General features: G+C 38.7%; 2 protein-coding genes across 2 annotated transcripts; both read right to left on the bottom strand.

Moving 5' to 3' along the window:
- Positions 1-285: 285 nt before the first annotated feature.
- On the bottom strand, positions 286-11226 carry LOC133999938 (nuclear GTPase SLIP-GC-like). The gene is made up of 18 exons (XM_062439287.1): positions 11160-11226; positions 10700-10812; positions 9816-9849; positions 9008-9101; positions 7780-7996; positions 7449-7673; positions 7111-7296; positions 6217-6392; positions 4672-4729; positions 4464-4560; positions 4165-4286; positions 3040-3210; positions 2784-2944; positions 2566-2683; positions 1058-1166; positions 813-946; positions 522-603; positions 286-368 (listed from the first exon to the last, which is right to left on the bottom strand). Exons 1-18 carry the CDS (start codon positions 11224-11226, stop codon positions 286-288), a joined length of 2247 nt encoding a protein of 748 aa, XP_062295271.1.
- A 1422-nt stretch (positions 11227-12648) lies between these two features.
- LOC133999937 (nuclear GTPase SLIP-GC-like) lies at positions 12649-27488 on the bottom strand. Its single transcript, XM_062439286.1, has 22 exons — positions 27422-27488; positions 26941-27053; positions 26031-26064; positions 25761-25850; positions 24925-25018; positions 23711-23927; positions 23365-23595; positions 22101-22307; positions 21833-22008; positions 21158-21251; positions 20982-21069; positions 20712-20833; positions 20152-20328; positions 19898-20052; positions 19613-19730; positions 19268-19376; positions 19048-19181; positions 18793-18874; positions 18539-18620; positions 13649-13714; positions 12984-13012; positions 12649-12683 (listed from the first exon to the last, which is right to left on the bottom strand). The coding sequence occupies exons 1-22, from the start codon at positions 27486-27488 to the stop codon at positions 12649-12651; spliced, it is 2520 nt and encodes an 839-aa protein (XP_062295270.1).
- Positions 27489-60948: the final 33460 nt, after the last annotated feature.

The raw sequence follows: 60948 nt of genomic DNA, 5'->3' as shown, positions 1-60948 counted from the left end.
AGGACACACAGTTTGAGATAAAATATAAAACAAAACAGGATTTAGACCAGACCCAAGTAAATTGTGAATTGTGAATGTTATGCATTGTGAATCGTTTTGAATTTTTTGGGCATTTCAACTCCAAAGTAAAAGCATGAAGCACAAACATGTAACCCCCAGAAGTTACAGTTTTTGAGATCTAAACCGTAATTGAAAAGGAGATCACATTTAAGCTCTCACTGACTGCAATACAATCTGCAGGCTTGTTTACAGATTTTCTTTGAGAACATTATTTTAGCTAAGATTTTACCTCATCAGCGATGTCTCTACAATTGAGGCCATCAAGTAAGTGTTGTATTTATTCACCATCTTTAGCTCCTCTGTAACATCTAAAACAAAACGAAAAAAACAAATCAAACAAAACACATTATATAAAGCATTATTAATCCCATTATTGGAAATGTATTGACTTAATTTCAATAAATTATTTAGACAACTTCTAGTCATTTACATAACTTTTCATTTTAATATGTTCCCTTTACCTGGCAGTGTGCCATCAACGCTACTGAGGGACAGTTTAATTGATTTCTGCATAGTTTCCTCCAGTTTCTTGAGGATGGTGTCCTAATTCAGCAACAAAATCAGACAGACAAATATTTCTTCTGTAAAATGTATTGAATCATGTGAGAATTAACTGTTTAAATATGTGTTTAGAGGGCATCTTGGATAAAATACCTAAATGTTCATCTATATGTTTGTGACTTAGACTAATAACAATAACTTTTTTTTTCACTATATCATCACTTTATTTTGTATTATAAAGTATGACAAACCTTCAACTCATTCAGCTGGGTCAACATAACAGCTTTAGCTGTCTCAAACATGGTGTTCTTTGAATCACGCACATGATTCTCAATTGTCTGCTTCATCTTGTTCAGCGAGCCCTCTCCTTTAAACTGAGCTGCCGCTACAATAAAACAGAAAATTGTTATCCAAATACATTTTTCTGCACAATCACAATAAATGTAAACATTAGTATAGTGTCAGGCTGGAAATGTCATGTTTTTTTTTAACTTACTATCATAGCACTGTTGCATGCTGTTCTTGATTGACTCCGTCAGACTGCTGTAGATGGTTTTCTTTTTGTCCCGGATAATGTTGTGGAGTTCTGTCTTAATTTTGTTTTCCTTATAGAGAGAACACAGAGAATCAACATGTGTATAAAGATAGCAATAATAGAAATGAGATTCATGAGATTTTCTCTTTTCTTTTTAGAAATTTTTCCTGAACCTATTAGGGGTATAAATATCTTTGTCCACTTAGGTCTTAGGCCCAAAATTTGGGTATGTTATCAAATGGAGCAGGTGCTGTTTGCAGCGGCCAGAAATGTAGCATTTAACTCCAGTTTTTAATGTTTTCAATTTTGTAAGCATTTATAACATTGATAACATTTTCCATATAAAGGCCTACAATGAATATTTAACGTGTCACAGTTTCTGTGTTTAATTATTCTTTAATGTTGAGTCTTATTCCAATTGTCATATCAGGGAAAGATTATGTTTTGGGTAAAAAAAAAATTGGTTAGGGTTAGAAAGCTTAGAAAAATATTGTGGTTTCCTTTTAGTTAAGGTTAAGGGACCACTATCATCATGGTTACACTAACAACTACCTCTATATCAAACTATAAGATTTTGCTGACCCTTCAAACCAACCCTATTTCACCAATTTGTAGACTTTGTGGCTATAGAACAGCGTCACATTATATCACCTGTTACACTTGATAAGAGTTCAAATGTATATGGGCATCACAGGATATATAGAAAGTAAACATCATGTTGTTATAGGGTATTTGCTGACGAGACCTGTCGTTATTGTTTTCATTGGGAGAACAACTTTTCATTGCCTCTTAAATTAGACTCTTGGCTTAATAATGGACAAGGGTAAGCCATTAGCTTCAACCATTGGCCATTTTACCATTAGGGAGAAGTTAATTGGTGCAGAGGAAATGCAGAGCTATCTGTCTTTATTTCTTTTAAATCCTTTAAAAATAACTGATTTAAAACACTGTTAAAGATTTCTTTGAAGGCCGACTTTTCACTTTTTAGGTGAGGAGTTACAACTTTTTTCAAATACTCATTTGGCAAAAATTATGCAAATATGTATTGTCTGTCTCATGTATGGAAGAGGGTTAAAATTCAGAATGCTGATTCAGAAATCTTCCATAGTCTTGCACACACTAAGCTTCGACATGTGGACAGGAGGAGTTGGGGATCGAACCATCAACATCCTGATTGGTGGATGACCCTCTTTACCTATGGAACCACAGCCGTCCCTGAGACATAGGTAATTGGTTATTTACACATGGTAAATGGTTGGCAGGAAAAATGGCATCAATGCACCATTTTTATTAAAATACCACCTATCTGTGTAGAATTAAAACAGTGTGTTAAATCAGACATTGAATTTCAACTTTTGGTATTAGACTTGCATAATGCAATGCTCAAGTAGCACAACCATCATTTTAATCCATCTTTTCCCTTTTAAATAAAGGATAAGGATAGGATAAAATGATCCTCATGTTTTTACCTCTGTTTTGAGGAATGTCAGTTGCAGTTTAAGATCTTCATACTTTTTAATCAGCTTCTCTGTGTGAAGTGAAAACTCGCTGATGACCCCGTTGAATGGGTCACATCTTTTGCCATTTCTGAAAATTAGTTATAACAATGTTATTATACTTAAATATGATATTATAGCCAAAATGCTCAAATAATAGGTCTATATGTCTGTATCAACACATTTCTTACGGGAAGGTCTTCTTGAATTCCTCATCAATGCAGTCCGTCAGACTTGAAGCTAACATTGCATTGAGATTGATTTGTTTCTTTTTTACTGTCTTGTGGACACCATTGTTCACTACTACACACTTCAGTGTCTTGTGAAAAGCACTACCAGCTTTTTTACCTCTCTGAAACAAAAACAGAATCATTTTTCAGAACAGTTAACATATTCATAAGAAGTTCAAAATTAGTTGTAAAACTACTTCTCATAAGCAGTACTTACTGGATATAAGGTATGCAGGGTATTTTTACATGAATCTTCAGATTTTTTAACCCCTTCACTAAGGCATTTTTCAAAAGCCTCATAAGCATCTTCAATGGGTTTTCTGATTTGATCAAATTGATGCTTCATGCTTTCTTCAAGGTCTGTGCACACTTCTCCATTTCTGCCAGTCTGCAATCCAGCAGGACACATTCAAAGTAAATAACAGTATATGAAGCTATAAGTTCCACATTATTGGGATCTATTTCAAACAGTATTCACTTTTTTAAATTACATTAACTTCAGGAATATGTTGACCAAAAACACTACATTATATGTAATAAATATTTTACTAAAATCATAGGGTAATGTTTGGCTTGATAGCTTATGGGGGGTTGCTTCAAAAGAGTACAACTGGAGATAAACATTATGAAGAGGTTACATGTACACATTCTCTGCAAATCCAGGAAGCATCTTGTAAATGTCTTATATTATGTTGATTTTAAACAAGTGTAGTATTTCATCTTCTTCTTAAATTCATTTTTAACTATCTCAATCTTTTATGATTTTGTATTGTTTACATTTGCAAATGTGAAACAGATAACCCTTTTTGCAAACTTGTCATTGAAATCTTTTGTAACCAATCCAAGCTGACAGTCGCACTTGTCATTGCCACAAAATGCCATTCAGACACTTTTCAAGCCTTGTTTTCATTCTAGATACTTTGGTCATGCAACCTCTCTGAAACAACCAAACTTTAGGAAATCATCCTGTCATTAACAAATTACATGCACTTTTACCATTTGATTTTACATTGCTTTGCCTAATTTTTAGGTGTACTTTACTTGAACTTTTATTATTTTTTATATTATATAATATACTACTTTACTGTAAATATTTAAGACACATTGGGCCCTATTTTAACCTCACAAGCTCTTGTGTAATATGTGTTTTTCTTCCGACAAAAAGTAAGGGCAGAATAAACTCATCTTGTACTCAGGCATATGCATACATATGCTTGCTGGAATCTACTAAGAGACTCGAATTTATTTCTCCCATCTCCTCCTTGGCCTAATCCAATAACACAGGTGTAGAATAAACATTTTATTTTACTGATGCTCTTACTACCAATTAACTGCATCTTACCACTTGTCCAGATCTGGCCCCTTCGATCAGAGAAAGAATCCCATAAGCTCCAGAGACATAGGCTAAGTTTTCTGAGTGACAGACATTGAGCTCTCGCAGAAATTCCTGAAGTTTGGGTATTTCTTTAAAAGAAAAAAGGGCAGAGTTTATACATTAAATATTTATATTGAGATACTCGATTTGATTGTCTACATTTTTTAGATGACAAATGCACTTTCATCTTAAAGTACAACAGTAAATGTAATAGTTTGATACAAAAATATATACTTAAGCCATTCAGCGCATGTATAAAAACTTACCATTGTCATCATCTTGTTGTTCTTCTTGCTGTGTTCTTAGTAGAAACTGTTTGGAGCTCACTATGAACACTGTTAAACGGTCCTGTTCAAAATGTTTCTGAAAAAAAGAAAGGTTTTGATTATAAGGGAGTCTTATACAGTGTTAAATGTTGTGTCATTCTGTAAAACTCACCTGAATAGCTCTTTTTTTGTTGAAATTGCGTTGTACTCTTTTCTTGGCTTTCTCATTTTTGTTTTTTCTGATAACACGGATCTCATCTGTTGAACTGTAAGAAAGGATTCACATTACTTAATCTTAATTCAATTGTCATACAATCAAATAGCGCATCATACAGTATTTTTGGCAACCTAACCTACATTATCATAATTATTGTTTTGTGGCTTTTGCTGTAGATAAAGTTGCCGGTTTTTTCCATCAAACCTGTAAGCAATTAGTCTGTCATTCAAATATTGAAATTAATTAATTAGTGTCATGTATGAAAGTTAAAATAACCCAACATAGGACAGCTGAAGAGCTTTTCGTGAAAACATGAAATACAAAAAATATAAATACAGAAAACACAAGCAAATTGAAAACACATTCACTCATTTGAAAACAGTAATATTCATGTAATGCAAAAGTAGAAAGCACAGTTGTTGTGGAAATTTAAAGATGAATTCGTAGAGAGCAAGATGTTTTTCCAAGTTTTCCTGTGATAACCAGTTCAAATTTGCAAATGTGGATACCCCAGTTTGCTAGACTGAAGCCATCCCACAATCATCCCATATTCACCAATTTAAAAGTTGTCTTTTAATTAACACACAGTTTCCCTTGGTCCATTCATAAGTCTATCTGCACCAGTGTCTTTATCTGCTGACTTTTAAGGTTTAAGGCCAAATCACAACTTTGCCTTTGTTAGCATTACTGGGAGCAAACAGTTGTTCATGCTCACACGAGAGAAAGAAGACAAGTCTCACATTCTGCACTCAGGCATAAGACAGAATAGGTCTAATAGTGGACAATAAACATTATCTTGAGACAATAAAACACAAGAGAAAACGTTTCCATAACACCCCAACCAGCACTCTATGCCATCGTTAAAACTTCAATGATCTACCCTGTGTCCTCTGGGCTCCATTCAACCTACAATCAGTCAGATTCAACAAGACTCAACAATGAAATACAAAACACTGCAGACAGAATTGAAAATAAACAAATCTGGAAGTAATTTCTGCTGAGTATCTCCATAGACTTCTAGCCTACCATCACCTGACTAACTGCACATTGCTCACCCTAATTGCTAATGCTAACCCTAACTCATCTACCAGAGCAAATAAAACATGAATTTGGCAAATTCATCAGGTTCCCAGGCTGACAGACCTTCACTGTACTACTTTAATAGTTTTAACAAAACAACACCTGTATACACACCTAAAAAAAAAAGCTAAAATTCTGTGTTGTGATATTTTAAAGATTACAATTAATTCAAAGAAGAACCTTAATTTGAGATTTTCAGTATGTCATGAAAACTCGAATTGAAAAAAAGTATTGCATATCTGATAAAAGATCCTGTGGCTGTAACACTTTTTGAGTACTTATGTGAATGTGTGTCTCCATGTGCTTTATGTTTCTATATTTGCCAATTTTGCCAAATTTGTTTTTGCCTTTTTGCCTTTTTCTTTTGGTCTGTTTTTTTGTGTGTACCAAAGTTTTGCAGTTGGACATATATTTGGATATCATATGTATGTTTTGGTATCTTAAATTGCAGGTTACCATGGTTTCAAAACTCCTATTTCATCAGACTTGGTGCAGATAAAGTGAATCTGCTGACACTGTCCACCATTTCCCATGAGGCCACAGACACTTTCTAGGATCTCCCAGGCTTCTATCTCTGATGCTGCTCGATTCATTTCAGTTACAATCCACACTGTTGAACACCTTGCAATAAGCTGAAGGCATATAATGGCACGTTAATTATGAATATGTTTTATAAATGTTTTGTAATGACATGATGTTCTATCTCACACAGGCTCTTCCCTCTACTGAACTGTATGGATAATAATGTCCTCCAATCACACCAACGCAATCACCCACTGAAATGTGTATATATCTGGCCAATCAGGACATGCCTACTAAGTAAACGCACTGTGATTTACCAAACTCAAAGGTAATTTTTCTGACACTAACTGGGTCTATAAATAATACCTTGAAGGGCACTGCACTGTTACTGTGGAGAGGAGGAGATGGAGGCTCAATAACAGAATACGCACAGGACGGATTTTCTTTCACCCGTGTTAAATGTTTTACTGTCAGCATTGACTTTGTCACAAATATTCTCCCATATAGAGTTTTTTAATTTTGCGCTTGCAGGCTTTCCACTTGTCCAAACGCTCCATTTAAATACTGCTGTCTCCATCTGTTGTTATTTATGCAGTTATTCTTAGTAGATCACCCGCAAAACGCACACTAACCAAATGTGTAATCTGTTGCACTGCAACACGCAATTTAGTACCCTTTATTTGGGAACTTAGTAATTCAGGCCCATAGAGTCCAGTAGAGAGTTCTGCCTGTGCTTATAGACATAGGGTTACAATATCATAACCTTTATTACAGTTTCCAGGTAGCACAGTAATAAACTTCAAAACAGCAATTTAAATAAATAATTACTTCTTTCCACATTCCATCTCTGGCCTTGTTACAGTCTCCGTTTCCAGGAAGATCAATCAGTGTGACATGCTGAAGAAGTTTTTTATTTGGCACCTTAACAGTCACACACTTCACTAGTGGCCAATAGCACCTCTCATCTTCCTCTATTCTTGTGTATTTGATTAAAATTTCAGATAGCTCTGCAGCCTGCAATAAACAGAAACATATGTACTGCTTTTAATTTTTAGGTTGTTTAACAAATTTAACAAAACCAAACATAATTAGATTGTATATATTGTGCTTTGAAGTATAGATACAATGTAAGGTATAACTTTTTTAATTTCTTTTTTTGTACTTACTGATTTGCATGTCAACATCTTCTTCTCGGATCTCAGAAATTCTGGAATTTCTTTGAAATATTTTTTGTCCATGAGCTCGTCAGGAGATTTATCTTTCCATCCTTCTCCATATAGCGCTGACAGCTTTTCACGATATACATCATCATCATCACCATCATCTCTATTTTTCAGATCTGATATATCCTTAAAGAACTTGTCAAATGTCCACAACTCTTCTCTCCAGTCCTAGAAGGTTAAGTGAGACCACACAATATCCACATAATATTTATATAAGTCACAGCCCAGTTTGTGCAGTAACCGGCTTATTGTGAACATATGCAGCTTGTTTTACCTCTTTTGTAATGAAGTCAATTTCTGCTTCATACTTTTGGTTCTTCATGTCTGCCTCCACTTTAATCATGGCTGAGGTACATGCACTGCCACTAGCAGAGGGCAAAAGATTCTCCTCTCCAATGATGGCATTTATCAAGGTACTCTTTCCAGCCCCAGTTTTACCAAAGACACCAATCAGCTCCCTCTTGTCTTTTTCTAAAACCTCGATTTTATCCCTGTTGGGTTTAAATATGAGATAATTGAATAAAAAAACAAACACAGAATACAGTTCTTAACTTCAGCAAGACAACCATTGATGAAGAGCCCGCATAAAATGTATTAAAGTGTAAGTCCAAAGCAAATGCAGGCAAATGTCAATCATTATATATAGTATCAACATTTATAATAATAATCAATAAATATGTATGTCCAAAATCATAAACACATTTTGGGATTAGGTTGCATGACATCCCCTACATACATGTAACAGTAAGGGCCTGATCAGAGCAGCATTGTTGACAGCAGCGTTTCACACCAAATATAATCTATTAGAATTAAATGGTTGCATTTATTGGATTTGCTTGCAAAGGCAATGTAAATCTGCACAGTGTTTTCACATTCAGTAAATCTTACACATTGATTTGCATTACAACAGTGTTGATCTCTAAAGCTACTGTCCTGTCAAGTGCAAAATAGGGTCACAGTCATCACTGTGTCTACATGTAAGGGGGATACCAACGTCCAATATTTCCCATAAATATACTTTTATCTCTTTCAAACTGAATACTGTGCTGTCTCTCAATCCAGTAATCCCTCTACCTAAATAGAACAAAAAGTCTCAATCTGATTGTTTTTAGTGAAATGTGTTAAGTATTTGGACAAGCTGCATTGCCATTCTGTACATCAGTAAATGTGTCTCTCAAGTCACCATTATCAATGTCTGGGATTGTCAATGATGAGCAATAATGCACAACACACTGTGTTAGACTTGACTTGTAAAACCTGAGTAAAGAGCAGCTAGATAAGAAAAAGCATAGTTGACCATACATACAATGAACAAAAGTGACAGTTACATTTAAAGTGTAAATGGCAGCATGAAAACCATACATTTTGTCTTATGTGCATTTAAAATGAGTCTGTAATTGACAAAGGAAGTAAAAAGTTTCCACCAAAGCTAAATTAGACCTGGCCAGCGATGGAACCAGGTCCATACAACATAGAATATGGAAAACTTATTAAATACTTACCTCAGGAAAGCATTGAGCCTTGTGTTGTCTTTTTGACATATTCCGTTGTGAACATCTGTCATGATCTTTCTCACATCAGACAATATTTTGTGTTCTTTTCATAGAAAATAAAGTGAGCAGGAATCAGCACCAGTATATCCATTGAGTGGTAATGAACAATTAATTTTTTTTATATACAAAAATGAAGGAAAGAAACATCTAGTAGAAGTTAGGGGGCTTCAGAGTGTTTCATCAGGTTTATACCATGGCAACGTACCAAAAACAATAAAAAGGTAGCAGGATTAAAAGGCCACTGTTAAGATATTTGCTTTGTACCAGTAGCTAGCTAAGTATTGTTGCTATGTACACTTGCAGTTTAACATTTACAAAATATATAACATATATATACAGGAGTTATAGGTATATGTGTAACATATATATTTATAACATAGGTAAGATAAAGTATAGCAAATAAGCTTCCATGGAAATTTCAATATGAAAAGGTTTTTAACCAAGTAAATTTCCATTGATGAACAGTATGAACAGTACTATAAATACCTGAGTATGATCCCAGACCAGCGTCACGCCGTCGTTTAGCTGGTGATTCTGATTTGCTTGACTCACACTGAGCGGCCATCTTTCTCTTTCCTGATAGATTTTCTTTTTACATTGAAACATAAGCCAGAAAGAGTTAAAGCATGCTCCTCTCACATTATTAAAATTAGTTTTCAGTATAGTTGTTTGGTAAAGAAAAACATCACTGCCTTATGGTATCCATTGAAAACATCAATGAACACAACAGATATTTAATTAGATACTGTGTTCTCACCGTTATCAGTTGTGTCACTGGTAGAGGGCAAAACCTGCAGATGGACATAAGCAGATCTTTACAATTTACACACTGAGATTTGCAGTTTTGATTGCATCTAAACTGTCATGACCACCCTACAGTCTACGTTTCTTCAGTCAACAACATTGTACGGAAGCCCTGAAAGGCAAGTGAGATCCAATTAATAGAAGACATGGAGATATTAAAACTCACCAGGAAGGAAACATGAATACTTTCAGTCCTATTTAGAGCATGAGATAGTGTTACCCTTGTGTCCTTCTGTGATCAAAGTTAGTATAACACCAACAAACACTAACACAAAAAAGTGAAGCTGCCTTTTAGAGCTACCGTAACATTGTGATCAACTGAGACAATTCTTCCAAGATCCAATAAATTTGCCTGACACAAATTAAATGCAAATGCAAGAAGAAGAGAGACACAATCCCTGATTAGAAGCTTGTGAATCTTTACCTCATCATGATCAGCTTCTTCTTCATTCTTTTTATTTAAATTATATGTGTATGATTATAATACAATAAACGGCATATGATAATTCAATGAAACTAGAAAACTGAACAGTGAAATAAAAATCATAAAACAAAACTGTCTTGAACTTACTTCGGTAGAATCACTGACTGTTTCCTCATTCATTGTGCTTTTCTCTCCCTAATGACACAGCAAACTGGTTTTAAACCCATAATGGTAAAGAAAATGTCTAGTGCATTCATAAGATTCTCATTAATGCTATGATTATCAGGGAGATATTTTAATTCTGTACACATCATTAAATGCTCCTGTAAATTGTAATACCATGTATCTTCACTGGTGAAACTTGTGAGACCAAATACATTTGTGTGAAGTATGTACACAGTGCAGAACTTTACCCTTAATGATTTGAGTTTGTCCTTGAATTTTGACCTTGGTCCCGTTTTTGGAATCAGTTTGGCGATTTCTTGATCATCGAGACACAGAAGACTTTCTAGGTCAATTTCTTCATCTGTGATTAAAAAATATTCAGTTGAATCTCAGTCATCCAGAGATGCAGATATCTGTTTCATTAGGAGTGAAATATGTGTGGCCAGAGATATTCATTTTACATTTTTGATTGTAGAGGAGCTTATCAGAGCTACTAGTATGGTTGTATTTCTTTTTTCATATATTTTAACTATTATTCAGTCACATCTAAATCTTGATTTCATAGCTGCTTGCACTGAGACCCTCTTTTTTACTAACTCAATATGTCAGTGATGTACAGAAGAATAATTGTGTAGTCTTTTCTGTCTGTAAGTATTTAGATTGTTCAGTATTGGTAGCTCATGCCAAAGAAGCAAGGTTATACTTTACCTTTAAATTTCTCTATCAACTCGCTGAGACCCCATTCAGTCAGTGTGGTACAAACAAAGTCATCCATGTCTGAGAACAGCAACTGAAAGAAAAACAAATAATTATAATGCTTTAGTCAGTCATTACTGTTTGACATTATTTGAGACATTTATGATCAATAACATATAACTGTTGGGAAATAATGAATCATAAAATTGATAAAGGCAGACTCAAATCAGAAACTTATGATGGCATTGTGTAGTTTCGATACCTCTGAAATCATAATCACTAGTACTCCTCTGCCATAAATGTTGGGCATAGGCTCAGGAATTTGTAGCCAACAGGTAGGTGGAAATCTACAAACAACAAACTTAAACTAAAGACTAGCTAATCAGTCTCTGTTCTGTAGCTGCTCTCTTTTCTCACTTGTGTGTCTTACTGTAAGCCTAACCTTTGTAAAAGTTGGCCACAATTGCAGTGTTGGACTTTGGTGCCTCCAGAAAAAGCTACACTTTAATGCATGCTGGCGGTAAAGTGAACCTTACAAACCCAGCTTATTTGGGAGCAGCACCTACTCTCTCTCCATTCATATCACAACAAGCCTGTTCCTGTCATTGGCCTCTGAACTTGTTTTACTGTTATGAAATCAAATTTCCACTCCACAAGATTGTAGTTTCGCATATTTATAAGTACTTGTTTTGTTAGAAAATGTCAAAAAGGTTGGTATTTTCATAATATGTGGTTTGTAGGTAAGTAGGTCAAATTCAAAAGATATTTCATTAAAGTTATATTTCATACTAACAGAACATTTCATGAGTTCAAGTTTAATGTCATATTGCCAAAGCAAAAACATATTAAATGGTACCTTCCCTCCATTAAAAAAAACCATTCAGTATTGTAATATAAGACAGAAAACATTTGTAGACATTGGGGGTTTAAAACTTAAAATTAAATAATGTGTAAAATAATTTGTAGTAATAAGTAGTAAAATTACACTCAGCATGTAGGAATACTGTTTTGAGTTGAGGGGTTAGGGGCACTCACAATTTATACTATTATTATGTATGCATAGCTTTCAGTTTTATGTTGGTTACACAACAGTTTAATCAGTGTTTGACTTAATAAATCAAAACCATGTTATGGATTAGGTTATTAATACGAAATAATGACAAAGTAGTAGTTTACTTACATTTTGTCTGTTCCTCTTTAAAGCACTAACATGACTCTAGTGTTTGATCTTCCTGGAGCTCTTTCTTTTATATTGTCTCCACCTCTCTCCAGCATACTCTCCTCCCTACCCACAGAGCAAGTTTAGCAAGATAAGTATAATATAAAGACAGAGACCAAAGACAGGTCCCACATGATTCATATAGGCCTCTCTCTCATGTGCCTTATGTTAAAACACATATCAGAAACTTCTCATGAATGAATATCACAAATGAATTAATAAGATAACAACAAATGTTCCAACAAACATGACAATAATGGAAAGACAGATGGGTTTGTTTCATTACTGCTGTGACTCCATCTGGTTGGGTGGGTAGCCTGCACAGGGATGTTGGAAATGGGGACTACCACTGAAAATTTAGACTTTTTAGGAGTGCTGAAGAACACCTAAATTTCATCACAGCACCCGTAATATAACAATAATTATTGTAATTAGTATTTTTTTCAATCATTTTTAGCTTGCTGAAGTTAGATTTTGCAAGCTTGTCTGAGGACTTCAATGATTGTAAACTGAAAATCAGCACTGTTGGGTCAGATTTGTTGTTATTACCAGTGTTGGGCAGTAGTGCATTGCTTTTAATATTACTGTAATGCATTACTTGGTCCATGCCCCCTTACCCTCTGTCTGCCCATCCTTTGTGCAGGTACTGCACACGGAAACATGTTTTTTGAGCTGTAAACTGAATTATATTATTATAGTGATTACTCTTAAATGCTGGTGTTCTTATTGACATTGACACCAAATTTATAAAAATCTGCATTTTAAATTGTTGAAAATGGTTCAGCCTGTCATCCACTGTTCCAAATCAGCCCTGAAAAGGTGGGGCCAATCCTGATGTAAATAAGATAAGATAAGATAAGATAAGATAAGATAAGATAAGATAAGATAAGATAAGATAAGATAAGATAAGATAAGATAAGATAAGATAAGATAAGATAAGATAAGATAAGATAAGATAAGATAAGACAAGATGTATCTTTATTGATCCCCCTTAGGAGAAATTCATTGACACAAGCAGTATTGTGGGGAAAAAAGTAGCAGCGTAAGGATGATAGTGATAAAATAAATCATACAAATCAAATTAATTAAAAAATAAAAATAAAATACTATATGCAATAAACAATGTCTGTGTAAATCTGCAATATATAATAGCGCAATGCAGAAGTACCTGATACATAAGGCCTGCCTCCCCCAGTCCCAAGCTCATATTCAAATATGTGCTCATTGAGAGAGACAGTTTTGGCTTCAGGTGCTAACAGCAGTTACAGCAGTGCTGACCTACCTCAGGGGGTCTCTCAGACTGTGACTGTCTACAGGAGGAAGAGCTGCTGGCAGCCACAATGCTTTGCTGAAACATGGTTCAAAACACAATGTTAGAGATCTTTTATATTATTATGAAAAGTGTAAGCAAAGAAAAAGACATAACCTTCTACAATAGTCTCGTTCAACAGCCACCAGTGTCACTAATGAAAAGGAATTTCTGATTTGAATAAATAATGTTAGAACCTTGAATAGTTTTCTTTATAATTTAGTTCATCCTTTTCATGGTTTCCTACTTCCTACTTTAGAAATGTATTTCCTTACCACTTACAAATTGTATGGGTGACCTCATGTCACATGGTGTGATTAATTGCTGGGAATGTGTTTTCAGTGTTTGTTTATTCAGGTTTTTTTTCGTTGGTTTGTTTTTTACAACACAACCTCTAAAGAATAACTAAGTTTTTTCATAAATATGCTGCAGTTTGAGGAGATATCCAGACAGTGTGCTGACTCATGCTTTCACTTCACTGTTTCTAACTGAAATTCTGGTTGTCAGATAAGACCTCCCTGGGGGGCTCCAAACAGTTTCAGGGGAGACTTAGTGAATGGAAGTGAAAAAATATTATATTAGTTATCAAAAGGAGATCACATAAAACAGCCTAAATGTGTGTGATATGCTTAAAGAAATAGTTCAGAGATACAGTAATTTTGTGGAATTTTACAGTTTTTCTAATTTTTCCAAATTCAGATATTTGGTGTAGTCTGAAGTTAAACAAGAAGTCAAACAGGAATATTAGGTGTGTCTCTGGAGTCAAATAACATATTCATGATCCCATAGGCATGGAGAAATGATGTGAAACTAAGCAAGTAAATGAAAGGGTTGAGGGGGACACCTTTTTTCTAAGGCTTTGTCTCAGGGGAGTTCCTCAATCTCAGACTTTGAAAACCCCTTGCATGACAGACACAACTATTTGCCATAATTAACAACTTTTTGGCATCATTAAGAGAAAAAAAAAAAGATTATAAATAAACTTGTTATCAAGCAGCTGAAACTTGTCAAAGGGCTTGATAACGAGTTAATTATTAAAATCAGGTGTGTTAGAGTGGTGCAATACCCAAGACATGCAGGACAGTAGCTCCCCAGGAGCAGGGTTGGAGACCAATAGTCTAGAACAGTGGTCTCCAACCCTGCTCCTGGAGAGCTACTGCCCTGCATGTTTTAGGTATCTCCTCACTCTAACTCGTTATCAAGCAGCTGAGGCTCGTCAAAGGGCTTGATAACGAGTTGATTATTAGAATCAGGTGTGTTAGAGTGAGGAGATACCTAAAACATGCAGGGCAGTAGCTCTCCAGGAGCAGGGTTGGAGACCACTGGTCTAGAACATCTTGAGACCAATACAAAGACTTTGAGTGTTGCCTGAGGAGACAAATTAATTGCACTACCACACCATTATGTATCTGCAAATAAGCTTATTGAGGATTCATTTCTTTGATCTTTGCTCTTAACAGTGATTCTGTTTCAGAAATTAGCACTGATTACAAACATTTACAAGTATTTCGAGAATCTGGCCAATATTTGTATATTTTGTAGAAATACTGCATGTATGTGTTGCAGATACAAGATCCCAAATTCATTCTGTGCTAATCTTAAATGTTGTTGTTTGTTCTTATTGCGTGCAAACATCATTTATTTTTTTCCTGGTGTACAGTGTCAGCAGTCAACAACAGATGTGTCATCATTGCACACATCCAAAACAGAAAATAAATCATGCAAACTGAAAGCAGAGCAGTTTGCCCTGAAGTGAACTGCCCTTAAAGCACCTGTTGAACATGTTTTACTGCAACATAATCTGTGTGTGGTTTTCTGGTATCATACCACTGATATTAATGTTGTCAATCCTACTGAATGCTCATTAAACACTGAGGAGCAGCAGCAGTAATTTTGAGTGAAGATGTCATGTTTCATATTCATATGAATATCTCCCTGACAAACATTTATCAGTGGTTAAATGGAACTCTTAGTGTTTCGCTTATTCATAACATTTCAATCAACCCTCATCATACACTGTGCAATGGTTTTACTCCATCGTAGTGTCTTGATAATTCATAACATTTCAGTCACAAGCCTCGTGCTGTGAAAAGGTTTTAGTCACTATAGATGTTTAGATTCTTATCCATTACTCAATACCATCAGAGAGGTATCTGATCAGTCCTCAATATGTTTTGCAGCATGACAGTGACCCCAAACATAAAGCCAGAATCATGAATAACTATTTTGATTGAGAGGAGCAATGAGTCCTTCAACAGGTGGTATGGCCCTCATAAAGCACTGATCTCAACATCATCAAGGCAGTCTGGGATTACATGAAGACACAGAAGGAACTGAGACGCTTAAATCCACAGAGGAACTGTGGCGACTTCCCCACAATGCAAGACCACCTACCTGCCAATAAACTTGAAAAGCTGTTTGCAGGTGTACCGAGCAGACCTGCTGCTGTTTGAAGGGCAAACAACAGGGGAACCAGGGGAGATAAGCTCCCCTTAATAAGGCCTGAGCTCCCCTGAAAACATGGTTTGTGAAATTTGGGGGGAGGGGGGGGGGGTCTCTAAAATACTGACAATATGCTATTTTTCCCAATATTTCTATTTTTTCGGCATTCTTATCATGAATCATACATAAAATTAGTCCATCATGGAAGTATGATTCACGGAAGAGGCTATTCATCACTAATTCACTTTAACACAGATACTAGCATGCATGCTATTCTTGCTATCACCATTGAAGTGTGGTGGTGCTGTATTATACATTTCACCCAGTGTAACTAAAGATCAGAACAAACAAAACTTTCTTGGTGAGTCTGAACAAAGAATCAATCAATGTTATTAATTTATCTGTTATGTTCTAGTCAGCATTCAGTGATGCAAACAAAAAACAAAACAAAACAAAAAGAACACCTCAATTGACTCTGAAGACCAGAGGCAGTGGCGTCTTCTACCGCAAATGTTAGTGACAACTGACAAAGAGCGTAAACCTGCTGCTGTGTCTGCTGTCAGCACAAACCCACACCAACACCCAGACAGCCAAGCCGACAGAAGAAGCTGGAGATGGGGGTAACGGCTCAACAGCTCCACCTATCTGTGTCTTATTTGTGCTGATTTTTGATTTCATATGTTCATTAATTGATTATCATATATGATGTCAGTACTCTCTCAGCCCCAGAACGATCTCCAGAATTAGGCATTTCCTCTCACCTTATGATCTAAAAAGAGTTGTTCATGTACTAGTATCATCCAGGCAGGACTACTTTACTGTACCTAGACATATCTCAGGTGCTGCCTGGTTATTAACAAGGTCCAAGAAACAAGAACACATTACCCCTATCCTTACATCCTTACACTGACCCCTGTTCATTAGGGTTAGGGTTAACTTTCAAAATTATTCTAATTGTCTATAAATCTCTTCCTGTTTTCACCTCTACATATATCTCAGAACTTCTCACCTGGTACAACACCGGTAGACCATTCAGACACTCCCAACTTGGCATGTTGGCTGTGCCCCATTGGAAATAAAAGTGTGGGGACATGCTTCTTTAGTGACCCCTCAGCTCTGGGATAGCCTGCCAAAGCCCTAGAGTCTGTTAATGCTTTCAAGATGCACCTTAATACTCACTTTTATTCACATATATATATATATATATATATATATATATATATATATATATATATATATACCTGTTGTGAAACATAAAGATAAAAAAAGAAACATGTTTAAATACAATTAAAAGCCAGTGAATGTGTATATATATTCAAATTCTGCTTTTTAAATTGCTATATAAATAAAAACTTGAAAAATATGTCATCGAGATAAGAACATTTAGTTGGTTTTACAGAAGAATTAGACAATCTTACAATCACAGCTGATAATGACAATGACAATGAGTAAGGAAACTACATCATGAACTGCATCACTCAAAAGTTGACTATTAAGTTTATTGGACAGTACACCATGTCAAATATTTGATACATTTAGAATCAGTGCAGTCAGACTTTATAATAAATAATGAAAACATATATTGTAAATAACTGAATGAGTGAGAGGCCACTCAATTATTACTCTAATTTTCACTATTTCTCAAATATGATGACAAAAAGGAAATTATTTTTTATTCTTTTATATGAAGAATATTCTTTAGGAAGTCTAAAGTCTATGTCAAATCCAACCTAAAGTATTTACTGTATTCAAGTTTCAATTTTAACATCCATGAATAATTAAAATGTTAGTATTAAACATATGAAATAAAACAATTAATAAAAACATGAATATATTCAACAAAGGCAAATCTTATAAATGAGTTCTCTGGAGACTCATAGTGACCTTACTGCTCACCACCAAGGGGCCTTTGTGACATGTCATCTCTCTCTACCCACATTTCCCACATCAAGAAAAACAAGAAAACACTGCTTGCTATTCAAACTGTTCATTTAAACTCAAAGTACACATCAAAACAACACTCAAGAAAAAAGGTATAATAATAATAATAATAATAATTCATGTCATTTATCATTGTGTACACAGGAACCGTCAGTGTGTGATCAGGTCTGTGCTGTTTTTTCACCAAAGAAACCTAAAACAAGATACACAGCACCACATAGCTGTCACATCATCCATTGGTCAACATTAGGTTTACATACAATTTATACGTATAGAAAGGAGTAATGAGGAGCATTGGAAATTGGATCATTGGTTTCACAATAACATACCTGTGCACAATTATCTCAGCTTTGGCTGTTGCAGTGCAGCTGTCGGGCCTTTTGGATCAGTGCTAATTAATTAAAAACATTGTTAACATTCAGAACAAGACAAGCTCATAATCCAGGTCCTTTGAAAACATTATTCTAATGAAAGTTTTACCTTATTAGTGATGTTTCTTCATTTGGACTGCCCATCAATTCAATGTGGTATAGCTTCAACATCTCAAGCTCTGTTGCAAAATCTAAAAAAAACAAAACACACAAACAACAAAACAAAAGAAAAAACAAAATACATTGTATAAAACAAATGCATTATTCATCCCATTATTGTAAATTTGTTGACCTTATTAAAGAAAAATATATATACATACATTTTAATCAGATTAGTTTTCTTATTTTGATATGTCACTTTACCTGGGATTGAGAAGTCATCAGTCTTGAGTGACAGGTCGACTGATTTCTGCATAGTTTCCTCCAGAGTCTTCAAGATGTGCTCCTAATTCAGCATTAAAATCTTTGTTAGACAGCCAAATATTGTTTTTTCCATGCAAAAACTACTGAATCAAACAAAATATCTACATGTATTTGTATTTGTTTCTGTCTTAAAGTAAAAACAAATAATATTGTTAACTATTATCACCATATTTTGTATTATAAAATGTGACACACCTTCAATTTCGTCATCTGGGCCAACATGTCATCTTTAGTCTGTGCAAACATGGTGTTCTTCAAATCATAGACATGTCTCTCAATAATGTCCCTCGTGTTTTTCAGCGTGTCCTTTCCACTAAATGTTGCTGCTTCTATAATAAAACAGAAAATTGTTGTCAGACTTATTTTATATGCATTATTATGGTGTCAGGTTATATGTCGATTCCTTTTTTCTTACTTTGATAGCATTCTATCATGATTGCCTCGATGGTCTCTGTCAGACTGCTGTAGATTTTTTTCTTACGCTCCCGGATGATTTTGTGGAGTCTGGTCTTAATTTTTTCCTCCTAATGCAGAGAAAATAACCAGATTTTAGATTTAAAAAAAGGTAATAAAAACAAAACTATTTGTTTAACTAGACATGCTAAGTCAAAAGTCAAATGGACATGCAGGGTCAGCTTTGGAGCAGCAGTTAATTTTCCAGAGGAAATCTCCAGTTAAATACCTGAAATAGTGTTCATTTTCATCTTAATTGTACTGTATTTAACAGCTCAGATAAGATGCTTCTCTTCTCGTGTGTTACCTCTGTCTTGAGAAATATCAGCTGCAGTTCCACATCTTTGTACTTGTGAATCAGCATCTCTGTGTCAAGTGAAAATGTATTGATGACTCCGTTGAATGGTCCACAATTTCCTTCATTTCTGAAACATGTTGAGTTGAACAGTTATACACAGTTAACTTTTACTTAATAATGCACTTTGTATATAGTTATAATGTTACATAAAATAGTATTTTCAAAATGTAAAACATCCTCCACAGTTTGTAAAATCAGCCGCAAATGGTTTCATGTCATTATATGATTTCTTACGGGAAAGTCTTCCTGAATTCCTCATCAATGCTGTCAGTCAGGCATGATGCTAACTTCACATTGAGGTTTATTTCTTTCCCTTTTTTGGTTTTGAAGATGCCATTGTTCTCAACAACACGCTTCAGTGTTTTGTGAAAACCACGACCTGATACCCTCTGAAACAAAATAGAAACAGAAACATTTTAGATAGTAAACATATTTAAATTAGGTGCAAAATGTGTTTAATTTCATGTAATTATATCTCAGATACGTACAGACGGATATAAGACGGTCTTCAAGTGTTTTCCACATGAACTTTTTGAATTTTCAACCCCCTCACAAAGGCATCTTTCAAAGACCTTACAGGCCTCTTCCATGGGTTTTCTGACTTTATCAAGTTCCTGCCTCAACTTTTCTTCAATGTCTTTGCACACCACCACTTTTTGGCAAGCCTGAAATCAAGCACAAATTTTTCAGCATTTAAAGGAATGAAACTATAATTACTGTATAAAACAGTACGTGTCATTTCTTTTTTTATATATGAAATCATGTTTCAGGGGATGACCACCCTTCATGTGGTTGTATAAACTTGCAGCAAGCAAAATTCAGGCAATCGAATATCTTGATGGCTAAAATCTCTGCAGGGGTGACATTACATGTAGACCCTTTTGGTGTTACTGGGCATCAAAACGTAGTGACACTACATATATTTAAGTCTTTCAAATTACCTCGCCATGTTTTCACTCAATCTGAGCTCATTTTACTCAAGCCTTCTTATTTGCTATAGATATAATTATTTTCTGTAATAATGACAATTTGTATTGCTTGATCTTACCACTTCTCTACATCTGGCCCCTTGAATCAGAGAGAGAATCCCATAAGCTCCAGACACATAGTTTAATGTCTCTGAGTGACAGTCATTGAGATCTTGTAGAAATTTCTGAAGTTTGGGAATTTCTGAAACAAATTGGAAAGTCATTATTTTTTAAAAAGAAATTAAAATGGTTAAAGTGAACCAAAGCAAACATGTATTTGAGCTACACGTTTTCTATTATGCACAGAAAAGTGAATAAGAAAAGTGTTCATGTTTGGAGACTTCACCTACCAGTGTCATCTGGACGTAGACGTTTTTGTTTTAGAAACTCTTTGGAGCTCACTGTGAACACTGTCAAGCAGTCCTCACTGAAGTGTTTCTGAAAATTAAGGTTAATTGTAAGACTTGCAGGCTTGCAGACAGAGTCACTCTCCATGTTTAATTTTCTGCCATTTTATCAAACTCACCTTAATTTTGGGGATTTTTCTGAATGCATCTTTAACTGTTTCCTTGGCTTGCATGTTCCTTTTCAAAATGTGTTCACGGACATCAACTGCTGAACTATAAAAATGTGGCATCTGATACAGTATTTGGAGCATTTAAAACCAACATTTGTAAATGTATCCAAATGTCTCCCCTCAGAATAAAACCTCTGCCTGTTGAAAACTATTCAAAGTATTTGTATTGAAAAGGGACACGCTGTATTTCACAGGTCTGTTATTCTTGGGAAGTGTACTGAAAGTTATTTCAATTTAGTTATTTGTGTTGAATTTATAAGTAGTTGTTGATTTCTAGAGGAATTTCCTTTCAAGAGTTGTTAGATTTACACTTTATTAGCAAGCTAATTATTTATGACTCTATTATTGAAAACATTAATTTTCATGTTGAGAACTAACAAAAAAAATATCTAACGAATTAATGAACGTGAAGTGGACGTTGGCTCAGAAAGTTCAACATACTGCAGGTTGAAAACACATGTAGTACTTCATCGCCTGTCCAGGAACAGAGAATAATGTGACAACATTATACTGTACGTGTGTGTGTATTTCTTTGTGTTTACACCAGTTGTGCCACACATGTCAGTGTGTAATCATTTGGATGTTATATTCAGCTATGTATTTTTAACATCTTAAATCACTTACAGTTCATCCATATCTTCTATAAGATCAGACTTTGTGCAGATGAAGTGAATGCGCTGACACTCGCCACCATTTCCCATGAGGCTACAGGCACTTTTCAGGATCTCCCAGGGTTCTTTCTCTGCTGCTGCTCGATTAATGTCAGTCACAATCCATACAGCAGAGCAACTGCCAACAACCTGAAGGTGCATAATAGCATGTCAATTATGATTCATTGATCAGTGTTTTGTAATGTTGTAGATAACAAAGTAAAACACATGAAATAATTTACCCCTTTCCACATTTCATCTCTGCTCTTGTTGCGGTCCCCATTTCCAGGAAGATCCACAAGTGTGACATGCTGAAGAAGTTCTTTATTAGGCACCTTGACAGTCACACACTTCACTAGTGGCCAGTACCACCTTTTTACTTCTTTACCTGCTCCCTGCTTTGAGTCACTTCTTGTGTATTTGTCAAGTCTGGCAGATAGCTCTTTGGCCTGTAACAGACATAAAACATTAAACATTATCAGCTTTAGGATATATTTATTACATTATGCTGTATGTGTATATACTGTATCAATGTAACCTAAATTTCCATGTGGGACACAATTAGGTTCTAGCCCAATAAATGATTTGTATGCAAGTAGTAGTATTTTAACCCGGTCAGACATTTTTTCCTAATTTTAATCATGTCTCTTTATACATGAAAAAAAAATTTTAGACTTCATTTTTTCTTTCACCAAATGATATACTATTACATTATATTAACATAAATCAACTGATCTACAACCAAAAAAGTTACTGTTACTTTAGTGGTGGTGTATGGGATAACGTAATAGTGTTCACTGTGGTAGCTGAAGTACAACTATGCCATCAAATCCATTCATACATAAGAAAACAGCTTTTGAATAGCTGTCCACTGCAGTGACCAATATGTGTGAAAGGGTTCAAATGAATTAGGACAAGCAAATAACTGTTCTGGTGCAAACATCTTTTCTTTTCTTTAATGAATCTCTAGCAGCTTCTTTCTGAACTATTAATCTATTTAGTGATGTCTGATCTTTCTGATGGTGTGGTGGTGATGTTGTATGTTCATAATGTCCTTTTTCTATGTCTGGTTCTGCTTGCTTTCTTTCTCTGTCTGCTGTTCTCAGGTCTCTCTCATGATAGAGATTGATTTCAATGAGATTACCTCATTAATTAAAGGTTAAATATTTGAACCATATTGAAGTAACAGAAAGCTAAACAAAGATTGATCAATCAGCTCAAAAGCAGTATTGAGATTTAATAATACAAGAATATTTATTTTCTGACTGTGTTCATGCAAAATTAATTTAGGGCCTTAACAAACCCTGTTTAAGTACAAAGGTAAAAGTCTGGTTTGAATCTGTTGAATAACTTATTTTAATTAATTTAATTGCTATTTAGTAGACAATTTTCTTAATGATTTTCCAAAGAAGGGTCAATTTCATATGGGTTTGTAATTACCAAAGACAGATGGGTCAAGTTTACTTTTTTTTTTTAAAATAGTATTGCTTTAAATAAATCACTTACTGATCCACATGTCAAAATCTTCCTCCTCTGGGAGTTTTCTTGGTGAAATTCAGGAATTTCTCTGAAATATTTGTTGTCCATGAGGCTTTCAGGGGATTTGTTTTTCCATTCATCTCCATATAGTGCTGACAGCTTTTCAGCAACCTCACTATAGTCTTCATCTTCCTCCCTCTCCTGATCTGGATTATTCCCATGAAAATTTAACAAGGACCACAACTCATCTTTCCACTCCTAAAAAATGAAATAATGATGACACTAATTACATATTCTGTTTAATTAAATAACTTTCAACCAGAAACATAACTTTCATAACTAGCTTCAAGTAAACACATTTAGCTTATTTTACCTCTTTTGTAATGAACTCAATGTCAGCTTCATACTTTTGGTTGTGCATGTTAGCCTCCACCTTGATCATGACCGTGGTACATGCATTGACACTTCCAGAGGGCAAAAGGTTCTTCTCTTTGATGATGGCATTTATCAAAGAGCTCTTTCCAGCCCCACTTTTACCAAAGACACCAACCAGCTCCCTCTTGTCTGTCTCCAAATCACTGATTTTAGCCCTGTTATACAAGAGTTTAAATATGGGTCATTCATTTGGAAAATATATGTGTTTGATTGACAGTAGCAGGCAGGCTAGAGTACCAGCATTACACTGTATGGAATAAAAGACAAAATAAAATAAAAAAACATCTGCAGCTACAACACAATGGCGGACAATGTATTGCTAGAAGGGTAATGCCCAAAGCAGCATCAAACAGGTCCCAAGTGACATTTTCAATAAGTCCTCCAAATTAAAAAAAACAAATATGTCTTTTGACTATGTGCACTACAGAATGATACATAAGAGTGTTTCTATTCTGCAGTAAACTGAAGGACAACATCATGTGTCTGTGCTTCCCAAAACTGCTCTTCAAAGTCAGTTCTGTTTGCTGCTGAAGTCAATCCTTGCATTGCTTTCAGACTGAGATCAGCATTAGTACACTTTGGGATGGGAAGATGTGATACACTTCAAACTTAAATAGGCTAGCCAATTAGTCATTTTATCATAGATTTCTATCGGTAATATAACCTATTTTGTATGTTTTGACAGTGAAGATTTGTATAAATGTGGTATCATGTGTTATTTATCTTGTCAATAAAGACGGCCATTCAACTTTTAAGCATAGCGACAATGATGGATGACATTTGTCAGTGATAAGTGATAAGGCACAACACACTGTCACAGACAAAAAAACAAAAACCTTAGTAAAGAGCAGCTAGATGAGAAAATACATTGTTGACCATATGCATCACACAGGATCATTTAATAATAGCTTTCAAATAGACATATTACAATTTTTTGGGTTAAATGTTGAATGTGGGTCTTAATTACAGTTACATTTAAAGTGTAAATGGCAGCATGTGAACCATATATTTTGTCTTACAGTATGTGCATTTAAAATGAGTCTGTGATTGACAAAGGATGTGAAAGGTTTCCACTAAAGCTGAATTAGACCTGGCCAGAGGAGGAACCAGGCCCATACAACAAAGAATATGGAAAACGTGTTAAATACTTACTTCAGGAAAGCATTGAGCCTTGTGTTGTCTTCTTGACATAGTCTGTTGTTAACATGTGTCATGATGTTTTTCACATCACACAATATGATGCGTTCTGTCAGAGAAAAATAAAGTGAGCAGGAATCCTGCATCAGTGTATCCATTAAGTGGTAATGCACGATGAGGTGTCTCGATAAAAAATGTAGGAAAAGAACATCTGGTACAAGTTAAGGTGCTTCAGAGTTTATCATCAGCTATTAACCATGGTCACTTACCAAAGAATAAAAAGATAGCAAGCTTTAAAGGCCATTGTTAAGATATTTGCTTTGTACCAGTAGCTAGCTAAATATTGTTGCAGCAACAATATTTAGTTAGCTACTGGTACAAAGCAAATATCTTAACGGTACCGGTACCCAGTGTTTGGTATCGGTACTCAACGCTACTTCATTTCGGTACTTTACTCTACATCTTTAATGCCTGAAGTATCAATCCAAAAAGTGCCAGAATTCTGCTTATTTATTTTGAACATTTTAAAAACAATATAAAGGTATGAAAACATGAACATATAAAAATAGACTATAATTATCAAACACAATTATACACAGTTTTACACAGAAATTAAAACAAAAATAATAAAAAATATGAATATAAATATAAATATAAATGGTACAATTATTAGAGAGAAAATGTGAGAAAAATACAGTGTAAATATGATATATGTGATTTCTCGACCACCACCATCGCTGCTCACCGGTGGTATCTCACACATGAAATAGGCTTCCATGGAAATTTTAATATGAAAAACGTTTTTTAACCAAGTAAGTTTCCATTGATTAACAGTAGCCTAATATAAATACCTGAGTATGATCCCAGACCAGCGTCACGTCGTCGTTTAGCTGGTGATTGCCATTTGCTTGACTCACACTGAGCGGCCATCTTTCTCTTTCCTGACAGATTTTCTTTTAAAATTGAAACATAAGCCAGAAATAGTTAAAGCATGCTCCTCTCACATTATTATTATTTTTTTTAGTATAGTTGTTTGGTAAAGAAAAACATCACTGCCTTATGGTATCCATTGAAAACATCAATGAACGCAACAGATATTTAATTAGATACTGTGTTCTCACCGTTATCAGTTGTGTCACTGGTAGAGGGCAAAACCTGCAGATGGACATAAGCAGATCTTTACAATTTACACACTGAGATTTGCAGTTTTGATTGCATCTAAACTGTCATGACCACCCTACAGTCTACGTTTCTTCAGTCAACAACATTGTACGGAAGCCCTGAAAGGCAAGTGAGATTTTTTTTCTGGAGATCCAGTTAATAGAAGACATGGAGATATTAAAACTCAACAGGAAGGAAACATGAATACTTTCAGTCTTATTTAGAACATGAGATAGTGGTACCCTTGTGTCCTTCTGTGATCAAAGTTAGTATAACACCAACAAACACTAACACAAAAAAATGAAGCTACCTATTAGAGCTTCCGTAACATTGTAATCAAATGAAACAATTCTTCCAAGATAACTTTGCCTGACACTTCAGTGTTTTAAATGCAAATGCATGAAGAAGAGAGACACAATCCCTGATTAGATGCTTGTGAAATTCAATATCTTTACCTCATCATCAGCTTCTTCTTCATTCTCCTGTTGACATTTAAATAGAATGTGTATGATTGTAATACAATAAACGGCATATGATAATTCAATGAAACTAGAAAACTGAACAGTGAAATAAAAATCACAAAACAAAACTGTCTTCAACTTACTTCGGTAGAATCACTGACTGTTTCCTCATTCATTGTGCTTTTCTCTCCCTAATGACACAGCAAACTGGTTTTAAACCCATAATGGTAAAGAAAATGTCTAGTGCATTCATAAGATTCTCATTAATGCTATGATTATCAGGGAGATATTTTAATTCTGTACACATCATTAAATGCTCCTGTAAATTGTAATACCATGTATCTTCACTGGTGAAACTTGTGAGACCAAATACATTTGTGTGAAGTATGTACACAGTGCAGAACTTTACCCTTAATGATTTGAGTTTGTCCTTGAATTTTGACCTTGGTCCCGTTTTTGGAATCAGTTTGGCGATTTCTTGATCATCGAGACACAGAAGACTTTCTAGGTCAATTTCTTCATCTGTGATTAAAACATATTCAGTTGAATCTCAGTCATCCAAAGATGCAGATATCTGTTTCATTAGGAGTGAAATATGTGTGGCCAGAGATATTCATTTTACATTTTTTATCGCATTAGAGCTTATCAGAGCTACTAGTATGGTTGTATTATATTTTTTCATATATTTGAGCAATTTCTCAGTCACATTCAAATCATACATACATAGTACAAACATTGATTTCATAGCTGCTTGCACTGAGACCCTCTTTTTTACTAACTCAATATGTCAGTGATGTACAGAAGAATAATTTTGTAGTCTTTTCTGTCTGTAAGTATTTAGATTGTTCAGTATTGGTAGCTCATGCCAAAGAAGCAAGGTTATACTTTACCTTTAAATTTCTCTATCAACTCGCTGAGACCCCATTCAGTCAGTGTGGTATGAACAAAGTCATCCATGTCTGAGAACAGCAACTGAAAGACAAACAAATACTTATAATGCTTTAATCAGTCATTACTGTTTGACATTATTTGAGACATTTATGATCAATAATATATAATTGTAGGAGAGTAGGGGATTATGAAATTGATAAAGGCAGACTCAAATCAGAAACTTATGATGGCATTGTGTAGTTTCGATACCTCTGAAATCATAATCACTAGTACTCCTCTGCCATAAATGTTGGGCATAGGCTCAGGAATTTGTAGCCAACAGGTAGGTGGAAATCTACAAACAACAAACTTAAACTAAAGACAAGCTAATCAGTCTCTGTTCTTTAGCTGCTCTCTTTTCTCACTTGTGTGTCTTACTGTTTTACAACCTTTGTAAAAGTTGGCCACAATTGCAGTGTTGGACTTTGGTGCCTCCAGAAAAAGAAACACTTTAATGCATGCTGGCGGTAAAGTGAGCCTTACAAACCCAGCTCATTTGGGAGCAGCACCTACTCTCTCTCCATTCATATCACAACAAGCCTGCTCTTGCCGTTGGCCTATGACCTTGTTTTACTGTTATGAAATCAAATTTCCACTCCACAAGATTGTAGTTTACCATGTTTACAAGTACTTTAGTTAGAAAATTTGACCAAAAAATTAATTTATGGTATGGTATTTTCACTATAATATGTGATTTATAGGTAAGGAGGTCAAATTCAAATGCCATTTCATAAAAAATACAACTTTTTATAACAGAACATTTCATGAAAGTTTTATACATATAATAAACATTATTCTGTTCTCATTCACTTGTTTCTCCTGATTGAAATATTTTTCACCTGCCAAATCACTGTGACATTTGTGTCATTTGTGTCAAAAATGACTTCGTAAACTGAAAACACCTTTCTTTTACTGTCCAACACAGCCCTCCATTAAAAACCCTTTCAGTTTGTTATGAAAGACAGAAAGCATTTACAGACATTGGGGATTAAAAACTTAAAATACAGGAAAAATGAACACAAAATTTAACATTAATTATCAAATATTATTATTAAATGAGGCTCCAATCCATTTAGGTATGAGAGAGCCAGGTTCCGATTCCGATTCAGGTTCTGATAGAAAGGTGTCAGAATACACAGTGCATCGCAGTTTGTTGCGTATGGGGCTGCATAGCCGCAGACCAGTCAGGGTGCCCATGCTGACCCCTGTCCACCGCCTAAAGCGCCAACAATGAACTGGACCACGGAAGAATGGCAGAAGGTGGCCTGGTCTGATGAATCATGTTTTCTTTTACATCACGTGGATGGCTGGGTGCGTGTGTGTCGCATACCTGGGGAACACACACCAGGATGCACTATGGGAAGAAGGCAAGCCAGCAGAGGCAGTGTGATGCTTTGGGCAATGTTCTGCTGGGAAACCTTGGGTCCTGCCATCCATGTGGATGTTACTTTGACACGTACCACCTACCTAAGCATTGTTGCAGACCATGTACACCCTTTCATGGAAACGGTATTCCCTGATGGCTGTGGCCTCTTTCAGCAGGATAATGTGGGAAAAAAAATGTCTTTATAAAAAGCTCATGTCTTATTAATCATGTCTCTTTGTAAATATGTAAATACTACTTGATAGCATGATTGATCTGTGGTGATTTGTCAGAGCAGTGTTATGGTGAAGTGGGCACAGAAGAGCAGTATTATTTTGTATTATTTTATGGTTACTCTGAGCTAGAAAGACAGGCTACATTATAAGTCAGAATTGAGTCATATAACTAATTATTAATCAAAGTTGAGCCTGATCTTACTTCAAACTCTCGCCAGTTTTAAAAGAACATGAAAGTGTGCATATGAAGAGTGCTGCTGCTTAAATAAAGCTATTTGACAAAAACCCAATTCCATGCCTATGTCTTGATCAGAGAGAGCATGAAGATATCTTCTACCTCACAGGTTATGTCATAGTTTTTTTTGGTTCAGACAATACATTTACAGGATTTTTTCTGGGGGGCGGCTGTTAAAACTTCTTTATTAAAGTTCACAATCTCACAATGCTATATGAGAATTGTCATATCTGTAAATGATCAAATGTATGTACTTTGACACTACAAAGTTTGCACTTGGTCACCTTTCTTCTGCCGTGTACCACTTTATAACATGCTGTTGTTCAGCTTCTTTTGACAAATGAACCTTGACCCATCTTTCCAAAACAACTACAGGCCTATATCCAAGCTCCCATTCATTTTTTTTTATTTTTAGAAAAGCTTTGCTGCACAACATTTTAGAAAAGAATAAAATATTTGTTTTCCATTCACATTCCACTGAAACTGCTCCCTTCAGAGTCCCTAATGACATACTGATGTGCTCTGATGCAGGTGAAAACTCTGTTTTGGTGTTACTGGATCTTAGCACAGCTTTTTACATGGTGGATCACATATTTATGATTGAAAAGCTTATGTGGGTGTCTCAGTGAGCGCCCTGGATTGTTTTTCCTCTTACCTGTCAGATAGGAGTTTTTCCTGTGTCGCTCAGTTCTTATGTGTTAGAAATGGCAACCCTTTCATGTCGTGTTCCTCAGGGTTCAGTTTTGGGACCTACATTATTTGCTTTATATATGCTGCCATTAGGTCACATTATTACAAAAAATAGGCATTTTCTATCACTGTTTTGCTGATGATATTCCATTAAAAACTGGATGTCTAGCAGCTTTTTACAATTAAACAAAGAGGTCCTTCTTATTACACCTGGTAGTATAACTCTTAAGGTTAAGGTCTAATGACTATTTTCCAGTTATGAAACATCGCAAAGCTCAGATCTATGGTGTCACAACCTGAACTGGAGATGGTCATTCACGCTTTTGTGTCGTCACTGCTAGAGTATTGTGATGCCCTCTTCTTCTGTCTTATCAAAACGTCTCTGAACTGCCTCCATATGGTCCAGAATGCTGCTGCTAGGCTGTTAACCAGATCCAGATGGAGGTCTCACACCACACCCATTTTATGTTCTTTACATTGACTCCCCATCAGGTTTAGAATGAATTTTAAGGTTCTTGTCTTCACATATAGAGTCCTGCACAATCAAGCACCTGAGCACATATGTGACCTTCTCCATCTGTACATACCTAGCAGGTCACTGAGGTCTGTTGACCAGGGGCTTCTAGTTGTCTGTCACTCCCAACTGGAAACAAAAGGTGATCGTGCCTAGTGGCTCCAACACTATGCTCTCTTCCTTATTAGGTTTACGGTCTGTGGTCTCTGTGGGAGCTTTTAAAAGACAACTGAAGACCCACCTGTTTAAACTGGCCTTTAACTCACCTTAAGATATTTTAGTGCTTGTCTTTCCTGTGTGTTTTCTTGTGAGGTCCTCTGTTTGCTTGTGTTTTTGCTTTAATTTTTTATGGTCTTCTATGTTTTTATATTGTTGCTTAGGTTTTTGTTCATTGGTTGTATGTTTTTATTGCTTTAAAAAAAAATGTTTTCATTGTCATTCAAGCTTTATTCTTGTGACACACTTTTTGAATTTTTCATTCACTATTATTATATATGCCTGTTGCGTGTGTCAATAGCAGCTTTGTCATCATTGCACACACCCAAAATAGAAACCCTCATGGAAAAACCCATGCAAAAAAGAATGCTGATTAACTTGCTTCAAAAAGGAACAAATTAACTAACTGAATAAAGCTTAACATGCTTTGCGGTAACATAATCTATGTGTGGTTTCCTGGTATCATGCCACTAATATTAATGAAGCTTAGCGAAGGTTCAGTCAGGAAGACTATCTTGGCATACCACGCATAGTTTGTTGCTAACTCCTCCCTGTCTTACTCGTCTCACATTCATGCTCACCTATTTATTGGTTGTCAATGCTCAGGGGGTGTAATTTGAGTTTCAGTTGTCACCTGTCGCTCTTGTCTATACAACAACACACTTTCATCATTAGCTTTTCTGGGATGATGTCCTCATGGAGTTCAAGTGCCAAAGACTCATGACTATCACATTTTATTTATAAACATATTTATTTTCTCATTCACTTGTCTCTCCTGACTGAAATGTTCTTAATCCTACTGAATGCTCATCACATGTTAGTGTAAAACCAACAAAGAGAAACACAACAGTAAAATATATATTTTTATTAATATAAGATATTAATTAATATACCAAGTTTTGTACATATGTGATAATTGTTTGAATATATGCTCAACCAAACGGTTGAGATGACTCAACTGGGTAATGCTAAATGCCATATATGTAAATATATGTTGTAGTAAATTCGTGAAACCAAATAATTGTTGTTATTACCATTACAATTTTGCCTTTTTCAACTTTTAAAAAACACTTTTATTAGGCCTACATTGCGAAATGCATTGTAATGACTTTGGCAATTGTGATGCATTAAATTGTGAAACAAAAGGAAAAAAGTTTTCTCTCTTCCTGCATTCACTGCAACCACTGCATCCCATAACTTTTCATAATTTGTGTCTATTTTTAAAATAATCAAATGTACATTTGTTTTGTTTCTCAAACATTTGGATGGCACTCAATTCATGTCTTTAGTATGTTCTGTCTGACTTCTGTTTTTAAAACATAGATAAGGAAACCTTATATATCATCTCAAAACCTTTTACTCAGTGTTCTTCATGTATTTTAATGCAAATGCAGTTTACAGATATTTAAATGCAAATGTAGCTCAGTAAATAAAATTTACATTTCTTCAATTCATTGAAATCTGTGGGATTCTGAAGAAGCCTACATGTTAACCAAAATTCAATAAAATTGTTATGATCTTAAGACTGCCTATTATTTCATCTTAATTTCCTCACTTCTATGTAGTGTTTTCAAAATGAACTTTAACCCTTAATGGTTAATTCAACCAGTTGGTAGAGGCCTGTAAAAAATAAAATTTTGGGTCAATACGAAAAAAAAATCTGTTTTATGTTGTCAAGGCCTCAAACAGGCAGGAAAAGCAAAGGAATACTACAATTTTCTTAGTGTGACCTACAAAGGGCTAAATACTGGGTGTAATATATTCAGGTGTGACTATAATGCTTTGAAACTTAAATAGCAGTTTGAGTACAAATGAAATGTATTGAAGTTATGGAAGTAAGTGTACTTACATACACTTACGGTCTTTTCATGACAACGCCCTGTTGGTGCTTGATCGGAGCTCTTTCTTTTTCTCTTACTGTTTCTTTTATTTGTACACTAATAAATCATTCTGTGCTCAATCAGTCAATATTTCAATATTATAATAGCATGCAATCAGGTGTGCGTTTCCATGAAGTGTACACAAGTCTTTTTTTTTCTTCTTCTGTGCTTTTCTTGCTGTGAACACCAGAGAGCAGTAGAAGGCAATGTTTTGCAGGGCAGATGTTTTGATTTATCCCCACAGTATGCTTGTAATATCTGGACATGGAACATTTTGTGATTCAGTCATTTTTTGAAAAGTTTATGAAAATGAGTGTAGCATTATTTGACTGTAAGGTTAAATAACTGATATCACAATAAATAAAAATGTACTCACCACATTGGGAGAATAAAGAGGTAGGACCACCCTGCAGATAACTAAAGAATGCCAAAAATTACACCTATTTGAATAGTCTCCATGTAATAATTCAGAGTGCCTGTGATTAATAAAGACGTCAACAGGTACAAAAAGATTTGCAGACAGCAGTCTTGATGCCAGGACCAAAATTCTCAGGACTGCACCAATAATTCCCTATTTACATGAGCTTATCCAGCATGCATCACATACAATTTAGAAACTAGGTTGTGAACTAAATGTTTTGAGCATGTAGTGGGCAAGAAGCCCCATAAGAGTGGAGACCAAAACACATTCCTAAAAGGAGAGTGAATATTATTTGGCAGCATGTTGGCCAGGTGACAAGAAACACAAGTTTTTGCTAAGAAGTTTAACAAGGCTCAACAGGCCCAGCCCTAAGAGTCCAAGTGGTTTTAAACATTTTTTTCACCCCCCTTTTAACCTATGTATACATACATTACGCCCATGCTACAATACAGTTCAACAGTGCCACAAAATCAATCCCCATATATTATGATAGAACTGAATAAAAAAAAGGATCATAAAGGCTGCTGTACTGGATAGCTCTGGATGTACTTACCGTATGTAGCTATATGTACCTAATATACTAACAACTCTGCAAATGAGCATCACCTGGCTCTCGTGCCAAGCCCAGCTGACCAGACCTTTCCATGACCCTGGTCAGCGGTGACAGCTGCACCCAGCCTCTATGGAACACCACAACATCCCACAACCTGCCAAACAACGGTTCCTTCAAGACAAGGTCCTTCTAAAAACAGACAGACAGTCAGACCAGGTCTTGAGCAGGACCTGAGTCAGCCCAAGCCACCCAGGTGTGCCCTGCTCACCCCAGCACAACAACTGCTATATTTACCACTTGTTTACCTCACTTTAGCTCATTTCCCTTCATTCCCCTGGTTATATTTGTAGTCATGCTGAGCAGTAGGGGGATTTTCCTGTTGACAGAAAAGCAGATTAGTGGTATGAATATGAGAATTAACAGACAACAAAAACTAAGATCTCACCAGAGAGTAGAATGAGGGAGTGCCACAAAGGTGAGGTAGTTGTTACACATGTGGACTTCAACCAAAAATGGTCTGATGGTCAACCTGCAAGACATGTGTTTGCTGTTTCCTGAGTAAAAGGGTGTGTGTATGTGTGTCTATGTGGCAAGTACAGCCACTTCCCCTGTCCAGAAAGTGTCATTTTTAAGGGCATGAGGGCACGGTACACAGTCATGAAATGAAACTTGGCCTTAATGTTGATTCTTATCTGGCGAAATAATTGTATATTCTCAGCTCGTTTGACTTGCACTACACTGCAAAAAGAGATTTGCTAAAAATCACACGTTGTGTAGAATTGTATCACATATGGCTAGTATACTCAGGGACTACACATGTTCAATTTAACACAATAAATGTGTGAGCCATTTTAACACACACATTGTGTCAGGTAAATTTACACTCAAATGTGTTATTTTAACACATTAGTTGATTTTATCTGTGTATACCAATGGTCAGAATTGAGTGAAGTGTACATCTTTAAGGCTAACTAAACCTTTTATCCCACATTGTTTTGTTTGAATGTCATGTGATGCTGGTTTGATGCCCTTCTTTACCTTTTCACCATTTGATCTGTATTGTTTACGTGCAGTCTTATAAGATTTAATGTTTAAATGCTTGGTTTTTAGATGTGTACACAGGATACCCATGCAAGACAGAGTGATTGCTATCATACAAACAAAGGTTCAATGAATGCAGATTGATCTCTGATTCATATTAGTACACACACAAATTGTAATAGGATATACAAAATATGAATGAAGGGATTGACAAAAATATTTTGCTGCTGATACAGATTTTTTTTGCATCATTATAATACAAAATGTACTCTGTTAGCTGGCAGCCAATTTAATATTAAAATTTAATCTGTTAGACATGTTAGTTAGAATTAATTAAATTAAATCACTATCTGACCCTCAATCAGAATCATATTCATACCTGTACTGTCTTTATACTAAGTACTGACTGCTTATTTTAAATAGAAACATACTTTTAACAACATGTTTCTAGCTACTTCTTTCTCTCATACTCTTCTGCTTTGTTGTCATCACTCTTTCCTCACATGTAACCCCAGACCCCTCTCTACCAAACTTCTGTGTGTGTGTTTGTGTGTGTGCGCACACTCAGGCGTATGGAGTTTGTCAGTATTCTAGCAGTGGGTAAACACTGCCTCCAGCCAAGAAAAGCTGTGGTGGTAGTGATGTTGTGCATGGTAATTGGAGGGAAGACAGGCCTCTGCCCGATGTAAAGCGGCTGGATTAACTTAGTGTGTATAAATCCAAACGAGCCAAGTGGACTGGCACCATCTCAGAGGTTCTGGGATCCCTTCTAAAGAAACCCTGGAGGATGCCAGTATGAGAGTGAGGCATGCATGGAATGATGCTTCTGCAAACTGAGGGGATCAGTCTGATTTAGGAGGCTCCAGCCGAGATCTTGATCATCAGGGTGGTTCAGAACACTTCCTCCTGTTAGAATAATGAGAGTTGTTTCTTAGAAACCAAACACAACCAATCACAGTCTCAGGATACATTTGAGAAAGACGAAAAAATTAAGAGACCCTGCCTTCTTTCATGGGTCTTCTTTCTTTCTTTGTCTCACCCTCCGTTTCAGACCATAAAAGGCAGGGATGTTGTGTGATGGATGGCAGCAGAGCCTCTGACTGAACAGGGAGCTTTGGTGCCACTCTGCAGAGTCCCTGCAGTTTCTCTATTCACCTCCATTCACAGATGACAGCACGGGGGAACCCCCTCTCCTACTGAGCAAAAACACCACACCCCGCCTGCCAGCCCACCTCCCCAGACCTAGTAACACTTCTGTATTTTTATGTTGTTCAACAAACTGCTCCTTAACAACCGGACCAAAGGGACCAGGAGGCCCATGTCCCAAACAGTGCATCTAAAATCAGCCCCCATTCTTCATGGGAGAGATAAAACTGTGAGCAAAGTGATGGTATGTGTGTATCTTTCCCTCTTATGAAAGCCAGGCATGAAGTTTGGCAACTACTTTATCAGACATTAAATGTAGAACTAAGTTCATGGTTTAAAATGAGGGCCAAAATGAGACAAACCAAAAGTCCAATTCAAAACTATAATTTCAGAAACACCTCAGGGCTAATATAATCCTCTCAAGCACCAATGGATAGCAATAGAGTGTAAGTTAAATTGCGCTTTCTAAATTTCTAAAACAAGAGTCATTTTGATAGCAAGGTTTTCAGCTCAGTTTTTACTTGACAGCCACAATGTCTTTTCAACTTCAATCTCAGTTAGAGCATGTTGGGGATATGAAGTCAAGTCTTCCCCACAGGTCATAATAAAGAACAACTATGTGTGATATATGGGTTGTATTTTATATAGCACTTTATACATAAAGAGAGGTCATGCATTCTTATAGATCCATCCCAGGCCCCCCTTTATATCTCTATATGGGATCAACATCTCTTTACTCAAATAAATCTGAATGGGTATGATTGTATGAGCTGAGTGCTGCACTGTTGACAGCCTGTGTTGTGGAAAGGGCATCCACACATCCGCATTCATTAATGTTAATAGAGCCGAAGCAGTCTCACAACTCTTTGGGATTCTAAGAAAATTAACAACAAGCCTTTTCCCTCCAGCTCTTCTTCCATTATCTCCCTCCTTTCTACATCAATCCTTGTTTCGCTCTCCAACTGACATCCCACCACTGCTGGTTTCCCGCAACATCATCATGAATATAGACAGCTTCCTCTCTTTTCCATGTGTCGTATCTCATGTTTGATCCTTTAGGATGCATGAATTGCAAGGATATTCTGTCCTACAAGGAGCCTTGCAGTGTGACTAGAATCCATGTTACACACACATTTCCTCTGAGGAACTACAAAGCTCTTGATGCTGCTGGTGCGACATGTGTCTCCATGTGGCTTGAATGCAGTCTGCTGCCATGTCTCACCAGTGTGAGATCAACTTCCACATCCTTCTCTGTCACCTATAATCTCCTCTCTCATCCCACCAGCATGGCTACACATGCGGCGTACTTCCACACCACACAATTATGACCATTCTAGGGTATGTTGTGAATGTTCTATAATGCCGGCTGCCTTCAGATTTTGTCATCGGCTGGCAGGTTTGTACTGTGGAGCCCGTGTTGCACTATTTAAACAAAATTCCTCTACTGTTGAGGAAATAAATGGAGTGGATTAGTGCTGGATTATTTCAGTAACAAGGTTCTGACACCAGACTTCCTGTGTTTGGCAGGATATCAGCTCTTGTCCCACATTGCATTACATGGTTGTGATTTATCTGGTGTATATACTCCTTTATTATTTCTTACTCACACTCACCAGTATGATTTACTGCCAATGGAGGCTCATAGAGGAGCATTTGGCTTTGCTTTTTGGAGGTAGCCTCATATCCTCATATCCTTCTCTTCCTGTCTTTTGGTGGTTGAATGCTCACCCTGACATCAGTGATCTATAACCACTCTATAGCTGGACCTAATCGTTTCAGACCTCTCTCCCCTTCATTCACTATTGCCTTGCCTCCCTTCGTTTACTCCTTCCCTCTCTTTTTTCTCTCAGGCTTTAGGTTTTTTATTTCCCTAAATCTGTTGAGGAGGAATTTTAATTTGTAGCTGGGTTCAAGAGAGTGTGACGACGAATAGGGAGGGAGAAACAGGTGCAGTGGGGTAGAGTTACCCCCTCCCAGCTATGGAGACAGACATGATTGACTGTGCAGCATTTATTTTATCAGACACATATTAGTGTAAACTTCACCCTGTACATCCATAAAGGGAGTGGTTTTATTTCATGCTCCTACTTAGTGCACTTCTCACCTCTGATGACCTTACAGATAGATAGGCATCCACAGACAAGACAAGCAGACAGTTATGTAACACATACACACATGTACGCACTCACACATCATTTCTAATATTTGTGTCAATTCTAATTATAGGGACATCTTTGCCTGAGGCCCTGAATAGGTTGTCGGGTCTATGGTCCCTACCATGCACCTCATCCACTCCTCCTTACAATGAAAAGCTTCCCTGAATTTGTGATGCTGCTGGCCTCCTCAATGAGTCTGCATGAGTGACGGTTTTATTAAGCTTCTCCTTTGGCACATGAATGGAAGAAAGGAATGGCAAGATGGAGAGAGAGGCTAGGGGAGAAAAAAAGAGAGATCCCAATTTTCCTCATGAACACCCTGTATGTGACACATTATTTAAGGTTATTAGAAGAGGTAAATCCACCAAAGTTAACACATAGTTTAAGGACAGGCAAAGGAACAAGTTTTAATATTAGTGGTCACTAAGCAAAAAATTTAAAAAGACCATTCATGCCTTGACCTTTTCTCCTCCCTCTCTCTTGTCATTCCCTCCCTCCTGTCATTAACACAAAAAATGAATCCAAACTTATTTGAAGTGGGAAAACATAAATGTAGGCATATGGAACTTTGCTGCTGAATGGAACACACAAAAGACAAAGTGTTGGCGTCTGGGTTCTCAGAGAAATCCTTGTTTTATAGGCAAGGCTGTGTTTGTATTAATTTGGGCTTATTTAAAACTTTCCAATCTGCCTGGTAAATGTTTTAGGAAAAATTAAATCTTGCTGTGAAGCTGCTAACTATCAAGGGTGGGAGTGGTGCAAAGGGCACGAAGACCCAGCATGAATGCTGTCTCTCTCTTCCACGCACAATATTGACAGACAAATGGAAATACAGACAGAAAAGCAGACATACATTCATACATAAATTTGCTCCAATTCACTGTCTATTGCACATACAGTAGGTTACATCTTTAGTGCTACACTGGTGCAGAGGGGATCCAGGAGGTAATTGTACAAGTCTGCTATCCATCCTTCTTTCAACAGACATTTGGTTGTAGAAAAGAAATGGACACCTCTTCAGGCATAGAGCTAGGAAGGAAAGTGACAGAAAGAGGCTTTTAAGAAAATTCAGTGATATGCTATTACCTACAGATGGCGCAAAATATCCAGTCATAAAATAATGTCTTTCTTTTGACCTATATGCTGAGATTAGAACTGAACGTGTGATTCCCGTCAGTTAGCGTGTGTGTGTTTGTGTGAGGAAGTGTGTTGATCCTACAGCGTCTGAGAAGGGAGTTGACTCAGTGAGAAAAACACTGACCCTATTCCTCCTGCTGTGCAATTGCCTTCCATAAACTTTTATGCACATGAGTTTATTGATCTCAAGCACATTCACTGTGTGGTAGGAAATAAACCGTAATAAGAATACCTGAAACAATTTTTAAAATAAAGCAAAAAAACAGGCGATCAATACATTAGTAGATCAACAGAACCTGATTTGGAAAATTAGTCATTAAATCATTTTATTTACCAAAAATGGCCAGACTTTGCTGGCTTTCTTAGTCTTCAATGACTGGAACTTTAATATCTTTGGATCTTGGACTGTAGATTGGCAACATAAGACATTTGCTTTGCAATGTTTATTCTACACCAATTAATCAAGATGATAAACTGCAGATTAATCAATAATGTAAATAACCTTTAGTTGCTGTCTTACTTAAAAACTGATGAACAGAAGGGGACTACCAACTACACTTTGCAGTCCCTTTATACTACTGATGTAAATAGATAAGTAAACAATAAGTCATAGAAATAAGATATGTTTTATATTTGAGTGCAGAGGCTGAAATTGAGGAGTCTCACAGCCTGAGGAAAGAAGCTGCTCTGTGGTGGTATGACAACAGATACTTATCTTTTTCTTGCCAGCAGCAGAGTGAACAGGCTGTAGCTGGATGGCTATTATCTTTTAGTGTCCTTTGGGCTCTGTGCAGGCACCTCACCAATATTGTTGATGCTTGATAGCTGGGTACCGATAATGTTCTGGGCAGTTTTCTTCATCTGCTGCAGAGGTCTCCTGTCTTGGACCATGCACAGCCCATGCCAATTTGTGATTTTTTCAATCAATCAGGATGCTTTCTATTGCTCCTCTGTAAAAGTGAACAAGAACCTGGGAGGGGAATTTTGCCTTTTGAAGTTCCCTTAAGAAATAGCCTTTTCTGAGCTTTCTTCATTAGGGTGGAGATGTGTAATGTCCATGACAGGTTCTCTGTGATGCCCAGATGCCCCAGGAACCTAAAATATTTTCTGTATTTACAGCCTTCGGAGACGGCCAAAAGATTTTTATCTACCTGTGTAAACATATTAAAGCTATATCTGACTGTGGGAGCTCCTCTCTGACTGTTTGACTATACCGCAGCAGTATTAGTGCAGGCCTGACTGGCTTCACTGGGATCCTCCTCCTGGTTCCTTCACAAACAGAAAGAGACTTTGAGGAAGAGCAGCTGATTGATTCAGTTTCCACGCTTCCCTTTGCTGGAGGGGAAGTCGGGGGGTGCACAAGGAGCTGACTGGAAAACTAAACATGACAGGACCAGAGTAAGGTATGGCACAGGTTAAGGGTGGAGGAGGTGGCAAGCTTTTCAGACTCCTCAACACTTGTTAAAACAACCATATAGAAGCCCCCTCATCGCTCAGCATCTCAAAAACACAACAGAATTTGCTGCACCGGTGCAGGCCTCCCTCCCAGTTGGTAAGCTGCATCCCTGGACCTGCCTGACTGCCTGCTCACCCTAGGCCCTGTTGTCTTTAAACCTTGATGGATACTGGCTAACATGTGAGGCATGATGAGACAGGTGAGAATGCCACACAGGACTACTGACCTCCACCATGTCAAAACCTTTGGCAGGGAGTCACGCCAAGACTTTTCTCTCTTCTCCTATCATTTTTTACTACCTTGAAGGTTTCCATGTGTATTGTGATGGGAAACTGGATTCTCAAGTGTATCATAAAGGTCATCAACACACCAAAGCAGCATTTAAGCCCTATAAATCTTACATTTTGGCCATGTTATTTCAGACTTATTTAGTACTATACTAACTCTGCTTATTTCCACAAGGTTTTTCTTTTTGTTTTATTGGCCCATGTTTGAAGGCAAGAGCTTGACTTTTCTGGCAATTTTGCCTGTATTGGATAGCAGTCTGGCAGGAAACATGCAGAGAAAGAAAGGAATGATATGCAATAAAGGCCTCCAGCTAGAGTACAAATGGGGATGACCAGATTACCTGCATCTTTGACTGCTGGCCTGTCATGACAAGCATAACTCTTAAGAGGCCAGCAAAGTCACAAGCTCTCATCAGGTGTGTGTTTGTAGGTGGGATGCACCTGAGTCATAAATCTTTGCTCTGTAACTACCAGACCTTCAGCTGATGGCCCATTAGATTGGCTAGCTGACCCAACTGCACCACCCAAGGGATCAGAAATAACAGGACTGAATAGAGCAACTGTAGACGAAAAAGAAAGAGGAGGGTACACAGCAGGGCCTGCATCAAAGCATTTATTCTGTATACCCAACCCTACCCCCAAGTGCCACCACCACATAGGCTCAGGGGGCTGCACATCTTACATGATGTCAGCCAAAGAGTGACATTTTCCTTGTATTAAAAAGGAATATGTGGGCCTGTTTTGTGCTCTTAAATCACATGTGTTGCAGCTTTTGTAATGCAAACACAATGCGCCTGTTGGACAGATAACATCTGAATGAAAGTCTTGAAAAGCTGGCTATCTTGCTTTCCTGTAGAGGGGGTTAAATGGAAATACTAGATGAGCCCAGTGGCTTCACGCCAAAATCCCAAGCCTATTGAAGTTTATTCAAGCTCTAATTCAACCCTGCCAACAAATATTTCTTTGAGAAAAAAAACTAAGTGGAAAAACAGAGAAAGACATAGAAAGAAGGTGCCTGCCAATAGAAAGGCTTTATGTACACAGAAGCGTATTGCAGCCAGTAAGAGCAGAAGCATCAAATGCCTCAACATTGGATGGTTCCCAAGAGGGAAATGCTCACAGATATCATGTTTCTTCTTGTAGTTTGTTACACAAGTACCTGAAGTTGTCTGCAGCTGTTTTTTCTCCCTCCTTTGTAGAAAAGTTGTCAAGGTTCAAAGAGGTCAGTTTTGTGATGAACAAACACTTCTACAATGTCAGCCTCATTGATTGCAAAAATGTAAATGTATGCAACAGTATGCTACCTGTGTGCACTGTAGCTCTATTTCAGTCAGGCTGTTTTCAAATACAGTTTTGAAGAAAGCAGTGCAGCAATAAGCAGAATTGGGATTTAGTTTTCTGTCCCCCTGTCGATGTTCTCCTCTGTTCCTCATCTTTCATGTCAGGCTGTCACTATCATCCTACAGGGTCGAGTGTTGGGTCACATCAGTGTGGTGCCAAGTGTCCTGGTGTCTCCATTGCTGTAAAGCCACACATGTACACACATGTATGTACAAGGAATTTACATGTACGAACAGCCTGGCACATACACGAATACCGGTGTATGGCGCACACAGATGTATGTGACATGCATTCTACACATGCATGCACAAATGTATGCACTCGCACACACTGTAGATTCTATCTTGACTCTGGTCTCTTTGCCACCTGATCAATCATCGCAACTGCCATTAGATCTACAGGAGAAGCATTCCTTCCTAACAACTGGAGAAGGGGTAATGTGTGTCTCTCTGTGTGGGGGGGATTGAGACATGAGGGGAAAATGTCATGTCTGAAGTTTAATAAATTTGAAAAGGGATATATTTTCAGTGTAAGCAAATGAGTAAAGTTAGTATGACTGAGAATAGCCAACAGAATGAATTTTTGTAACAGTGGACAGGATTTTCTTTTTTAATCATCACCTGTCTGTGGTCTAAGTTTTCTCATTCCCTTCTCTCAGACTCTATGAAACATAGCTGGCAACTGTAAGAGGGGAAAAACAGTTGAAAAGTTAAAGAGAGACAAAAAGCTGCCCCTAGCTCGAATCGTGTTGATGCATGTTTTGCATCACACTAGTGTAAAAGTAGTAGAGGAGTAAAGAGTAAAGCCTCTGAGGATAAGGTACTTTATCTCCCCTGCTGTCTATATCTTTCACCCCGTCCCACCTTCTCCAGCTCTCCTCTCTGCGCTTTGATTTCTCTCTTTCTTCTGTTTACTGAAAGAGCTGACTGTGTTGCACTCAGCCAGTGCTCCAAGTGTGCATGTGTGGAGTGTATTGTTCCCTTCTTCCCCAATATGATGAGAAAAGCTTGAAATAACAATGTCTGGGGGCGGCGTGAGACCCCTCTGTTCTCTGTTTCATCTCCTCTCGCTCTCTGTTCTCGCCTTTCCAGATGACAGTGATGCTGTCTGCAGATCTCCTGCAGGTGTGGGCCTTTTGCTCCCCTCTGGGACAAATTGCATACTCATCGCTGTACACACACACATCCATACACACTAAGATGTCAGTCTGAATTGCATGCATAGACGTGTACAAGCTTAAACACTCACATAAAGGCTCTAAGAATGCTGTGTATGTTCCATCATAACAGCCAGTGCCTGCAAACACAAAACATTTGGATTCAAACACTCTTTTAAAAATGTAGGTGGAAGACTAAGAAATCATCCACGGCAGCAAAAAAAAAAACATGCATGCAGCTTCACCCCTCTACAGCTCAGGGATAGGACAAACATATGCACGCCATGCAGCTATGTGGACAAGATTATCACAGGATCTGACCTGCTGACCTTGAAGAGGTCATATGTGAGACGCAGGCTGCAGCCGCTGGCCCCACCAACACCAGAATGTCTGACGTCTCAGGAATCTGAGCAGCGCCACTCTGCCTGACCACGCAGCACAACACAGGCCTCTTCACAGCAGTTGGGCCCTCTGTAAGGCGAGCAGGAGCCCAAGTGACAAAAGTATAAGGGTGAAAAATGACTCACTAACATCAGCTCATAATCAGCTGTGATAATAAGTTTGGTCATTGAGTGGTTGTATTTTTCTGTTTAATTTCTAGGTAATACTGTAAAATGCCTTTGAATATAACCTCTATCCAAGAATAGGTATAGTGAAGTCATGACTACACCCATATTAAACCTTTATGAATATCTTTGCCTAGAGCATGAAACACGATTTATCTGAAACTTGTATTACATATTTATAACTTCATGATATATTGTACTCTATATCAAAGTCCTTAAAGATGGCTGGAGGGGGAAAGTTTAAACACAGTGGTGTGGGTGGCAGGAACAACTGAAGCATGATTTATTGCAAAAGGAAAAAAAAATCCTCAAAAAACATGGACAGCAGCTTCACCACCATACCAAGCTATTTAGATCCTTTGGTGAACAACTCTACATGGGTCTCACCTTATGTTCTCTCATGTTCCACATAAATCGGGTGCAAGTGTAATGTGTGTAGCACATGTGTGCAATACATAGCAGCCACATGTGAGATCTGATATACAGTTCAGAGGAATGAAGAAAGCCGAGCAGAAAAAAATGAAGGATTCACTCAGGTAAAGCTGTCAAACTGTGCTCTCCTGACCCTCATGTCAAACACATGCTTTAGGCCTGATTGCCTAGATTGAATATCCAATGTGTGTTTATTAAATATCAAAGTGTTCTCTGCTGTTGTGCCAGGAGCAAGGTCTCTTTTCTGTGATAAATTACATCAGCAGTAGTTTGTCTGATCAATTATTTTTGTTACTCAACTCCACAGCCACTGCATCTACAGGTGGTGGTGTTGGCCTGTCAGTTGGTGGCTTAAGCTCACGAAAAGTATCAGGTAATAGGAGACTGATTTGAGGTTGACTCTTGAGTCAGTGTTTATATTGTCAGGTGACCTCACAAGTAAAGTTGGCCACATTTAAAAGGATCTGCAGTGGTTACACACAGTTCCTCTAGCCACTGTCTCTCTGGACTACATACTGCTCATTATCCATCCACTGCCTCACCATCAATGCCACAAAAATCTCTTTGTGTGTATGCGTGTGTGTGTGTGTGTGTGTGTGTGTGTGTGTGTGTGTGTGTGTGTGTGTGTGTGTGTGTGTGTGTGTGTGTGTGTGTGTGTGTGTGCGTGTGTGTGCATGCATATGTATTTAGCATGTGTTGCTACATGTGTGAGGAAGCACGTGTGTATATGGGCATTACTGTGTGCATATATCTAACTGTGTTTTTGCAAGAGCTCGCACCACCCGCAATCACTTTTGATGGATATCTACTCTGGCTTGGGAGAGCTGAACGTTTTCCAGTGGGTGACTCATGGGGTTTCTGACGGATGCCTGTACCAATTTACTGCTACTGCCACTGCTGCTGCTCTTGTTCCCCACCCCGAGTGTGTGTGCAAGTGTGTGCTAGTCTATGAATAAGTGTCCTGTGCATTGGCTGTTTGTGGTTGTAGTTTCCAGCTTCTGCTTATGGACTTTCCATTCTGCTCTTGAACAGCAGATGAAGAGAGTTACGTTCTTTAATGCCACACATATACACACAAACTAAAACACACTGCATAAAAATGCATAGAAATGGAGTTTTCCAGGTGACTCACTCCTATTGTCTCCTTTTGTCTGACTCAGACATAATGATCACTTAAATTCTTGTTCAACTCAAAGATAAATGAGCAATATTTCACGAGTATAACACACCCTCTGGTACACACAAAAGGTGCATGCCATTCATATATAAAGGTTACATAACTTCATTGTTGGTACAAACAGACCAAAGTGTGGCGTTAACAAGACATTTGCTGCTGAATCCCCAGACGAAGCTGTGGCTCCGCAGGTCACTCAGTTCAGGTGTCATGTGGAACTTGAACTTTTGAACTTGCAGAGCCCTGAGTGATAGATTCTTTACCTGCAACGCCTTACCTTGGAAAGCCTACTTGGATTGCTTTGTTCATTTATTAGCTTGACAAACACAGCGCCTCGCAAGCTATTTCCACTCTTTGGCATCTCAAACCAAGACTTCAAAGGATCAGACACTTACCAATAATCTGTAAGAGGAACATAGAGATAGAGTGTAAACTGTGATTATGCGCGTTACACAGGAAATGGGTAATCTTAACACAGTGGTAATGTCATCATCAGTGAATCCAATCCTGCCAAAGTTAACACTGGCTGAGAAGGATTTTACTGTTTGGAATGAAAAATGACAGCTGCCTAAAACCCGCCTGCCCATGCTAAATCCTAGCCAGTGTGTGTGTGATGGGAGAGTATGTCCTCTAGAAGACGTGTGCCCATAGAGTCCAGTATATTTGAACATGCAAACTGGAGCCTGCACATGCATTCAAACCAGGCTTAGGTGGAGAGGTAGCACTCTAGAGCCTTATTTCATGGCCTTTGCTGGTATAAAAACACTAGTAAACTGAAAGGTGAAATCCCTTTGATTGCGAGTAAAACATCTTCAGGAAATATAATACTTTAAAAGTGACACATATTTTTAACCTGAAGTTGTTCTCTGTCTAAAGGGACGTAATTCAGCCTTAATTATTTTGGTAGACCTTAGTCTAATCTAATCAAACCCAGCCTGGCTGAGAAAAGGTTGAATAGTCTGATCGAGTCAAGTAAAAAAAGAAGTTATAGCTCAGATCCTCAATCACGACATGGCTGTAATGCATCAGCCATATTTAAAAACCGCGTGACTAATCACTGACTGCTTCAAAGCAATCAGAAACTCTTGCTTGAGCTTGTGGGCTGCCAGGAGGACATCCCACCTGGGAATCATTCAGAGATCATGGAAATGTAGCTCATCCCTTCAAGCACAGCATATTTTACATCTCCCCTTTACATCTGTTGTCTGCTATTAAATAGTATAAAGAGAATGAGTAAAATCTTTTGGCTCTGACACACAGGAGAGTGACCTGACCACCCAGTCAGCGTCCAGACTCCCCAGTTTATTCTTTCCAGAAAAGATTTGCCAAATTCCAGTTGGCTGTTAATGCTGACCCAGACGTTAAGTCTTTTATCGAGGATCATCTCTGTGTAAAAGACTCTCACTTCTAGTTGCTCCTTCTCTGTTTTCATCCCTCCCATCCTCATCTGTAAGCAAAGGAGCCACTGTGACTCCTGTCTTCATCACAGGCTATTCTGGGCAGAGGTTACCCAGGACATCATGTGGCTTCACCCAAATTTAGCTGCCCACAGTATGCCTGAGTTAAATCATCTGTGTTTGTTATGCAAATAATAAATATTCATTAATGGTTCTTCCACAGTTCCTCAGATTCTTCCTCATTATTTTGTGTCAGCTCTGTAATCTCTAAAGGGATTTTATCCTTCTGGACTTCTAGAAATAATCCTAAACTAATATTGACATGTGCTAAAGAAGTGCGCCTGCGGTGGTAGAGTTGGACCAGAGGGCTGTGAAGAGGGTCGTAGAGCCAAGGCCAAACCGCGGGGTTACACAGAGAAGAGAGGGTGGCCAGCGGAACAACGGTGCATCAAAGACATCAAGCTGAACCACCAGCCTTGTCTCTGCTCCTCTGCGCCTTTCACACTCATACCTTATTTTCAGCAAGACCAACATGAGGGCAAACAGTAAAGCCTCCATTATTGTTGTTATCATTTCCAAACAGCAATTTTCCAGGCCAAAACTAATTTAGAAACGCTGGTATATGATGTGTTTGCATGGAAATGCACAGGCACTTGAGTGTGTGTTTTCATGCTAAGTTTTGTCAAGCTGCACACACCTTTTCATAGATCTCCATGTGTTTACACATACTGGTTTAGCCCAAGGAGAGTCATACTCTATCACTTTTACTGTAGCCAGTGGGTCCAGAGCCCCCTAGCTGCTCTGCCCAGTGCTGTGGCTCAGCGAGGGATGGACTTGGCTGAGCATGGCCGCTCTGGGCGCTGCTCCCATTCCCACATTGAGGTGATGAAGGAGGACTCTGTCCCCCCCCGACCCATGGCCACAGAGGTGAGGAGGCACCCAGGGGACATGCTGGCTGGCGTCTGAGGCCACATTCACACAGCTGACAAGACCCAAGTTGGCTGCTCTCAAGGTGATGGTGCCAGCGTGTCTTGCCCGCTGCTGCCCACGGCTACCCTGCCCAGCTGTGAAGGGCTCCACAACCACTACAGTATAGTCAGGTCAGCATTTCCCATCTCCATCGGTTCATATTGGTGTAGCAAATATGGGACTGCTGTTGGAAATAAGGATAAATACAAGAGATGACCATAGTTACTATGTGGTTTACATTTCATGAAGTAAGCAAAAATCTACAAATTGCACTTCTTTGTAAAATTGAAATGTCAGCCAATCTGTATGATTATATATTCAAAAAGTATTGCAAAACTGGCCTCTCCAGTTGCAACCTGATAATAGTTTTAGGATTTGGCTCTGTCCAAACTCCACTCTCCACTTGCCCCCTCTTGTTGAGAGAGAAGGCACCTCTGTTCACTTTACTGCTCTCTTAAACACAGTCTCTCAACTCACCCTCAATCTCCAATCCTCTGAATAGGGTCTTGCATTTGTTTTGATAACACAGCAGAAAGGTTTAACTGTGCCGGCCTGCCCAGGTGCTAGTGAATAGGGAGCTGTGACAATGGGCCATTACATGAATGGAGCATCAAAGCTGCCACTGATGATTTGATGATGGTTGAGGGTCCCTGCATAAGGGTAGGGCCTCCTGCTTCAGAGAGCTGTTTGCGAGCGAAAAGCACCATCATACAGGTTCACCCTGTCTTTGATTTGAGTCTTTCGTTAAGTGCTATAGTGGCGCTGATGTCAGCTGCAGCTCACTGATCATTGGCCAGCAGGGACAAAGCATGGGGTTAACCAGGTGTATTGTCCTGATCTTAATGGCAAACACAGGCAAGAGCTGACTGGAGATTTTGGTAAAAATTTTACTGAAGAACAGAGGAACTGTAGATAAAAGAAAAAGTATGTGTGTGTGTGTGTGTATGTGTGTGTGTGTGTGGGGGGGGGGGGGGGGGGGGGGGTTTCTTTTCCTTTTTTCTTTCAGTCAGTGAACTAAACACTCAATCCAGGCAATGACCCACATGACTACCGCAGCTTGCCACCTGTTTCGTGGGAAAGAAATGTTCAAGACAAGGGCTCTCAAATCCAAGGGGGGATAAAGAGAAAAAAGAAATAAAGAAGAATGGAAAAGCATTTAGTTTGAGCACGCCGAGCGCATACCGGGGCTCGGCTAGGAGATTCCGAAGACAAGCTGATGGAAGCGAGCCAGGCCGCCTCACACGGGAGGGGAGGAGATATGAAAGAGAAGACAGAAGAAGATGGAGTAAGAGGGGAAGAGAGCATAAAAGGGGGGTTGCTAGTTGCAGGGGGCATTAAAGAGATGTTTTCTTTAATCAGGAATCTGCAGGACGCTGATGGACAGGGGACAGTGAGTGATGGAGAGAGAGGGTGGAGGGGAGGCTGAGAGTGACAAAGATAAAGGGAAAGAACTACAGCTGGAGTACCTCAATCCCCCCCACCCCCCCGCCCACACCCTAATAACCCCTGCTTGCTTTCTGCTTGCCCTCGTACCCCTGGAAAAAAATGTCACTGTCTCTTTGCTAACACCCTTATATTAACTGTAGGAAAGAAAAGGATGAATGGAGCAGTGCAGGGTATGGGGGATGCTCCGTGAATTGTTGACCTCGGCTGCTCACTGACAGGGGGGCTTTGAGAGAGGACAGTAGCCAAGCAGGGCCCTGCAAGTATTAATAGTTCAGGGAGATGCAAAGAGACAACCATGCCGCAAGTGGTTTGTCATGTTCTCTCTACAGTTTCTCTCAGTGCTCCCACCATATCTTTATCCCACACACACACACACACACACACACACACACACACACACACATCACAGTCCCAACTCCAGGGTCCCAGACTCTGAGCTCTTAGACCAGACTCAGCGTATGTGTAGAGAACAAGTGAGCCTCTTTGTTCACTGACACCACCATCTGTCACTCCAGAGCAGTAACTCACTGACAGACTGCTCAGTCGCTGGAAGAGAGATGGATGAAGACACTTTGTACCTTGAAGAGAGAGGGAGGGGAAATGAACTGATATGACCAAGAGATAGCAGAAATTAGAAGAGGATACGTTATTATCGGAGATAGGGTAAAGGAGCAGAGATAAGGGATGAAGCCCATATCAGAGAAGATCGAAGAGAGATGACAGGAGAGCAGAAAAGACATAACATAAATTTTCGATTCATTTAGTCCTGGTCTGAGCAACAGGAGCTGCATCCTCCTGCATCCTCACAGGCCAGATTACTGTCTCCACTGTCTCTCAGCTGGACCTCTTCTCCAACCAATACCAATCCAAGAAGCCTTGTAACCCAGGCCATGAGAGGGTGGGGCAGGGTCAGGGGTTGGGAGTTATGGGGCTGACAGACAAGAGAGATTGATGCCCGTTGACAAAACTTGAGCCCTACTTGGTCTCAGCAGCAGTCCGGCCTGCTCCCCAGGGGCCCAGGGGGGTCAGAGATACAGATACAACCCCCCATCCCCTTCTCATTCCCAAAGACACACACTTTGACTGCCCCCAACTCACATACACCTAAATGCTACCCCACTTTCCTGTCCTGTCTTGTTTGATCACGTCCTAAACTGTAAGAGGAAGCAGAGAAAGGCCTCAGTAAAAGGAGAGCTCTGACATATATTTTGTTACATCCAGCCGTGAATTCCTGTGGGGTGGCGTGCAGAGTTACTGTATGTGTGTCCAGCAACTAGAGGAGAGCATGGTGTTACTGGGAGAAGGTAAGATGGAGTGAGTCTGCTGGGTGGAGGTAGAAGTAGAGTAATGCAGCATGAACTGTCACAGATAGAGTTACATGGGGGACCATTTCCTCAGACCAAAACAGGCTGTTAAACTCAGAAATGGCCTTTCAGAGATACTGTTACACATAGCCAACTGGCTCAGTGAACGGGGGTGGATGGGAAAAAAAGACAGTAGACAGGTTATGCTTTATTGTTTGTTTTGACATTAGATTGTTGTAGCACTTCCTCTTGTAGAAAAGAGTCAACAAGGAGAGCAGAACATGTTACATGGAGCACGGCTGTGAGCTCAGATCATTTACTCTCTCCTTCACTCTCATCTCTTGTTACATTAAGTCATTCATGTGGAACTTGAGAGCATTCTCCGACCCTCTGCTCTCTGTGGAGAGAATGTGAGATGATCGGTATACTGTTTGCTGATATGTAAAAAGTCATAAAATTTCATCTGCAGGAACCCCCAAATTAATAGTGCTCTGTGTAGATGTGTCCACACACAAGTTGCGTGTCTATGTGCTTGTGCAGAGGTGTAGCTCTGAATTAGCCAATGAAGAGTGAGCAGGTCTATTTGCAGTCATAAAGGAAACCAATATTATGTAACATACTTTATGTACATAAAGTGACCATCAGTCTGCTGTGGACATAATTTACCTCATTTCCTCGATTCCCACACGTACATGAATCAGTGTCATGATTTAGCAAAAAAATAAATCAGAGAAATTTGCTGTATGTCATCAAACCATTTTTCTACAAATCAGTCTATAAACATACCTGTCCATGCACGTTTTCTTCATGATTCATACAGTACATGTCTCAGTTATCATGTAATTATCATTTGTTTATTTAGTTTGTTTAGTTCTCTACATGTTTTGTGCATGACAGGAAACACATACAGAATACATGCACATTAATAGTCATATTTTTTATTATATACAGTACATATATGAAAAATAATATTTAAAAATTAAAAACTTAAAATGCAAAGTTATAATAATATAAATAAACATTGTAAATTAACATATAATTGTACATTTATATTCTACATGTTCTTGTATTTTTGTGTAGGTTGACACATATGTAATCCGTTTTAATGTGGTTTTAAAATGTTCTGCAGGTGAAAACACACAAGTTGTCATTTTTCATTGCAGCTTCTATTGTTATAATCTTGAAACAGGGTAAATTTAGCAAGATTATTTTGACATTTCATTTTTATAGACTTGTCACAGACACAATTGTACAAAGTACAGTGTGCAGTGAAATGCTTAGTTGGCATTTGTACACACCAGTATGAAACAATTTGGAGATATAATACCCAAATATTGAAAAGAAATAGGAATATTTTAAAAAGGGGTAATAAATAATAGAATTTAACAAAGTACTTAAAAGGGGTTAGGGTTATCAAATATGGAGTGTGAATATGAATATTGAAGTCATAACATAGTCAATATATTATTTTATATATTGTGCTGGTATGTTTGTATTGGTATTCATGGCTATAAGCAGTAGGTTTATACATGCATTCTGTATGTAAAACCTGATGTCAGATTTAAGTAGAAATTCATTGATTCAGTTGCATCTAAAACAAGCAATGGCAGCAGTTTTCAGAGAAAAATTCAATAAGATGGAAGCGAACTAGCTGACCTCCCTCCATCTCTGGCTGACTTTAGCCGATCAGAGGAACAAGGTGAGGATTAGGTGTAAACAGAGAACCACTGGCCGTTTGAAACCAACTGGGAGGTCATGTTCACATCCCTGGCTACTTCCACCCTGTTTCCTCCATTGATTGGGAATGTTTATCACATTAGGAAGATGTCAAGGAGGGGGTCAAGTCAGAGAGGGGCTAGCGGGCTACCACCCAGCAGTCTGGCTTATGATGCTGTCCAGAGCCTGACCACAGGCACGAAAACCTGTTGAGTAGGATTTAGTGGATTTTACAGATACGAAGGGAGAACATGTTTGTGATTCATTGGGGCTGAAGAAAGATGGATGCTTTCAGAGGAAAGCAGTAGACAAGGAACAAGAACTTTCCTGTACCAACGCTGATTCAAGTGTTTCTGCCCACTGGTGCACCAAAAAAGCAACTTATACCTACCTGTTAACATCCTTAGTCCGCCATCAACCTGCCCATGTTTAACTCCTCCTCTGTAATTTGTAGCATCAGCCTGGTCTCAAATCAGCAGGACACTCACATGAAGCTTTTATCTCCAGACACAAGCTGAGTTCAGTGCCTTTCACTGTAACCTGTACCAAGCCTTGGCTTAGCCTAGGGCACAGAGACATCCTCCTCATGAATGACAGGGCTGGGACCTCCTCAGCCTCCCCATTTGACCCCCTTGTTGGCCTAATTGTGTGTAATGCCAGTGTCATGCCCCACCCAACCCCAGCAGGCCCTTGGGCTGTCACGGCGAGGCCCGGCGGCTACAGAGGCCAATTATTTCCTTTTTGTTGACACAGACAACCTGACAGTCTCCCTCCCACATAACTCCTGTCCTCCCATGTGCTCCTGTGTCTCTCTGTCTCCCTCTCTTACCATCTTTTTTCAAGACCACCTAGGTGTTTGCAGGACCTAATGCTCACACTCTCTGCATACCAGCGGAGAGAGCCATTAACAATGCCGCCTCAAGGCACGACCGTGACAGGGGGGTGCAAAGGGGTTAAGGATCACCCGTTGTAGAGGCAAAGTCATTCATTTACTTCTTGACCCATAATAACTTTTACAATAAAGTTGTTATTTATTATTGTTGTTGTTGTTGTTATTTTGGGTTTTTTTGGGGTGGCGTTTGGGGGGGTCTCTTGCCAATAGTCTTTTTTTGTTTCATGTTTTTCTCTTTTCTTTACTCTCTATCTGGTTTTCTCCTCTTGCTGGTGCTTGGTACGGACAAGCTGTGGGACGCATTTGGCATGGACAACTGTGTGTGTTACGATAACTCTCCAGTCTGGTCTTAATCCCTTAAAGACATAGTTTCTTGGCCAGTTTTCCTAAATGAAACTTTTAGTGGCACAAACACCCTGTTTAAGAAAATTAAATGACCTCTTGCTATGCTAGGCATTTACTGTATCTTACATTTTCAGTAAGTCAGCAGTTTCAGTTACTGGTGGTAACCACTTTCCATCGGTTTAAAAAAAATCCATCAAACAAAGCTAGCCATTGCTTTTTTCAAGAGTGAAAAAACAAGCTGTGACAAAACATCATCATGTGTTATATAAACAGCACTGAGTGGAACATAGCAAACTATAAATTGTAGACCTTTTTAATCTTGTGCCCTGCATGGATACCAGCCAACGTTTGGGGAGAAGACAATGACAAGACTGTGAGTGATTGTATTTGTGTGTGTGAGTTATGATCAGCACCTTTCTGCAAGTTGTCAAGCATGGCATTGGCAGAGGGATAGAAATGCAAGAGAACTTCATGATCACACTTTGATGAGAATGAAGGGACTTGCCAAGCACTAAAGGCCCAGAGGGACTGTCTGACTGTGTGTGAGTGAGTGTGTGTGTGTGTGTGTGTGTGTGTGTGTGTGTGTGTGTGTGTGTGTGTGTGTGTGTGTGTGTGTGTGTGTGTGTGTGTGTGAAGTGTACACACACAATATTTGTGTAGATGTGAGTGCTGAGCTCCTTGAATGCATATATCCCTTTTTAAAATGTCCCTTCCAGGTAAGCAGCAACAAAGTCCTACCTATACAGCTGTATGATCACGCATCTGTCCTCTCCTTCCTTGCTGTGTCTTCTCTCTTGTAAGGTCTTGTGGCAGGGCTGGATGGTATTTGGAGTACAGTGCATTTTAACAAAGCTGCTTCTGTGTGGACCCACTCAGTGTGGTCTCGACCCGTAACTACCTCTGCTGTCAGACCAAGATGGAGTGTGTATGTGTGTTTAGTATAGCCGTCTTGATCTCTCCCTGTTCAGCAGCCTAAAATGTTCACTCCACTTCTCAGTGTCCAAACAATATCCAATATGTGACAGTTATTGTTCTACGGGGATACAAGTCCCACCAGGTGTGTGTGATGTGTGTGACAGCCTGATGATTTACCACCACAGGTCTGCATTTTTTAACGAGTTAGAGGAGCCTGCCCAGATGGATGGATAAGTTGGACCCATGGGAGCCATACAGGCTCCTATAGAGAGGTCCCTGGATTGCATGACTCTGCCCCAGAGACAGTGCTACACCCGGGGTGTCGGTCTGGGCTGGGGCCGGTCTGTGGTGTGACGAATGGGACACCTGAGCCAAACTGTAACACCACCAGCGTGGTGGGTCCCCCTAATCACTCTGGCTGCCCAACTTCCAGCTTCGAGTTTCAGATTCCTGGCGGTGTGATGGTTGAGCGCTGGCTCAGTGGGGCTGAGGTGTCTGGTTTTCTTTAACAACAAACATTTACAGACACTCCTGCACATACCACTCCGTGCTACTACAATACCCATACACAACCTAAAAACAGGAAAATGAGCAAAATAATACATGCAAGCACACACACACACACACACACACACACACACACACACACACACACACACACACAGACAACGAATTAAACTCGCACCCAAGCCTCCTGGGCCCCATAACTGTAACAGTGATGAAGTTACAGGGCAAATCACAGCCACCCTTGGTCTCACACTGGATCAGGATGACAGTTTACAAGACTGGGCTTCACCCAGCAGATGGTGGACAACTGGAATTTTCTGAAATATGATCACTTATTTGCTAGATGATGCTCCTCTAATAAAGCGAAATATATGGAGAAAATATACCAGCTGTTGCTCTCCATTCAAATTTCTAGCCAGGCCACTTTAAAGGCCCCATGCAATAACAAGTTTTAGGAAGTAGTATTATTAGCCCCTTACTTACACAGCATTCTCATGATCAAATAAACCTTGGCAGAAAATGAAATGGCCAGTGAATAAACACTACTCTAAATATGTCATTGACAGTTCAAGTTGGCCTACTTTGTGGTTATAAGGGGGCAGAATGTAATGCTTGGTGATACAGCACTCTGTTGACATGGCAAACTATCAGTTTACCATGTTAATTGAACATCTAATAGCTCGCATAGAGCAGATGGCCTGAGGTGAAACATGTCCTGCCCCCTCTCTTTGGGTTTTATTTCTGGATCAGCTGGAGGAGGTGGGGTGAAAAGGGGGCTGAGGATGGTCTCTCTGCCCAGGACTAAAGCCTCCCTGTTAGGGCGCATGAGACCCACTCCTCCCCTCATCTTTGCCGACATCCACCACTGCCAAATTTAGGTGAGGGGAAAACTACGCAGGGAGATATTTCAGTAAACTCTGTGTCAATAGTGATTTGTGCCAAACCAAACTCCATTTGCACTTGTTTCTCTCCTTAATCGCTCATCTAAACAAGCTTGAGGGTTGGTGGGAAAGGAGGAAGAAGGGCAAGGGGGCGGGAGGTGGAAAGGTGAGGAGGCAAGAAAGGGGGAGTGGACGGGGGTTTGCCAAAATAAATGCATGAATGCCGTCTTTGACTGACTGGCATCTTTGAAGTGAGCTATAATTGCAGGCCTCTTGTCCAGCAGTGGAGCCTGTGGCAAGCCAGGCCCTGGCCATGCTGAGATGTCTGGCTGCAGCACTGAGGAAACGTCATGGCTTGACAATAAACAAAGTCAAGAGGCTTCAATTCCAGCGTGATGCAGCGTCATGATTTGGTGGCAGCGGAGTGGAACCACACAAAAGAAAATCAGTTATTGCTTCATTCATTTGTAGAAATTTGGTGTTTATAACCTTCCATTGCTGAATGATTGCACTGATACAAAACCAATGCAGTTTTACATTGGGTGCACCACTTACAAAATCCCCCTTGACTAAGAGATGACGGCATATAACAAGGTAAGTACCAAAGCGCTATAAGGGCTAAAGAGGATCCTCACAAAGCTCCTTTCACAGCAGCACATATCCAGCTATTAGGTAACACTCGAGGCCTCAGCCCTTGCAGAACAGCACTACCTGTGTGTACTGTTCTCTGCTGCTCTCCGAAAAAGCGCCGAATGTATGAGCATGTGTTTATGTGTTCATACATGTACGTGTACATGGGTACATATGCGTCAAGGGGGCAAAGGGGGGGTCCTGAGACATGAGAGCTTGACGTGGTGGGGAAAAGCTCTTTTCTGACCATGGTGATGTTTTTCCACTTGGGGGGTGGGGGGTGACAGGGTTACATGGCCTGTGATTAATACTTGGCCCCTTGATGTCTTATTTAGAAAATAAACCCACCCAACCCTATGATTATTAGAGTGAACTCCCTGAAGAATACCTTACACAATGCACCTTTCAGCTATCCTTCTTAAACTGACTTTTTTTTTAGCCAAGGGTGTGTTGTCTGGGTTTTTTAAATGTTCCACTGCAGTACTAGTGAAAAGGGGAAAACCCAGCTTGGTATTGCATTACAATACTCCTCGGTGTATGCATATGTAACTTTGTACAATTTTTTTTTAAACTGGAAAAGTAAACGGAGGAGGGATCAGTTAGGTGTTGCGAGGAGCAGAGCTGTACTTGTCTGGACAGCACTTGAAATGGCTGTTGGGGGTTTCTTGTCCTTTGTTTCATTGATGAGAAGATGGAGAGGCTGATCACCTTGAAGCGGCTATTTTATGTTTTCCTGGATTCAGGCACCATGCCAAAAACGCATTCCAGGTCGTGCAGATGCAGTGTCCCTCTTTAATGAGCGGGTATTTTCACAGCCCTGAGAAATGTTAATCAGCTCCTATGAAAACTGGCTTCAATGAGAATACAGTATCTGCACTTTTGGGTGTCCTTTGTCACTCAGATTTCTGTAAACAAACCAAATCTGTCATTATTGACACACACACTATACCTTCAACACCACAATGTTTTTTTTACCCTAACCCTAAACTTCATGTTACAAATATCATTCCTGCTCACCCACAGTGTCCTTGTGGTCAGCTCTACAGTAAATTCTGCACCATGCATCCTCTATATGATATCTGCAACCGGTGGATTCCCTCCTTGCATGCAAGCCCTGCTGCTGACTGGAGGAATCCAGGCCCAGGTGGGGGGTTGGCGGGTGAACTTGGCAACCATCCAAAAGGCTAAAATCCCCCCACCAATCCAAGTCACACACACAGCCCCTTTCCTCAGAGTACACACACCTGTGCCTGTGTCTGAGCCTCTTTCGACTGCCAGTCTGAACCCCAGGAACCCCAGTGCTGCTCTGCTGCTCTGCCGTTTGATCCAACAAAATCTGAGTTTTTTCTCACATTCAGGTGCTGCACACAGAACGTACACCTGCACTAATGATTAAACACAAATGCACACATGCATATACATTCACATGTATAATAAATTGTGTATGTGCTTCATATTGGGAACTCACTCACACCACAGATGGTGACTTGATTCTGTTAGCTGAGCTTGATTTGTACTTCAACCAACAAAATGGAATGGATAGACTCAATACAATGTTTCTTATTTCTTTATTTCACTAGATGCATGCTGCAATACAACAAAATGTTCAACCAAAGCAAAGTACAGTGCACACATAGTACTATAAAGGATGGGTTAAAACTTAATCAGTCCTGTGAGACATATCAGTTTGTGTTTGTCGTTTGTGTTATTGTAGGCAATGTTGTGCAATCAGTGAATGACGAAAGTAAAGACTTTGGACAAGAGATGAGTAAGGTGAGCAGTAGAAACAAACATAAATAGCTTCAAGTGCTCTATTAAGCAACCATGGGAAAAATAACTGATACAGAAATAGTCTACTGTATAATTTGTATGTATTGTATAAAAACTCATGACACACATGGACGCACATGCCAGTGCTGTATTAAAAGAAAATGGACCCACACACACTGTGCACATAAATCCACCTGATGTGCTCTGTCCACTCAGCACCCATTTTTCAGACCTTTTTTTTAGGGAAAAATCACATTCTGTGCGTGTCTGCAGGGTGGGTTGGAGCTGGGGCTTAGCGGGGTGGTCTGTGAACAGAACAAAGAGCGACGAATGCCCCTTCTCACCCTCACCCCTCCCCTTATCATAGAACCAGGTTCACCTTCCCACTCCCAGTCCTTACACCCAGATGGAGGGGCTGAAATTACAGCAGTGCAGGATCCAAATCTCCCTCCATTCTCCACACATGCCAGACAGAGGGGAGGAAAGAATAACAGGCTTTACCGCCTCTGGCCTGCCTTTCTCTCTGCCCAGACCTATGGCTCAACCCCACCAACAGATAATCATTACAGCTCATAAAAACATAGAGGAAAGGAGGGAAATGTAGAGGGAGGAGGACAAAGACAGGAGGGAGAAAGAGAGAAGTGATACTTTGCTGAGTTGAAGGTGGGAGGACAGAAACAAGGAACTGTGGGCAGAAAATGATGCATTGCAGAGGTTGGAGTCTCAAAATGAAAACAGGTTTGGAGGTGAAATCAGAAGAAATTGGAACATTTCAAAGAGCTATGAAAGTTGTTGGGATGTAGTATAGTCGAACGAAAATATACAACTGATTATGACCATAAAAAAGAAGTGTTAGAGAAGAAGGATGAGAAGAGACAGCCAAAGGGAGAATAAGGTGACCAATGAAAGTAAGATGTGAGAGACAGCAAAGAGATATGGAATAGAAATGCATTCTGACTAACATATCAAACACATGAAAAGAGAAGAAAATGATGACAGAAGACAGACCTGGATCATATCCAAGTCAAATGAAAAACACACACTTAAGCTGCATGCTGATCACATACACCTAGTGCGTCTCTCCACATCTCTTTCATCTGCAGGTCTGAAGCAACAGCCAGCACACATGAAAACAGTTCAGGTAATAAAAGTGTGGAGGGGTAGTTCCCCAAGTCATCCTCAGCCTGCAGACAACGTGCAGACAGATATAGAGCCTGCTTGTGCAGAGGGAAGATGTCATACCTGGATGGAAAGTGAGTGGAGACAGGATGAGAAGAAAGTGATGGAAAGGACCTGTGACAGCAGCAACATAATGAGTTAGGACAAAAACAGGGTTTATTTAAGATTAATAGGAACGTCAATCTGCCTTGATATGAATAAAAACAAATGGTTTAAATCTGAAGAGGAAAAGAAGCAACTGCATTTAAAATGAGAGCATGTTTCATGGACTCAGGATCAGGTTTTATATAATATGAGGTTCAGCACCCTATGTGATTTAAACTATAAAATGTTACTCCTGTGCCTCAACTTTTCTCATGTGTTAACTATATAATGGTGTCTTATGAACCAGAGTATAGGCTTGGAAATATTATGTTATTTAGTTCATACACACCAGGACAAAGAGACCTTTTAGCCTCTTGTGAGCTGTCATCGGGAAACATCTTCGGTCTCGTTTTTGAAGTATGAAGCACTACCTTCAGCCATCTGCAACAGGCTTATGTAATGTCTACTGCCGCACATTGGTTCTTGTGTGATGACAGAGAGAAAGAGAGAGAGAGAGAGAGTGGAGTGGAGAGGTGGCTGTAGCGTGAGTCCTGAGATGTGTTTTGCTGATGTTATCTGGACAGCTGTAAACAATCCTCACTCAGAACAGACTGGCCAAGACACTAGGACATACTGATTGTAAACTAAAACATACAACCTTTTCCCCCCAAAAAACTTTATCTGCCATCCTTTTTTTATATTTTACACATGCATATTTGATATTTTGTTTTTATCACTATCCCTTTTTTATCTGCCATGTAACTCTCTTGCATTCTCTGATATGTTCTCATCCTTTTCAATTTGTTATACACTTGTGGATCTTGTCTCTTGCTGTGGATGTTATCGCTCCTATCATGTTCCCCCTTCTACTTGTCTTTCTCCTTTTTCAGCTTGTCTTTCTGTGTTCGTCATGGCTCACTGCCACTCCATCACACGCACTCCAATTATACCTCTATCACTGCCATCATTTTGGTGAAAAAAGACCAGATATCGCCTAATTTTCTCCATTAACAATTATTTAACCAAAACTTCTGGATTGAACATAACAACAACACCCAAGTCCACAACCTGCAACAAGTTGTAAATATAATTTTAATGAATGTTTTTCAGTCTCCACTCTGCAATTTGAGTCATGTTTTTGTATCATACGTCTGTTTATTTTGATTACAGGGTTAGTGGGTGCATTAGAAAACTGTCAAAGCCTTGTCATACACTATAGCACATCAGCGGTCTCATGGCTGACTGCATCCAGAATGGGAATGCATTGAGAAAGCTCTGCCAAGCCTATCCATCAAACCAGACCCCAACGTTTGGTCGTGTGAGCCTTGTGTTTCTTGGAGGACTTCTCTTTCCAAAAGCCATGTGTGTGAGTCTCAACAGTCACAAAATTCAGTTTTCTACTTATTGTATGTTTAATATGTAAACTTTTTTTTGATAAACTTCCAAACACAC

Source organism: Scomber scombrus, chromosome 18 (genome assembly GCF_963691925.1).
Source record: "Scomber scombrus chromosome 18, fScoSco1.1, whole genome shotgun sequence".
In the NCBI taxonomy this organism is placed as follows: domain Eukaryota; kingdom Metazoa; phylum Chordata; class Actinopteri; order Scombriformes; family Scombridae; genus Scomber; species Scomber scombrus.
This window is presented reverse-complemented; position numbering and strand designations above follow the sequence as displayed.

Bases quoted from the DNA above. Each gene is read 5' to 3' on its own strand.
- LOC133999938 (XM_062439287.1), bottom strand. From the start codon at position 11,226: ATGGATGACTTTGTTTGTACCACACTGACTGAATGGGGTCTCAGCGAG. The intron at 7,997-9,007 runs GTAAGTATTTAA...TAAACCCAACAG, and splicing joins AGGCTCAATGCTTTCCTGAG to GGATAAAATCGAGGTTTTAG. The intron at 7,674-7,779 runs GTAAAACAAGCT...TTAACCTTCTAG, and splicing joins TTGACTTCATTACAAAAGAG to GACTGGAGAGAAGAGTTGTG.
- LOC133999937 (XM_062439286.1), bottom strand. From the start codon at position 27,488: ATGGATGACTTTGTTCATACCACACTGACTGAATGGGGTCTCAGCGAG. The intron at 23,928-24,924 runs GTAAGTATTTAA...CTTGTATAACAG, and splicing joins AGGCTCAATGCTTTCCTGAA to GGCTAAAATCAGTGATTTGG. The intron at 21,252-21,832 runs GTAAGTGATTTA...ACATTTTTATAG, and splicing joins ATAGAAGATATGGATGAACT to TTCAGCAGTTGATGTCCGTG.